Source organism: Gymnoscopelus microlampas (assembly GCF_963454915.1).
Source record: "Gymnoscopelus microlampas genome assembly, chromosome: 9".
Classification (NCBI taxonomy): Eukaryota; Metazoa; Chordata; class Actinopteri; order Myctophiformes; family Myctophidae; genus Gymnoscopelus; species Gymnoscopelus microlampas.
In genome coordinates, this window is record NC_139946.1 from 56,764,692 (window position 1) to 56,836,780 (window position 72,089).

The window sequence follows — 72,089 nt, forward strand, 5'->3', positions numbered from 1 at the left end:
CATATAGGCCACACCCATTTGCGTCAGGATAGATTTTCCGCCATTTTGAATTTTCTTCTAAAAACACTTTTTGCTCCTTTTCCTTCAAATTTTGTCCACATCTCACACAAATCGGTACACGTGATCTATGGACCCCTGCGATAAACATATCCAAACGGCATTTTGATAGTCCTTACCGTTCATCCGTAATTGGCTTCCAAAGTTAGTGGGAGGGGCCCGTTTTACAAAGAATGCCAAAAATCACGAACGAAACGTCCAATCGATCCCAGATTTGAATCACATGTCGAGGGTGATTTACTCAACGAGTCCCCAAAAGCATTTCCACTTTGACCCATAGGGGGCGCCACGAATGCGCAAAATGTCACCGTTTGATGCAAAAACATGATTTTTGGGGGAGTCGGTCCCTTCAAAATGAAACGCAAGCGATCTCAGGAGTGACGTGACGATGTAATTGGCGCAGTCTCCGACGGTATTCCTCCCGGCGTATTGCTCGAGTCCCGACCGGCGTCGGCGCAACCACACTTTGCAATTGCCAATTGCGACGCGTCTAGTTTATAACGCACTTTACATTCTCACGAATCTCAGAGTGCTACAATTAAAAGCAAGGCATAAAAACAGCATAGGCAACAAAACAATTACAATAGACCCAACTAGGCTAAACTAAAGGGGCCAAAATCTAGAAATTAAAACTCAGTACGAAAAACAAACAAAGTCCATGAAAATTAGAAAAATGCTTTTTTATAAGGTAGGTTTTGACAGTGAATGGCTAACTCCATTCACTGTCGTGCAGGGCTGCTCCTGTATGCTTCTTTTTTTTTTGGTCCGTAGCTCCAACTGTGTTGGTTGCGAGACTCCATGCGCAGCTGCAGTTAATCGACCTACGCTCTGGAGGCGAAAAGATGAAAGAGGATGATCGCTGTGTGCACCGCACCTATATAGGTGGCGTGCGTGTACACAGGTCAGGAGTGACTTTGTTGGTATTAATATTCGACCTATGCGCGAGCACGCGATGAATATCCAGGTTTTGAAAACACTGCCTCTGGCGGTCAGTAGGAATGAAGTAGAACCCACCTTTTCAGACGCCCTACATGAATCCCAACCCCCCTTTGTTTACCTTTCTTTTACAGTTGTTTAACCTTTTTAACTAGTTTTTCTTCATAAAGTTGTTTTTATTTATAGTTTCTGTGATTCGTTCAGCAGAGAGGGTGATCGGCCGTCCCCTGCCCTCCCTCAAGTCCCTGCATGACTCCAGGGCACTGAGGAGGGCAAGAAAGATCATGGCTGACCCCTCCCACCCTGGCCACGGCCTCCTCACCCTGCTCCCCTCTGGGAGAAGGATGCGGTTGCTGAAGGCCACCACAGCACGCCACAGACTCAGCTTCTTCCCCTCAGCTGCCAGGCTGCTCAATGAGTCTGGCTTCCCTCCTCCCCCGCCCCCAAGGGCCACTGAAACCTGACACTGGCAATGAAATTGCACTACTGAACACATGGCACTTTATATTATCTATTTCTTGCACAATGTTGTTGGTGTTGTTGGTATTTATGTTATATATGTGAAAAAAAGATTGAAACACAATCATGCATTGTCAAAGCAAATTCCTATGTGTATTACAAAATGGCAAATAAAGGAATCTGAATCTGAATCTGAATCTGTAAAGCAACTTTGAGAACCTAGAAAAGCTCTATATAAATCATATGTATTATTATTTGGCATCAGGCCAACACTTTACGAGGTTAGCCCAGGACACAAACACGCACGCACACACACGCACAAGCACACGCACACGCGAAGCACTTCTGTGGAAGTGGCCAAGGGCGTATGTATAGTCATACCACACACACACACACACACACACACACACACACACACACACACACACACACACACACACACACACACACACACACACACACACACACACACACACACACACACAGCGTATATAGTGATATCGAAACATGTTCGTTAACCACCAGACTTAAGGTTGCTATGGTAACAATGAGATAGAAGGAAGAGACCATGGTAAAGATGAGTTGAGGTTTTAAGGTGTGAAGAACAACAACTGTTTCAGTCCTCTGTATGAACACTCACTATGTGTTCACTGTATGATGTTAGTGAGGACAATAATAATAATTATGATTATTATACTAATAATAAATTATAACAATAATAATACAAATAACGATAATAATATTGATAAAAAATGTGTGCTCTTTATTACTTTTTTAAATGTTTTTTGTTGATTAGTGTTTATTAGTGTTGATGTGATCACTTCAATAAAAAAGAGTGAGTTTAACTGTTAGAAGCAGGCATGTATAAAAAAAGGTTGAGTTGCCATTTACACATTTGTAGTTCTAGCGAGGACAGTATTTGAATCTGAATCGTTCGACTTTAAAATTGGGGCTTCTTAAACAAATACAGCATTTTTTTTTACCACATCTCTTGTATGTGATAAATGAGTTTGACCCACTGGTCTATAAAGCATCATGTATATCTGATACATTATGACTGACCTGTACTCTGGTCTATAAAGCATCATGTATATCTGATACATTATGACTGACCTGTATTCTGGTGTATAAAGCATCATGTATATCTGATACAATATGACTGACCTGTATTCATGTTCACTCTGGTCTATAAAGCATCATGTATATCTGATACATTATGACTGACCTGTATTCATGTTCACTCTGGTCTATAAAGCATCATGTATATCTGATACATTATGACTGACCTGTATTCATGTTCACTCTGGTCTATAAAGCATCATGTATATCTGATACATTATGACTGACCTGTATTCTGGTCTATAAAGCATCATGTATATCTGATACATTATGACTGACCTGTATTCTGGTCTATAAAGCATCATGTATATCTGATACATTATGACTGACCTGTATTCTGGTCTATAAAGCATCATGTATATCTGATACATTATGACTGACCTGTATTCTGGTCTATAAAGCATCATGTATATCTGATACATTATGACTGACCTGTATTCTGGTCTATAAAGCATCATGTATATCTGATACATTATGACTGACCTGTATTCATGTTCACTCTGGAGTAGATGACTTGGCCTGCAGAACTCTGGTCTGGAAAACACACATGAAACATCAAGTATTAAAACATTTAACAATAATAATTGTCACAGTTCGGGCGCTGCCGCTCCTCCGCCCAAACCCCCCCCCCCCCCCCCCCCTTCCCGCACCCCCCTCTCTCGTCACTAACTCTATGCCTGATTTTGAGCCTTTGAAGCCTGCGGCTTGCCCGGCTGGAGGCCCTTGTGCCTAATGACTTGTTGCCTTGATTTAAGCCCGTCTCAGCCGGTGCTCTACGCTCGGACATTGTCTATGTTTGGTGTGCTTCTGCCTGTACCGTGTCCGTGTGTGTTTTCCCTCTGATTCTGAGGGTTCTGTATTTGTTCGGTTATTTTCCTGTTTACTAAAGTAAAAGCCTTGTTTCCCGTCATCTTTGTGCCGTGTCCTGCTTTTAGGCCCACCCTTGCTAAACCCCCCTGCTCACCGTGACAGAATGTCCGAGCCAATTGGACCCAGCGGACACGTGTCGGTCGCCGTCCAGACCGATAGCCTCGGCTACGGTCCACCTATCCAGGAGGACAGGTTGGACTTAATGATGGACATGTTAGCTCGTCTGGACTCACGCCTGCTCCACTTGGAGATCACGCTGGCCGGCGGCCAGCGATCCATGCTACACCGGACCCAGGATATCTGGGAGCGGGTTGTCCAGGGGACGGGTCCGTCTCTGCGGGCGTGCACCCCGAGGCATCTTCCTCCCCTGGTGCGTCTTCCTCCTCGTCCTCTCCTGTGCCACGGGAGTGGTCACCTCCACCTCCCCGGACCCGCGAGAGGGTCCGGGGAGCCCCCCAAGCCCACCTGGTCATAACGTAACGTATAATCCCAATGCTCATTGGACAGTTTATAAATAAAAAAGAAATCCACGTTCTTTAGATGTGTGTAATCCTTCTTAATTGGTAACGATGATCCACATTAATTAATTTCTGTTGTTTAACATTACTAGACCATACCCGTCGGGGGATATGAGCACCCAAAGTATATGCAGTGTGTGTTATGCTCTGTGCACAGACAGTATATCAGGGATGGAAAGTGACTGTTGGTAACTGCAACAGTTCAAACAGACGCGCGCGCGTCCCGTCGCAGCGTCCGGGACCCACAGTGAACACACACACGCGAGCCCACACACACACACACACACACACACACACACACACACACACACACACACACACGTATGTTTAAGAACATTCTTTGTGTGTGCTTGTGCCAGACGGCAACAGTGATGAAACACAGTGGGTCTATGGATTCGACGCATGCACAGTTTGATCATTCGTCCCATAGCTCAGGGGGCCATCCCATAGTTCGGGAGGCCGTAACCATGGCGACATTCTTTTACATAAAAACGCTAATAAACAGCTGACATTTGGGGAAAGCGAAAAACAAGGAGAACCAGGCAGAAGAGATTTTGGGCTCACCACACAGAGCTTTGTTAATGATTGGAGGATAAATCAGCATGTTTATGCAGGAGTTTATGCAGGCCTGCATAAAAAAAAAAGGTTGTGTTGTTATAGCTGTTAGGGGAGTGAGAGTGTGTTTGTAATACCAATAATTAAAGTCAATCATTTAAGTAGATGGTCCTGGTCCTCATCAAGTCACCTTTGGCCCACTGTGACCCTCATCCTGAAATGAGTTTGACCCCCTGGTCTATAAAGCATCAACACTATACAGCTGTGTACATTACGACTGACCTGTATTCATGTTCACTCTGGAGTAGATGACTTGGTCTGCAGAACTCTGGTCTGGAAAACACACACAATGAAAAAAAAAATATATATATATGTATTGTTATTATTATTACGGGGCCAGGCATGGACCCGTATTGTTATTCTGATTATTATGGGGCCAGGCTTCCAGCATGGACCCATATTGTTATTCGCATTATTTCCGTTTCTTCTTCTTCTGCCACTTTTGGCAGTTCTGGCTGAACCGTGCAGTCGCTTTTTATGAAACTCGGCCATATGATAGATGGTCATGAAAAACGATCAAGAAATAATTCTCACAATCTTTCGTCAAAAGGTGGCGCTATAGCACTCAATTGAAAAATGCCAACTTTGAACAGGTACAACTCATGCCCTGTTTCACCTACAGCCATGAAACTTCGATGCACACATGCGTCTCCTCATGCTGAACAACTTTCACACTCTGACTTTTGACCTCTGACCTTTAGATCTCCCACCATTTTGAATTATATGAAAAACAGTTAAAACCTATCTCCTCCTGGGATTTTTGAGTAATCTGCACGAAACTTTTTACACATGAACTTTGGACCTATACCAAAAAACGTTTGCAAAATATCTTCCATAAGTGAAAAAATGAAGCTTTAATGAGCCAATGAATATTGCAGTTTTATGACAATTATTCATCTGCCCCTAACACATACATGCAGACTTACCATTCTTTGAAACTTTGCAGAAATGTAAAGGGCCATTCCAAATATCACTGAAACCAATCTTACTCCAATTGGTCAAACGGGGGCGCTATAGCAATTTTTTGAAAATTGAAACTTTAAACAGGCAAAAGTCATGCCTCGTTTGGCCGACAGCCATTAGACCTGCTTACACATGTGCCTTGACTAATGAGGAACACATCTATCACGTTGACCAGTAAGCACCGCCCTTAGATTGTCCGCAATCTTGAGCAGTTTGAAAAACACTTAAACCCAGGATTTTTCAGCTATTTGCGTGAAACTGTATGATCTGTGTGATCTCCTTTTTCACAGGTTCTTGTCTGTTGGTGGCTTCTCGCTTAAATGTGTGCCCCACAACCTGAAGGTCACCAGTTCAAGCCTCACTTGGTGCAGACTTCATCTAAGTTGCATTTCACACAACATGACTATCAATGAATACATCTGCAATTGTTAAAGATAACATGAAATATTTAATTGAGTGTTTTTTACATACAGCTGATCTACAATCTCACAACTTTTCAGATAGCAATGAGAGTATGTTTTTTCAATGTATAACATACTTCATTGTGAAAATAGCCAATGTACAATCTGACAACTTTTAATGGTTTGTGAGCTTGTAGATCGGCTACTTTCACTAATTTTGGTTCTGAGGAGATGTACAATTTCTTCATTGGTAAATGGTTTGTGAACGAGTGATCTTAGTGTTAGTGAAACAGGGGCTTGGGGTCATGACAGAAGGCAAGAGTTTGTGATCCTCAACAGACAATATCAGCCTGGACAAAGATATAGCACTATAGGTAGTGTTGCAGCTACCTAAGAGTGCTTCATGACCGTAAGGTTGCCGGTTCAAGCCTCACTTGATGCAGACTCATTTAAGTTGAAATGCAAAAAACATGACTCAATCTATTCCGTTTCCATGGCGCTGTCTCTCTTTCTTCAATCTATGCCATTTCCATGTCTTTCTCTTCAATCTATTTCGTTTCCATGTCTCTCTCTCCAATCTATTCCATTTGTCTCTCTCTATGTCTCTTCAATCTATTCTCTATCTATCTATCTATCTATCTATATCTATATCTATATCTATATATCTATATATCTCTCTCTCTCTCTCTCTCTCTCTCTCTCTCTCTCTCTCTCTCTCTCTCTCTCTCTCTCTCTCTCTCTCTCTCTCTCTCTCTCTCTCTCTCTCTCTCTCTCTCTCTCTCTCTCTCTCTCTCTCTCTCTCTCTCTCTCTCTCTCTCTCTCTCTGAGGGGTGGCCATAGCTGAGTGGTTAGTGAGCCCGCCTAGGGAGCCAGAGACTCTGCTTGCCCCAGGTACGATTCCAGGCCAGGTCAGCAAATTTGTCGATGAAATGAAATTTGTCCCTGAGCAAGACTCTTAACCCCTAATTGCTCACAGGCACTCATTGGAAACAAGACCGCAAGGACTTTCATGAACTGACCTGTTAAAGGAATTATCATTTCTCTTTCTCTCTCCTGGCCCCATATTATCGCTGCTTGCAGCTATATTTCCGTTTCTTCTTCTGCCACTTTTGGCAGTTCTGGCTGAACCGTGCAGTCGCTTTTTATGAAACTCGGCCATATGATAGATGGTCATGAAAAACGATCAAGAAATAATTCTCACAATCTTTCGTCAAAAGGTGGCGCTATAGCACTCAATTGAAAAATGCCAACTTTGAACAGGTACAACTCATGCCCTGTTTCACCTACAGCCATGAAACTTCGATGCACACATGCGTCTCCTCATGCTGAACAACTTTCACACTCTGACTTTTGACCTCTGACCTTTAGATCTCCCACCATTTTGAATTATATGAAAAACAGTTAAAACCTATCTCCTCCTGGGATTTTTGAGTAATCTGCACGAAACTTTTTACACATGAACTTTGGACCTATGCCAAAAAACGTTTGCAAAATATTTTCCATAAGTGAAAAAATGAAGCTTTAATAAGCCAATGAATATTGCAGTTTTATGACAATTATTCATCTGCCCCTAACACTAACACATACATGCAGACTTACCATTCTTTGAAACTTTGCAGAAATGTAAAGGGCTATTCCAAATATCACTGAAACCAATCTTACTCCAATTGGTCAAACGGGGGCGCTATAGCAATTTTTTGAAAATTGAAACTTTAAACAGGCAAAAGTCATGCCTTGTTTGGCCGACAGCCATTAGACCTGCTTACACATGTGCCTTGACTAATGAGGAACACATCTATCACGTTGACCAGTAAGCACCGCCCTTAGATTGTCCGCAATCTTGAGCAGTTTGAAAAACACTTAAACCCAGGATTTTTCAGCTATTTGCGTGAAACTGTATCATCTGTGTGATCTCCTTTCACAGGTTCTTGTCTGTTGGTGGCTTCTCGCTTAAATGTGTGCCCCACAACCTGAAGGTCACCAGTTCAAGCCTCACTTGGTGCAGACTTCATCTAAGTTGCATTTCACACAACATAATCTGAGTTCCCAGAAGTTTTCGCCAGCTCTGGCGAGGAACTTCTGGGCCACAGCCCTGGTATTTGTGGGCGGGATGTACGTCACGCTCTGAATCTGAGCGGACACGCCTCTTACCGGTCTGAGAGCTGTGCAACTCGTCTAAAAAGTCCGACGAGAGGCAAACAGCAGTACACAACAATGGCGGTTTCTCAAGGGGAAATTGCTTCCCGTCGATCCTATTTAGATGCATCACCCACTGCATGTGGATCCCGCCCCCTTTTCTTCATTGGCTGTTGATTTGAATCACAACGCAGTGGCCGCGCCCCTGCTGTCCAAGCTCCGACGCTAACCCTCCCAGACTACACACAACATGACTATCAATGAATACATCTGCAATTGTTAAAGATAACATGAAATACTTAATTGAGTGTTTTTTACATACAGCTGATCTACAATCTCACAACTTTTCAGATAGCAATGAGAGTATGTTTTTTCAATGTATAACATACTTCATTGTGAAAATAGCCGATGTACAATCTGACAACTTTTAATGGTTTGTGAGCTTGTAGATCGGCTACTTTCACTAGTTTTGCTTCTGAGGAGATGTACAATTTCTTCATTGGTAAATGGTTTGTGAACGAGTGATCTTAGTGTTAGTGAAACAGGGGCTTGGGTCATGACAGAAGGCAAGCGTTTGTCATCCTCAACAGACAACATCAGCCTGGACAAAGCTATAGCACTATAGGTAGTGTTGCAGCTACCTAAGAGTGCCTCACGACCGCAAGGTTGCTGGTTCAAGCCTCACTTGATGCACACTCATTTAAGTTGCAAAAAACATGACTCAATCTATTCCGTTTCCATGGCTCTCTCTCTCTCTCTTCAATCTATTCCGTTTCCATGTCTTTCTCTTCAATCTATTCCGTTTCCATGTCTGTCTCTTCAATCTATTCCGTTTCTACTCTCTCTCTCTCTCTCTCTCTCTCTCTCTCTCTCTCTCTCTCTCTCTCTCTCTCTCTCTCTCTCTCTCTCTCTCTCTCTCTCTCTCTCTCTCTCTCTCTCTCTCTCTCTCTCTCTCTCTCTCTCTCTCTCTCTCTCTCTCTCTCTCTCTCGGTTAGTGAGCCCGCCTAGGGAGCCAGAGGCTCTGGTTGCCCCAGGTACGATTCCAGGCCAGGTCAGCAAATGTGTCGATGAAATTTGTCATCGACACAAGCAAGACTCTTAACCCCTAATTGCTCACAGGCCCTCATTGGAAACAAGACCGCAAGGACTTTCATGAACTGACCTGTTAAAGGAATTATCATTTCTCTTTCTCTCTCCTGGCCCCGTATTATCGCTGCTTGCAGCTATATTTATTATTATTATTACCCTTATAATAAGTAGAAAAAAGTGCTCAGAGCGCAAGTCTCCGCCAGGCCAGGTAGGTTATTGTGGGCCACAATATTCAGAATTCAGTCATTACAGAGGTGAGTGGAATCACTGTGTTCATGATTTGAGGCATTAGCCAACCAGGAAAAATATGACAGATCCGTTTGGTTTAATGACTATAGATACTGTGTAGCTATTTGTGTGATGTTTGGACAACATCTGTAGGAGTACTGTCAAAAAAATTGTTTAGCCAGTTCACCCTGGATACGTTTATCCATGACTCGGTTTCATGAAAGCAAATTGACGCAATCCTACCTTAGTTACCATGTAAATTTAGCTGTGAAGTTAGCCTGCATATATATATATATATATATATATATATATATATATATATATATATATGCATTATATATATATATATATATATATATATATATATATATATATATATATATATATATATATATATATATATATATATATGCATTATATATATATATATCTATATGTATATAATATATATATAAAGTGTATAAAGTGGTCTTGCCCTTTAAGCACTAAATCTGATCACAAACCAATGAGTTTTCACCATAGACTGTGGTTTTCACACACTTATTCAATTCTTATGCGAAAATCGAAGATCTACAAGCCCGAAAAAAAACTTGCCTTTTGGCAGTCATATCAGTCTAATATTCCTGATATCGACGGTCATTTCAACCCCCCCCCCCCCCCCCCCCGTTTTTTATTTTATTTAAATGAATGCAAGAACAATGTATTCTATTACAGCATGTTAAGGGTATAGAAAGGCTGTAGTTTCTATTAGCTCTGAATATCGATGATGTCACTGGTAGGCAGGTTTCTGAACTTTCCACACACAGCTCACCTTTAAGATCCAGAGTGTGTAAAGATCATACTAACCATTGGTCAACTGCCCTAGAACCCTAGAGAGGATATAGCTCTAGCCTGCATTGACTGGTCAGCTATCATATCAGCCCTAGGGTTTATACAGCAGCTGACCAATCAGCACAGTCCTCATATAAAGTGTGTGTTTGTACCTCTCACATCCATCCTGCTCTCTGGTGACTCTCCATGTTTTACTTTACCCAAATGTAACCGTTTTTGTCAACTCATACTGACACACGCACACTAAAAGATAAAATGAGCAGATTCCTCTGCAAAAGTTAATGCATTTAACCCAAAAATCTGCATATAGTTTTGGTGTGCACAAGAACAATGTCTTCTATTTCAGAATCCTAACTTTCCAGAAATAACGTTTTTTCGTTATTTTCTTGGTTTTTGTAATTCATTTTATTATTTGTTATTTATTATAATTTTTGCCCTCAAAACATTAAGTCGGTGCCGCAAAGATGCGATTTCACGTTGGCCACTTCCAGCCAGTCAGTTCTATTCAATATTAATTTAATCATAACTCACAGTCATGGACCCACTTGTTCCTGGTAAAGGAGAAAATGGCCACCGATCGGATTAAAAAGCTTTGTATTTAACAATACTGAAGATACAGTTACTTAGACCCAAGCGCTTTAACTTGTTACATCCGTGTCTTGGGGGTCATTACTTTATATTGTAAATGTGAACATTTGTGTAGATGTACGGGCTGTACATGTAAAAACATCTTAAACCAGGAACAAGTGGTTCCATGACGCTTGTGACAGACTAGCGTCATGTGAACCATGGATAAACTTAGCCCTGGTTCAGAGCGTTAGTGAGTTCTCTCTAACACTAACGCTCTGAACCAGGGCTAGGATAAACTCACCTTTGTTCTTGTCACAGACACACAACTGTAATGTTAGCAGTCCATTCCTCGTCCGTCGTTAAGTAAACATATAAATCCATAGTTGTCATTCTTAACCATAGACTGTATAAAGCTCTTATATAAAGCTCTTCACACACAGACGTGCTGACTTAAACTTTGTTTACTTTTTGGGACGATAGAGAGAGACGGACCGTGACTGTCCGTCTCTCTCTATCGTCCGGGCTAGAACACACACTCACTGCAGTGGTTCCCGCAGATCATGTTAACCCCATATTAAATTCTGCTGGTTTAACAAAACAAAAATAAACTCCCAATGAATTAAATTGTAAGCTACCATAAATTTAATTTTGAGTTTTTAAAGAAAATATATCATACTTTTTAAATGTTTTATCCCCTTTTAACAACCCTTTTAATATATTATTTAAAATTATAACATGCATGAGCATGATGATCATTATATCAATTTATAACACCACATTTTTAACTGGGTTAAAATAAACAGGCAGGAATGTATAATTAAAATATATATATATATATATATATATATTAAAGAAAAGAAAGACATTATGAAATGTATTCATGTATTTATTTATTTATTTAAAAAAATGGATATGTATATGATTATTTTTTTTTTTGGGGGGGTGCGAGGGCTGGGGTGCCGGGCTACCCTGGCGGGGGTGTGGGGGTGCCTGTGCTCCTTTGTGCAACCAGTAGTAGGCGCCAGTGACACACACACACACACACACACACACACACACACACACACACACTACACAACAGGTCATGTGACCAGCTTCCCTCCATGGGTCTGGGGGGCAGGGCAGAGACATAACACACATTTTTACAATAAAACGAAAACAAACATATTTGCATATTGGTGGATGTGAATGAAAGAAACTTTGAAACCTTTGGAGGAATAAGAAATAAGGATATATATATATATATATATATATATATATATATATATATATATATATATATATATTTATTTTTCTATCTATGTATTTACAGTATATGGGGAGAGACACGCCATCATATTTACAGTATTTACAACATCCATCCATCCATCTTCAACCGCTGATCGGAGTCGGGTCGCGGGGGCAACAGTTCCAGCAGAGAGCTGAACCTATCATCAGTCTAAACAGTAGAATATCACTATAGGATGTCAGGTCAACCAATAAAACTGGCTTCTGACATCATAATTACGTGACAACAAGGATGATGTGTACCGATTTGTGTGAGTTATGGACAAAATCTGTAGGATTAGTAGCAAAAAGTGTTTAGCCAAAAAACACAGGTCTTATTTTCAACAGAAACCTGGTTCAGTGTTTTTTCAATTACTTTTTTCATTTATTTTGTATATTTTTGGGGGGAAATAAATAAATAAAATAAATGAAAATACATTTATATGAAAAAAAAACTATAACAAAAAGTGTTTAGCCATCTATCATGGTTAAAATGGAGTTTGAAGTTACAATGGGTTTGTATAGGAAGGTTGCATGTCTGATAAAATGAATATCAAATATGTAAATACTGAATCAAGCAACTTAAAAACTGTCTGGGGTGAAACACAGAAGCCTGAGTAGATGTTAAAATTACCTCACCATGTTTGAAAGTGAAATATCCCTTTAAACATGCTTTGTAGCCTGCATTTTATCTGCTGTGGTAACACTTTACATGAACTGTGGTATACATGGCTTAGCAACACAGAATAAAACATTTAACAGATGATAAACAGCATTATATTTAACAGATGATAAACAGCATTACCTCCACATCATTATAAAAGAGCTTCATGTTGACTCAATCCTGATTTGCATAAACTGGATCAGCTGCTTGTTGACGTCTTGAAGATTCTGGGACTGAAATATGAGTTAAAAGTTAATTAGATGAATATGTTCAGTCAGGTGTTTTCATCTCAGTTTGTTGACAGGGTTTTGTTGTTCATTGAGTTAAATTCTCATTCTATCTTAATAATTCACACATATCTCTGTTTACTGGACATTAACTCAACAACCACTTGACCTCAAATGATGAATAACTTTAAATATTATGTACTTACCATTTTCATGGTCATGAGATTGAGGGAGTTGTTCATAGTCGCTTGTGTCGCCTAAAGGTAAATAAACAAACCTATTTTCAGATATAAAGTTTTAAATTAATCTAGATTCAAATTAGAACAACTAGTTAGAACAACTGACCATGCTGCAGTGTATCGTACACATCATCAGGAGCTGCACTCTGATTGGTCATCTGGACTGCAGAGGATCCCTGATTGGTTCCCTGAGACTGAACACGTCTGTAATTAAAATATATTACATTACATTTACATTACAGTCATTTAGCAGACGCTTTTATCCAAAGCGACTTACAATAAGTGTATTCAACATATGTAGGCAATAAAACTACTAATCACCAGAAGTCTTAAGTGCATTTCCTGCAAAAACAAGCAACTAAGAGTATACCTAGCGCTAAGGTAAAAGTGACATATATCAGCTACCTACTTTCTTAAACAGATGAGACAAATAGGAACATCAAATGAGCAAGAGATAAAACAAATAAGTATCGATAAACAAAATCCAATAAGACAAGACAAGATATACAGTATAATTAACATAAATTAAGTATTAGATGTAATATATAGTACTGCTGTCATGTTGATGAATATAGATATTTACTGTACATACCTGACACAACAGAGATCTGTAAATAAAATAAAAAGGCCACATAAAGTTAGTTATATGTACATCTTTAATCCTTCATAATTGCTATGCCAAGTTATTGTCATAGCAATGCTCCGGACATTGTGTCAACTACATTTTAATATATTCAAAGCACTTCTTGCAACAACTCCTACAACTTGTGTCCAAAACTCGGTACACATTATCTCTGAAGTCACGTGATAAAGGATGCACGCTTATGAGAAACAACACAAATAAAACCTGGCAAAACAGTTGCGTGCATTAGCGCAAGATGAGGATAAATGAAACATTCAGTCTAAATGTCCAGCTTGCTAATTCTTGCCTACTAGTAGTAGGCTACTACTACTACTTTTGTATTTGAAACTTTACATTTCTCTAAATATTATAAACTTTCAGGACAGCCAAATATCATTTATGAAAAGGCTACTATAGGCTACAGTTAAGTCGGACTGAATAATGACTTCACTGATATTTGTACTTAGGCTCCTGAAAGTTTATAATATTTAGAGTTTCAAATACAAAAGTAGTAGTAGTAGGCGAGAATTAGCAAGCTGGACATTTAGACTGAATGTTTCCTTTATCCTCATCTTGCGCTAATGCACGCAACTGTTTTGCCAGGTTTTATTTTTGTTGTTTCTCATAAGCGTGGATCCGTTGTCCGTCAACAACACAGTAGTCTGTGCTGCGACTTCAGTGCGCTGACTCTCTCCCAGCCCCGGCAGCCCCGCCCCCTTGCTTCAACAATATGGGAATAGGCAGTTCGCGTCCTGGGTAGGCAACCCATCCTGGCAGAGATACTCACTCAACTGTGTGCACATTTCAAATTGTTTTATTTTAATTCTTCTCACTAATTAATCTGTTATTATTCTTTAATTATGTATTTTATTCCCCTCAGGCCGGAACAGCTAAAGGCGAGGGATTATGTTTTCACTTCTGCAGAATTTGTCAAAACTCACATATTGGTAAACCTTATCTCTGAAGTCATGTGATCAAGATTTATCACAAGATGTTTCATATCGTTAGCCTCATAGCATAATTGCCGAACTCAAATTGACATTTTTTCCTAACTCTACTCTCCTGACACTGCTATACATTGTTCCTTATTGCCATGTCCTAAGCCAATCAGAATTACTTATTAATTACATTCCAAAATCACTTTCTGCCTAAGTCAAAAGATAAGTGATTTTTTAATGTAACAAGCATTCTGATAGGATGAGGACAGAGGCAATAAGTCAGGGTGAATGTAACAAGCATTCTGATAGGCTGAGGACAGAGGCAATAAGACAGGGTGAAGCAGCAGTTTTAGGAGAGTAGAGATTATGCTATGAGGCTAACAATATTCAGGTTGGCTACAATTGGCTTTCAAAGTTTGAAGGAGCCCATTTTGCTCAAAATGCCACAAATCATGAACACAGACTCAGATTGGCATAACATTTGCACGCAACACAGCTCTGGGTAGACAACCTGGCCTGGCGGGGATATGTGCTTAGAGGAGTGTACTTTAGTCTTACCTCTGCGTTTCTTCCACAGACACAGACCCAGGATCAGCAGAACCATGAAGACTCCAGACACCATCACAGGATAGACATATGGAGGGAGAGAGAGAGGGGGAGGGGGAGGGGGAGAGAGGGGGAGAGGGGGAGAGGATGAGGGAGGTTCTGGTTGGTCCTCGTCTTTAATGGCCGGAGAATCTGAAATATGATTTGACACATTTTCCACTTAAACAGACATTTTAAGAACTATGAATCAATATAAATTATTTTAAATGTCAATCATTTAAATCGCAAGGAAGCCTCAAAGAAAATCAGATTTTTGTATGTGTCAGTAGGCAGAAAACTATTATTTTCTTTATTGCGTGACTATTATTTTGCTGTGATGTTTGGATGCGTTTTGATATTTTTTGCAGTGTTATTTTGTGCATGGTTTGTTTTTCTATATTTTGTTTTTCTACATTTGCAGTTTGTAATGGTTTTGTGTGGAGTTAATTTTTGTTTCTGCCACGGCACCCTCACAGACACTAATAGACAGCAGCCGTGTGATATAGGATCATTGGGAGCTCTAGTCCCGGCCAATCGGGAGCCGAGTAGGCCGAGGGGAGGTTCCCACGAGAGACTGTGGACCAAGTTTAAAATGTTTGAAGCGACACGAGAGAGGAGGGCACCGGGCACGCAGCACAAGGACAGAGCACAGGGAGAGTGGACAGTGAGCAGAGACCGAGTGAGAAACGGGCAGAAGACGGGCAGCAGTAGAGGACCACAAGCCGACGGGGAGTAGCGAGCAGTGTGTGTGAGCAGACCAAGACCAGGAGACGTCAGGCTGTATTCGCAACAACCGCAGCGGCAGGGTCTTTGACTCTGCCTCGTCGGTAGGTCTCTAACTATACAGCGCCTGACCTACGTGGTGTGGTTATGCCACAACGAGAAGTTTAAACAGCCAGTATACCAGTGATCTGCCCAGTCTTTCTGTTCGTTTCTCCACAAGCCGACGAGAGCAGCAGGCAGCGTGAGCAGACGGCGGCGTGAGCAGACGGAGAGCAGAGCGGACCAGCAGACGGCCAGACACCGTGCCACGGGGAGACGGCAGTGCTGTGAACGTAACAACCGCAGCGGCAGGGTCTTTGACTCTGCCTTGTCGGTAAGTCCCTTGACATACAGCACCTGGCCTACATAGTGTGGCTATGCCACTTCGACCAGCTTAAAAGCCATTATACAGTGATCTGCCCCAGTCTTTTTCTGTCCTCCACAGGAGGTGTGCGAACTGAAGGCTCCTACCTGCCGTGCTCTGCTCATCTTTAATTTCGCTGTTTGTTCTTGTTTTGTTTTCTATTTTAGTTAGCGGGCCCTTTTTAGTAGGTTTTAAATAGGCATTTTATTGTTGTGTCGGCTATTTTAGAGGCCTCTGTAATTAGGATAATTTTCAATAAAAGTCCATTGTTTATATTTGCCATTTGCCTCAGTTTTCAGTTTTTGCCTTTTAAATTCAAAGTTGTCATACGAACCTGTGTTGCTGTTTTTAAGAAGTAGAGAAGAGACTTTTCGAGTACAGAACCTACCAGAACTCATGGAGTTCTGTGATGGTTCTTTGTTTATGTTTCATTTGAATCAGAACCACTCCTGTCCTGAATGAGGAGGTACGACATAAAAAAGCTAAAATAGCATGTAGAGAGGCTACACTGTCAGCAATGAATCGCCATCATCACCACCAGCACCGTCAGAGTCTAACGTGCCAGATGACCTAGTCTGGTATTAGTAAGCTGCATGCATAAATATATTTCTTTAACTGCCAGTTAATTTAATAAAAATAAAACATTTTAATTAATAAGGCACGGGATTCATGCACGAGGTGAGGTCGCCCTCCGTACTTTCGCACACGCCGGGCCTGGATGGTCATATTGTATAAGTAGTCCATTTTAGCTGATTGGTCAACTGCCCTAGAACCCCTAGAGAAGATATGGCTTTAGCCTGCATTGACTGGTCAGCTATCATATCAGCCCTAGGGTTTATACAGCAGCTGACCAATCAGCACAGCCTCTCAGTCCTCATATAAAGTGTGTGTTTGTACCTCTCACATCCATCCTGATCTCTGGTGACTCTCCAAGGCCAGAGAGGAGACACTTGTACATTCCTTCATCAGACTTAGAGACAGTGTGGATGGTCTTCTGTCCTGTAGACTCAGTGCTGAGGAGAGATCCATCTTTATAGAAACCAGCTGGGAGGAGCTTAGAGGATGCTTTGGACAGGCAGTGCAGAGTGACATCACTTCCTGCCATCACAGGAAGTACAGGCATCCCCAGGATCACAGCTCCATCTGAACAATGATAAATGACATCAGAATAGAATAACTTCTATTACATTTATCACTCTGAACAGCTTTAGTTGATGTATTGAACTTACCAGTCACAGTGAGTTGAACAGAGTCACTCTTTCCCTCTGGAGACTCACACCAGTAAACTCCTGTGTCTACTGAGGAGAACATGGATTTGACATGACATCCTGTGTTGCTCTTCGTCCCCCAGTGAACTCCATCATCTCCACACTGTGAGGTGATGGTTCTGATGTTGGTTCTCTTCAGTCTCCAGACAGTAGAGTCAGACAGTGTGTCCTCACAGCTCAGAATGACAGACTCAAAGTTAAAGAACTGAGTTCTGTCTGGACTGAATGTGAGAGAGACTGTGGAGCAGAGAGAGAGAAGGAACATGATTTCATGTAGTCTACTGTGTGTTCAAATCAACTCTGTATGTGTTGTTACAGTTCCCCGATTCCATTGATAATTAACTGATCATTTGATCAACAGAAGAACAATAGTCTTACCTCTCTGAACATCACCACTGTTCTGAACTTCTGCTGAGACTATCACCATGGAAACCACTGGAGAGAGAGAGAGAGAGAGAGAGAGAGGAAGAAGGGGGGGGGGTCAGAGACCAGAATCAAGGTTACAGACAGATAAAGTGAGGATCATTGTGTTACTGCTGATGATGATCAGCTTGGTGTGTCAGTGTATGAATGTGTGTTTAAATGTGAGTGTAATGCACATTGTAAAATGTTTTGGATAAAGTTGCTTTATAAATGTTCACCATTTAATGGTTTACATTTTTTTATTTTTCTGTTTTGTTCCATCAACATTTTTGATGGAACAAAACATTCATGTTACCGTATAGTTAATGTGTAGATAAATAATGAATTATTGAGCTGAACAGTTTTAGATAAAAGCTATACGGGTATTCAAATTTTTGTTTTGAATGTATTGTCAATTAAAAGTAACAATTACTTTTTCCATAATGTATTGGGTTAGGGTTAGTTGTTTTATTAAACCAATGAATCCTCATAGAAGCAAATGGACACACATTACAAGAAAGTGAATAATAATAATAGTACAATATAATAAAGTATGTTTGTACTCACAGACTAGAAGGCAGAGAGGTGTTCTCTCCATGCTGTCTTGCTGCTCACTGTCTGACTGACTGTGATGACACACTCACTGACTGATGACTCCTCCTACTGGGAGGAGCTACACTGGAGTGGAGGTAGATCCAGAGCCAGCTCTGGGTAGATCTACAGCTGTTGCAATGGAAGGAAGAGAAGAGACTGCAGTACAGTTGACAGTTCCTATAGAGACACACAGGGACTACAAAACTTACGCCCACAATTGAGACAGTGCACCCATGCGAGGTCCGTTAGAACGATGTACTGCAGCTATCACTGCATTCTCTATGAGAGGCATTTTAAAATACCGTAATTTCAATGGTTAACTACTGAGGCTGTTTATTTGTGTTCTAATAAAGTGCCCCATTTGTTTGATTTGTCCTTTTTAATGTGACATACCTGCCTTCTCAATATACAACCCACAATATACTATAATATACTCCATCAGTGTGTCAAAAGTTCTAGCATCTGAAATCTAAGGTTTAAGTGGTCGTATGGTATACACTAGAGCTCTTCACGGGGCCCCCGATTCCGAAAATACCCGAGAGGACCCGAGACCCGTACGGGTCTGATCCGTGTTTTATCATCACTCGGGGGCGGGGCGAAATCGGTCAGCATTACCTCAGAACTCGAGTCTGTCTATCATTATGTGTAATACCTGAGTGGATCCGAGAAGACCCGTAGGCCTACTGCGTGTGTGCACGGCTGCGCTAATCAGGAGAGAAACGCAATGAAGTGCTGTTTAACTTGTGTGTGATGGTTTAGACTGACCTGGGATCAGGTTTAGTGCAGCAGTGACGTGAAAATGGCTGTGCATCTTGCACGATGTTTTAGGCTGGTACTGTGTGTGTTCTACCGTTATACGCTGTATACGCCGTACACAGTCGAGATTATTTTGGGAAGAAGCGTATACAGTCTAATAACCATTTCATCCAATGAAAACGCGAGAGCGTATACCCACGACCACGCGCACCGCATCGTATCGTATACCCTCCGGAAAAACCTAGAACACAGCACTGGACTAGCTCAAAAAAGTTGAGCTATGCAATGCATGCGCACCAGCGGTGTAAAGTAAAAGTATCAGTACTGCAATGTAGAAATACTCTATTATGGGGCTCATTTGCATTCGGCCGAATTGTTAATGAGTGGCCATTAGAAAACCAGTTTCGCCGTCAAACCGGTTCTCCATTGCGCAGAGACAAGCACCTCTCCATTCAGAAATGTAATAGAAGAACAACCGTCGTCCTGAAACACCCTGCCCCGCGTCTAAACTGGCGGCCTCGGTCCGCGAAAAGAATGGGGCGGTGTGTTTTGGGACGAGCGTTCCGTTTTCCACCCGGAATGGCTCGGTAATTCTCAATAGACTTATCAGCCGTTGTTGTGCGAACAAGGGGGTTAAGATTCTGGCCCGGTCAATGTTAGAATTCACCATACGCTAGTGGTCTCTCATGTATCATTTTTATAGGCTATTTATTTTGGACAATTATCCAAACAGCATCTTGCAAGACTATTTGTATATTAATATTATCCTGGAGAATTCACTATAGTTGAGAATGTCGGGATATGTCACTCCTCCATTTAGTTGGGTCATTTCCCCAACTTAAATTCAGGCAAGTTAATACAACAACGGTAAACCCACACATTTTAATTTGTCATGTACCGTCTGAGCTCCGCGGTTGGTAGAAAATTAATGTAAGCCTATGAGATGTTCAAAATATAGACATGAACAAAGTCAGTCGGGATTGGGATGAGAACACTTCAAAGTCGGCGCTCGTAAAGAAAGTGATGTCACTGAAATGCGACTACTTGTCAGTCTGTCGTCTCCCCTCTGCTGTGTTAACATTATGGGTAACACATTCAAGTGGCAAATTAAAAGTGAAACACATCAACTATTGAGAAAAGAAGAAGATATGTTGATAAAGACACTCCATACATGTGGAAACATATTTGTATTCAACTCTATATCGTCTCCAGTTCATGTAGGATCATTTTAAAAGTAGGCTAACTCTCATATTAATCTCATAGAGATTGCATAGACAGCTGCAGTACATCGTTTTAACGGACCTTGCGTGGGTGCACTGTCTCAATTGTGGGCGTGAATTTTGTAATGAATTTTGTAGTCCCCGTGTCACCGTGTGTCTCTATGTTTTCTAATCAGTCTGTGTCTCAGAGGAGGGCTGTAGACAGTTCAGAAACCTGTCTACCAGTGACATCATCGATGGGGAATCCAAGCTAATAGAAACTGCAGGCTTTGTATTCCTGGAAAGTTGCAATGCAATAATAGATCCCATTGTTCTCGTCTTAATACAAATCTGAATAAAAAAATTGTAATCTTTTTGGGGGAAAAAATCCTGCCTAACGATGATGTCACTGGTAGACGGGTTTCTGGACTGTCCACAGCCCTCCTATGAGACACAGACCAAGTAGAAAAAAATGGTATAATTTTATCATGAGCATTAGTGAGGACCTATTATATGAAGATATGTTGAAAAGTGGTGAAGTCGTCCTTTAAGGTTACAGAGTTACAGGTTAAAGCAGTGGTTCTCAACCTGGGGGTCGCGACCCCCAGGGGGGTCGCCAAATAATTTGGGGGGGTCGCCAGATTTTTTGGTGAATTTGAAAAAAAAAAAAAAAAAAAAAGGTTTTTTTTCTTTTCTTTTTTTTACAAAATATTTTTTTATGTTATCATTAATTCATGTTTTATCAGCTAATTTACTCAATTTACCCAGTTTTTGCAAAAATGTTTTGATAATAAACAATTATCAAATAACCTATTATAATTAAATAACCTTTGCGCGCGCGAACGGGACCGCTCGCACGCGCGAACGGGACCGCACGAAAAGTTGTGAGATTGTAGATCGCCTAGTTTCACAACAAAGTATGTCATTTCACATTAAAAAAACTGTTTTTCATATAACTCAAAATGGTGGGAGATCTAAAGGTCAAAGGTCAAAAGTCAGAGTGTGAAAGTTGTTCGTCATGAGGTCAACTAAATCACCCGCTTCATCACTTCATCACCATTTCCCGGCACACCATCCTGCAAGGCGTTGCCCCTTCCACCATCTCCTCTTACTGGACAGCCTGGAAGAGCTATCAAGCTTTCCACACCCTTTTCAACATCCACTTCCCATCCACGGACCTCATCACCCTCTCCTCCTATGTCAGCTACCTCCACACAACGGCCATCAGGACATCAACCATCAGAGTCTACTTGTGTGGTATCAACTTCTTCGCCAAACTGTTAACCGGCACTCCCCATCCATCCATCCATCCAACACCCCCAGATCACCCTGCTTCTCAAAGGCCTCCAGAGGAACGAACCAAAGCTTCCCCCACAACGCCAACCCCTCACCGTTGAAATTCTAACCAGCTGCATCCAGCTGGTTAGAATGCATAGATGACCATTTCACATTCAGCTTATTGGCCCTTTATGCCGCACGTCCCATGCTGCCCATGTGACGCTCCCATAAACGACAATACCACAACAGCAAAAGATGTTTGTTTGTGCCCTTGGCCATCTAAGCCACACACTCCACGCTCACATGTAGTGATGACCTTAGATGACCATTCCGCACTCTGCATCCTTGGCCGTTTATGCATAAACAACCATACTCCTGGGTTTATCCAATAAACAACCTAAACCTATTTTTGTCTGATGTTTGGTCTTTCCTAGTGAATTTATTTTTTTAACAACTAGAGGTCCGGCCGCCCTATGGGCGGCCGGCCCGCTAGCCGCGCACAGGGCTCTGGCGCGCTTATTTTGGGGTAACAAAATGGTGGGATACAAATTTCCAATAGAAAAGTAAAAAAATAAAAATAAGTTATTTTATTTCCTGGGGGTCCGCAGACCCCCCAGGGGGTCCACGGACCCCCAGGAAATAAAATAACTTTTTGACGGAATCCCTTCAGACCCCATATAGATCCATCGTGGTGCTCCCTGTGGCTTTTGTTTTTTCATGAACGTCCTTGCTTGTTTCTGTCGCTTGTTTTTGAAAACCTGGCATCCCGACTGGCATCCCGACTGACATCACTGACGTATCCTTGGTATTTGTACTTCCGGGTTGCATAATGATGACATCACTGTCGAATCCTTTGGTGTCATGAACCTAGGCTGGTGTGTTTACCAAATGCAGCAGGACAACGCGCTGTAGTGTGCCCGTCGCCGTTTATTTTTGTGTTTGGGATGTACATGGCACGTGAAGGACGGACATTTTGTGATAGAGACATGAGTGAAGTGAAAGTAATGGCCTGGGTGGAACAAAAGAGGTACATAAGAAGGGGGGGGGTTGAAGCGAAGGACCTGCTTGTGTGTTGTTGTGGAGATGCGCAGAGTTCAATGGCCGGCGCTTCGTGTTGTTTCGGCTCAAGCCGTCGCCGTTCGGTGTCGGTGGTGCGCACGGTAAACGGTACGAAACTGTTTCACCTTCCGTTTTGTCCGTAATGTGGTGAGTGGAATAAATTATGTTGCGACGTGGAAACTGTGTAGTGAGCAATGATAGGTGGCCTACGCCACCCGTAAATTCTGCGCACACGCCGTGGCTACTGTGGTGGCGAGATGTGGTGTGTCGGCGTTGTGTTTAGTCGACAACAGAGCTGTGGGTATAGTGTCAGTGGCGGGGCGGAAGTCACTCCTCGATTATATAAGTAGATTGGTTGTATTTTAAGTTTTTAGGCTGTTCTCTTATACTGTCATGTAAAATGTTTACATGTTGTGTAATGCAATTTATTTCTGTGTGGACCTAGGAAGAGTAGCCTAGCTGCTGCTGAGGGAGTAGCTAATCTCCTAATAAACAAATAAACAGATGAAAATGTTTAACTGGCTAAGCCGACAGACACATCATATCAGTTTTTTCAATCTTACCATATACTATACTGTCATCAAAAGTGTGCATGCTAAAAATGTATTGTACTGTAATGTATGCAATATTATACTATAAAACTATATTTTACTATACTGTCCTGAAGAAAAACTGTGCTATTCTATGTCATAAACACAACTGTTACTATACTATGTCATTACACATGAGAACAAGAAAAAAGGCTATATTCAAAGATTTGCACATATTTGCTGAGGACCCCCTCGTACCCCTCCAAGGACCCCTGGGGGTCCCTGGACCCCACTTTGAGAACCAACGTTCTACAAGCTGCTCACATTACTTCTTAGAAAACATACATAGTACACACTAACCAACTGCAGCCCATTTGTTTTATCCTCCCTTGAGAAAAAATCACATGTAAATTAAAATGTGATTTTTTATTTATTTTTGAAGTATTTTGAAGCAGGAACGTGTGGCCTATTGTTCTTTTATTTACAGAATCAGAATCAACATTATTGTCACATCACAGATCCATGTTTTTGATGTTTTCAGAAAGAAGAAAAGAGGGGGGGGGGCAAGGAGAAAAATCTATCAGTGAAAATAAAAACATGTGAAGAAGATTCAATAATCAAAGATACAGTATATATATATTACATGTTTACACACAGCATAAAGCATACAGTATGTACATGAGGTTAGACATACAGTAACAGGAGGTTATTACAGGTCCACATTATCAGCAGGTATTACATAAGATTAGACATTAATGTGCAAAAGAGTATTGAAGCTGTACATGAGATCCATGTTGTGTCAACGAGTACAGTATTGATCTATTCATCAACATGACAGCAGTAGATTAAATGTTGTTTTATGCTTCATTTTTGTTAATAATACTGTATGTCTTTTAATTACAGACCTGTTCAGTCTCAGGGAACCAATCACGGCCCAGCTGGACCAATCAAAGTGGGTCATTCTGACAAGGACAACTAGTTAGTTCTCATTTAGAATCTAGTGCATTTAGTCCATCAGTTACAATGTGTTTATTTTTCCTACTAATTAGCAGAATAATGAACACATTATGTGGAATAAAAGTATGATTTGGATCTGTGTGTGTGTGTGTGTGTGTGTGTGTGTGTGTGTGTGTGTGTGTGTGTGTGTGTGTGTGTGTGTGTGTGTGTGTGTGTGGGTGTGTGGGGGGGGCTTTGATGTGTCATATCTTGTCCTGTCAGCTTTTCTATTGATTTAGTTGTATGTGTAAAATAAATCATCCACTGAAACTGTACATACAAGAATAGAGTAGTCGTAGAATCCTACTATCCTACTATAATTCTAGTAACCTCTGTGCGTTTGTAGTGGTGGTGGTGGTGGTGAAGACACCCGGTTCTCCTCACTGGCTGGACCAATTGCTCTGATTTCGCTCACAGCCATTGACCATTACCATCTGAACTTAACTGTGAAGCCCGTTTTTCAATTTCATCAAATCTCAGCTCCTTATTAGCGTTTTTGTGTCAAACACTGTCGCCATGGTTACGGGGCTGCCCAGCCATGGGACGAACTGCCTCCCGGGTTGCCAGATCATGTGCGCATATCCCCCCACGGATGCGCTGCGCCGACCGGGTATGGTCTAGTAAGCTTAATTTGAATTAGCTCCAAAACAAGAATAATTTTACACTTCTTTTATAGTTAGTTTTTTTTTAAATCATTCAGATCAGGGTTAGAGAAATGCCAATAATCATAACAATATTAAGATACAAGATGAAATGTGGTACAAAGTAAATTAATAAATAATGTATACAGTATATCTATACTTACTGACACAAGAATAATGTTGGAACTGAAACACTGTTATGATGAATTACAGGAAGGGTGGGCACTAGGGAAATCTGGGTGGTATGTTTTGGGGACAACTAGGCACTAGAGAATAGTGGGCACCAAGAACAGTGGGCACTTTGGGTGCCAGGATGGTACCTTAAATCATAACCTCAGTAAAACTCTGCCTAGCGCCTATACCTTAATCCTAACCCTGAACTCAGTAAAACTATGCCTAACCCTAACCATAATCTTAACTGTAACCTCAGTAAAACTATGTCTAAACCTAACCTTGACCTCACAGAACTATGCCTAACTTTAACCTCAAACTAATATAAAATGTGTTGGAAAATGTTTTGGATGTTGAAAATAAAAAATCATCTGAATGTAGTTGCATTCCAGTACTACATACCAGACAGGTTCTGTGGACACGAACCCCCACGAACCCTAAAACTTTAAAGTATTCCCGTTTTGGTGCCCGGATTACCCCTAGTGCCCACTCTTCCGAGGTCTGGTGCCCACTCTGTTTAGGTGCCCAGATGTCCCTCGTGCCCACTCTTCCTAGGTGCCCAGAAAATTGTGCCTACACAATTTTCTATGCTGCCTAATGTCATAAACACTTGTTTTGTCAGGTTTCAAGAAAGATGGTGATAGAGAGAAAAACTACAACAGAAAAACACAAGATATTTAAATCTGAGCAGAGTAAAATATATACATTGGTCGGCCCCACGTTCTTTCAGTTTTGCACTGTACTGAGACAGTACAGTTTAAACTTGCGACGTAACACATTAAACCTCTTAAGGATGAGGGCTACAGTACTTTTTACTCCACAACATGTTATGAAGGATAACATCCAGAACATTTAAAGCACTGTGGCTCAAACCCCACCAAGGTTCTCTGCCTTTTGATTGACTCCAAAGCATTGTTTGAACAACGTTTAAAGCACTATTAAACTGTGAAGTCAGAGTAGGCACTGAGGCACATTCTGTTTAGATGTTCTCTAGTGATCTGACCAAGATCACTGGCTTAAGGTTCTCTGTCTTTTGATTGACTCCAAAGTATTGTTTGAACAACTTTTAAAGCATTAATACAACTATAATGAACTGCTTTCACACAGGGACCAAAGCAGCATCAAAAAGAAAAGTTCCTGAGAAAACATGTTATTTCAGCAACAAAGCCATTGTTTTGAAAAACTTTCGCACACCTAGAATAAAAACTTTAGGAGCAGGTGCAAACAAATGTACATCAATAATAAAAAAATACACCCGCACGCCGCCGAACTGCACGGTACTCCACCTTAACCCGTAGCACTTGCCCTAGCCTCGACAACCTTTAGTTACCGTAGTTAGTTAGTTAAAGTTTATTTCAGTCACAACTCATAAACCACACACACACACACACATTTAGATTGATCATGTTATGTAGACAGACAGGTGCCAGGTCATGGCACTGCTTACGGTCTAACGTAGGGGGAAAGGGGGGGAGTCCCATATCCAATCCCGAGTGTGAAACATAGGGTGCGTTCGGAAATTGCGCACCGGAGCGCACTCGCCTATTAGTTTGTATTGGCCAGTGCGCTCAGTGCTGTATTTCAGAACGCACCCATATTAATGCGTTCGCGGCGTACTTGCAGTATAGTATACATATCAGTAGATGGTGTTGATGGCTGGAAGTGAGAACATATTGAATGAAGCGGCAAATAAAATATATACAAATACATAAAAAGAACGAGTCACAGGTTCAATTCCTGAGCCTGATGGCCTTTGCAGCAAAACAGCCAGCAAAACATATCTTAAAAAAATATATAAAATACAAATACATGACCGTTCCTTTTCTTTGCATAAAATTAATTTGTTTACATTTTAATCCCAAATACACAATTAATTTAGTCAAATAAATAAGAATGATCAACATACAGTGCTGTGAGTTTACAGATTACATGGAGCCTCTGTGTATTAATTTGTGTATTAAGTAGCCATATAATAAGCGGGATAATCAATGTGGAGTGGGTCATTCTTTTTTAATAATAGGGGTGATTAGACCCCTCCTCTATCGCATTGGGGTCTAATCACCCTGTCAGGGTTTATTTCTCAATAATGCCCCACTCCACATTGATTAACCCTTGCTTGTGAGTACTTATATATTAGATCCGAGTACATGTTTGCCTGCTAGACTAAGCTTATCACACGCGCGCACACACACACAACACACACACACACACACACACACACACACACACACACACACACACACACACACACACACACACACACACACACACACACACACACACACACACACACACACACACACACACACACACACACACGTAGGGATCTAAAAGCATTGAAGCAGAGACAGAGAGAATAGTGCAACCAAAAGACGAGTCTACATGAGTGGACTAGATGTTCCTTCTGTGACCTTCTGACCTGGGTTGTCCTCAGAGACACTGAGACGCTGAAACGTTAGTCTTGTGTTTTTAATCTCTCTCCTCTCTCTCCTCTGGCGTTGAAGGTATGAGTGTGCGGTCACTTTGATCACCTCCCTTATTGTCCTCTGAGATTACATTAAAGACAGAAGATAGAGATGGGGGGGGGGGCAATAAAGAGAAAGAAGAGAGATTGTATTGAACTGTACAATAATTCAACCTTTTACTATAACCTAATTAATTTACTGATTGATTGATTGATTGATTGATTGATTGAAATGACACTGATGCAAGTTGACATGAATTCAAACATGAAACATTCTGTACCGTGTCAAACACTTTCTGATGTGATGTATGCAGAATCTGCCCAACAGGTACAGCATGATGAACAAAAGCCAGAAGAGGATTTGGTAACCGATCATCTCCCCCCAGGGATAATGAAAAACTGTAGAAAAGATAAAAAAAACAGATAGAGAACAGAGGTTCAGTCATCATCCTCCTTACAGTTTCATGACCAACTATTGTTACAACTGAATAATCTATAGCTTTTATAGATGACTGATTCATATCACTCAACTCTCTCTCTCTCTCACACACACACACACACACACACACACACACACACACACACACACACACACACACACACACACACACTAAATGTTTAGGACTTTCCTCAATACAAACAAACTACAGTAAAATAAACAAAGCAAAACCAATTCCTCCAAAATGTATGGAACATTAAAATAGAAAATATGCTTTGAGTCACGAAAGAAAATAAGTAGTGATTGAAAATACATTTAAGTAGCATCCAGGGCAGGAATTTCATGGTGGCCACGACGGCCATGGCCCTCGTTGGCCCTCTCTTTGACCATGTGCCCCTTGAAAAATACATGCTTCCAGGGTATGCCCCCAAAAATAGTCCCCCCAGGATTCTGCGATTATGGAAATACCGCAGATTTACAGGCCGTCCGACGATTCATTTAGTAAAGAATTAGACAAAAACATTACAGTAATTCATTGATGTGAAAAATAAGAAATGTACTTTTACTTCTACTTGTACTTAAGTATTTTTAAAAGCATGTACTCTTGAATATTTAAGTATATTTAAAAGCAAGTACTTTTTTACTCTTACTTGAATAACATTTTGACTGAGCTACTTTTACTTGTAGGTCTGTCCACCTCTAGTTGTGTATGTATCTTGTTTTTTTATTCATGATGCATCTATGTATACTATGTTATGCTGGTATAATTGTATTGTTTTTGTGTGTTGTCAGAGTTGTTGTGTTGGTCTTATGCCACCACCTAATGGTGGGGAGTTGTTATTCTATGACATGGTAGAACTGGTAGGGCGTCAGTGGCTCAGGGGTAGAGTGGCCGGTAGAGCGGCCAGAAGGGTACCGCGAGGTTCCCAGTTCGATCCCGGGCTCCCCCAGATAGTGTAGAAGCGTCCTTGGGCAAGACACTGAACCCTACATTGCCTCCAATGAATTGGTTTGCGCTAGCTTGCCACAATTTGGTGTGAATGTGGGAAAAGTGAGGACGCTGGCGTCGACTGTTCGCCACTCCACCTCCCAATGTCCCCCACCCTGTGTGAATGAATGAATGAACCATAAAGCGCTTTGAGCACTTGGAAAAGCGCTATAACAATGCAATTCATTATTATTATGGTGTCAGAAGTGATCTGTATCACGATAGTAAGAAGACGGATGCGTGACTCGTTCGTGGTGTCTGACTGTTTACTAGCTGTACGGGCGGGAGACTGTGCTGACAAGCTAACGTAGCACTTTAGCTTCTCTGTCCACTAACATGGAGCGGTTCCAGGTTGCCCCGGAAGAGTGGCCGAAATGGATTCGCAGATTCGAACGATTCAGGATTGCCTCGGGGAGGAAAAAAACAAGTGAATACACTGATTTACACAATGGGAGACTGAATTTGACAGACCAGGAGGCGAGTGACTACCACACCTTGAAAACTAAGCAGGATGGACATTTCGTGGTGAGAAGGAATGTCATTTTTGAACGTGCAAAATTCAACCAAAGACATCTAGAAGTAGGGGAGACTGCAGACTGTTTCATTACTGCTTTGCATTGCTTGGCAGAGCACTGCACAGTGAAATGATAAGGAACAGACTGGTCGTTGGAATTACAGACAAGAGACTCTCTAAACAATTGCAGATGGACCCAGAGTTGCCTTTGGAGAAGTCACACGGCTCCCAGGGTGAGCTCGTGAAGAGGCCACTCAAAAATACATTTTAAGTCAGATAGCCACCCTTACAATGTTGATGCTATTAATGCACACGCAAAACCTTGCAATGTAGATGCTCTTAATGCACACGCGAAATCATTTAGACCTGCAAGGCAGGTGCAGCAGGACCACGGCCAGGCCAAATGGGGCTGTGAGAAGTGATAGAGAGGCAAGACAATGCAACAGATGTGGCAGAACACCCCATCACAGCAAGCAACAGTGCCCAGCCAGAGAGGCCACTTGCAATCAGTGCAAAAAGAAGGGGCATTTTCTTCATGCTAGGGTGTGCAGGTCAGGGGCCATAGGTCAGTGACTTCAGATGACACCTATAATGCTTGGTTTGCCACAGTGAAAGTAAATAACCTTGACTGCCAGTTCAAAATAGACACAGGAGCAGATGTTAACGTCTTGCCATAAAGTGAGTATAAAGCCCTAGTACAGGGACCAGAGTTACAGCCTACAAAGCTTAAGCTATATGGCGCAAGCATGTTTCCTCTCGCAGTTACTGGGACATTTACAGCTAAACTGGGCACAGCCAGCAAAAGTGTAGTGAACCCAGTGTATGTTGTGGCAGGTCTGACACAAAGGTTACTTAGTGGTTCAGCCAGTGTCGCTCTCGGACTAGTAGCGAGAGTGGAGACGGTGTCATTGACCTCGTGGAGTCAGTGACAAAAAAACAGCAGTTTTCAAAACTATTCAATGGCCTAGGTAGAATGGAGGAGGAGTACAAGATTGAGCTAAACGTAGATGCTAAACTATTCGCCCTGTCAACACCCTGCCGCGTCCCATTCCCTCTTTTACCAAAAGTCAAGAGAGAACTAGCTCGTATGGAAGAGCTTGAGTGATTTCTGAAGTAGAGCAGCCCACAGACTGGTGTGCTGGGATGGTCCCAGTACCAAAAAGGACCAAGAGGTCCGCATATGTGTAGACCTGGCAAAGCTGAACACTCCGGTCAAAAGAGAGAGAGACACATGCTTCCTGCAGTGGAGCACACCCTGGGACAACTTGGTGTGTTCTCAAAGCTGGACGAGAACTCAGGATTTTGGCAAATCCCCTTCTCAAAAGAGTCAGCCTTACTCACCTCTTTCATTACTCCTTTCGGGAGATACTGCTTCAACAGACTTTGATTTGGTACCTCCTTGGCACCTGAACATTTTCAAAGACGAATGTCTCAGCTGCTGGAGGGTCTGGATGGAGTAGCTTGTCAGATGGATGATGTTTTGGTCCATGCAGAGACACACAACACACAACTGTTGGCAGTACTTAGGCGACTGCAACAACCATGGGTGACATTGAAAAAGGAGAAATGTGAATTATCCAGGTCCTCTGTCAAGTTTCTGGGACAGATCATCGACGGAACAGGAGTACAAGCTAACCCATACATGGTGAGGGCTGTCATCAATATGGAGGAGGCCACAGATGTGTCAGGGGTGAGGCGTTTTTTAGGCATGGTCAACCACCTAGACCAGGGGTTCCGTACCATCGGTCCGTGAGAAGGCGGCCGGGAATTCCAAGTTTTTCTATAACCTTGCGTCGGCAGGATTTTCCACAGAACGGAGAAAAGTTGAGTCGGTCAGGTCACATGAAGATACCAAGGATTCGTCAGTGATGTCACTGTGGTTTATAAACAGCTTCGTTCGTGCTACTTCCTGTAGTGACATCACTGTTGAGTCCTTGAGTGATTGCTAAAGAAGGCTTTAGCAATCACCTGGGCATGTGAGCGCTTTTCCGACTTCCTGAGAGGCATTGATTTCCAACAATGTTGATGCTATTAATGCACACGCAAAACCTTGCAATGTAGATGCTCTTAATGCACACGCGAAATCATTTAGACCTGCAAGGCAGGTGCAGCAGGACCACGGCCAGGCCAAATGGGGCTGTGAGAAGTGATAGAGAGGCAAGACAATGCAACAGATGTGGCAGAACACCCCATCACAGCAAGCAACAGTGCCCAGCCAGAGAGGCCACTTGCAATCAGTGCAAAAAGAAGGGGCATTTTCTTCATGCTAGGGTGTGCAGGTCAGGGGCCATAGGTCAGTGACTTCAGATGACACCTATAATGCTTGGTTTGCCACAGTGAAAGTAAATAACCTTGACTGCCAGTTCAAAATAGACACAGGAGCAGATGTTAACGTCTTGCCATAAAGTGAGTATAAAGCCCTAGTACAGGGACCAGAGTTACAGCCTACAAAGCTTAAGCTATATGGCGCAAGCATGTTTCCTCTCGCAGTTACTGGGACATTTACAGCTAAACTGGGCACAGCCAGCAAAAGTGTAGTGAACCCAGTGTATGTTGTGGCAGGTCTGACACAAAGGTTACTTAGTGGTTCAGCCAGTGTCGCTCTCGGACTAGTAGCGAGAGTGGAGACGGTGTCATTGACCTCGTGGAGTCAGTGACAAAAAAACAGCAGTTTTCAAAACTATTCAATGGCCTAGGTAGAATGGAGGAGGAGTACAAGATTGAGCTAAACGTAGATGCTAAACTATTCGCCCTGTCAACACCCTGCCGCGTCCCATTCCCTCTTTTACCAAAAGTCAAGAGAGAACTAGCTCGTATGGAAGAGCTTGAGTGATTTCTGAAGTAGAGCAGCCCACAGACTGGTGTGCTGGGATGGTCCCAGTACCAAAAAGGACCAAGAGGTCCGCATATGTGTAGACCTGGCAAAGCTGAACACTCCGGTCAAAAGAGAGAGAGACACATGCTTCCTGCAGTGGAGCACACCCTGGGACAACTTGGTGTGTTCTCAAAGCTGGACGAGAACTCAGGATTTTGGCAAATCCCCTTCTCAAAAGAGTCAGCCTTACTCACCTCTTTCATTACTCCTTTCGGGAGATACTGCTTCAACAGACTTTGATTTGGTACCTCCTTGGCACCTGAACATTTTCAAAGACGAATGTCTCAGCTGCTGGAGGGTCTGGATGGAGTAGCTTGTCAGATGGATGATGTTTTGGTCCATGCAGAGACACACAACACACAACTGTTGGCAGTACTTAGGCGACTGCAACAACCATGGGTGACATTGAAAAAGGAGAAATGTGAATTATCCAGGTCCTCTGTCAAGTTTCTGGGACAGATCATCGACGGAACAGGAGTACAAGCTAACCCATACATGGTGAGGGCTGTCATCAATATGGAGGAGGCCACAGATGTGTCAGGGGTGAGGCGTTTTTTAGGCATGGTCAACCACCTAGACCAGGGGTTCCGTACCATCGGTCCGTGAGAAGGCGGCCGGGAATTCCAAGTTTTTCTATAACCTTGCGTCGGCAGGATTTTCCACAGAACGGAGAAAAGTTGAGTCGGTCAGGTCACATGAAGATACCAAGGATTCGTCAGTGATGTCACTGTGGTTTATAAACAGCTTCGTTCGTGCTACTTCCTGTAGTGACATCACTGTTGAGTCCTTGAGTGATTGCTAAAGAAGGCTTTAGCAATCACCTGGGCATGTGAGCGCTTTTCCGACTTCCTGAGAGGCATTGATTTCCATATAGAAACTGACCATAAACCTCTAGTACCACTTGGGCTCTAAGAACTTAGACGAGTTACCTCCACGGGTGCAGAGATTGAGGATGAGGCTGATGAGGTATATAGCCTGGCATTTTTTAAATCCACCCCTTGGAAATAAAGGTTCCACGCAGATGCCAGACTAATATCTACACAGTGATATTAGCCTGGAATCTGCGTGGAACCTGCATTTCCAAGGGGTGGATTAAAAAAATGCCACTGGTGATAAACCCGCTCCATATTTGCATACTGGGCCTTGATCGGTCCCTCACTACTTCGGAGGGAGTGTAATCCAATCACAACTGAGCGGTGCCAGACCAAATCTGCAGAGGACAATCATTTTTTTTGCAATGGCAGATTGGTCTGGTTTCCAGGCTAGATGAGGTACTCGTATACCATTTCACATGTCCCAGACAAAAATATTGTGGCCGCTGACGCGCTGTCCAGGGCGCCGGACAGGGCGCCGGACAGGACTACAGGAGATGAAGTCTAGGCGTTGTAATTAACCTGTATGCCCATCAAGTGATATCATGTCTTCAGCCACAGAGCACAGACTAAAACAAATCAAGGAGCACCAAGACACGGATGAGGTGCTGAGACTAGTGAAACAGTACTGTGGTTAGTGGTTGGCCAGAAAAAAAGTGGTGTACCGGGGCTGAAAGGCACACGTTTAGTGATCTCTACGAAACGACATACTGGGAAAACTGCACACCGCTCACCAGGGTATAGTGAAGTGTAGGGAGCGAGCCAAGCAGTCTGTATGGTGGCCCGGGCTGAGCACACACCTTCAGCGGGTGGTGGAGGAGTGTGAGACGTGTGCGAAAGAAAGACAGAACCCCAAAGAAACAACAGACACAGAGCCCATGACATGGCCAGCCTGCACCCTGGTGACCATGTCTGGGTTACAGATACAGTATGAAAGGTTGAGAACCCCAGAGAAATTCTAAGGCTCTACCGAAGTCATCTCGTCACCTTACCAGGGACCAGGACTGAACCTGAAGACCCACAGAATCCTGCTTCGCCAGCTGACAGCGACAAGCGACAGAGAGGCGGTACCCTACCAGAGAGGGAATCCCTCGAGGTACCTTATGGCGAGAACAGACTATATGGATTTGGGAGCGTAATTACAAAGCATATGTCTCATTTTAAAACCGAGGTTAAAGAGATTAATTTAATAATAATAAAAAGCTGGTCGTCGGGTCATCACGGGTCCACACGGGTCCATCCATTTCAAATGGATCCGACCGAGACCCGTGGCAATTGGATCTGATCCGACCTGTGCCCGAGGGACAAGTCAATATTTTAGCCCCGACTCGGCTCGGTTCTCGGCTCGGGTCTTCGGTTCCGGGCGGACCCTTGCTACCCTCTAGTCCAGTGTTTCCCAACCGCCGTTCCGCGGCCCTTTAGTGTGCCGTCTGAGATGCCTTTGTGTTCCGTTTAAAATTTCGAATGAAAAAAAAGGGAAAAAAAGGGGGGAAAACTCTACCCCCAAAAAATAAATTTCAACTGCCCCTAGCGGCCTAACGGTAAGGCCGACGGAAATGACAGTGGATGTATTGGATGCAGCTCTAAGTGAACTTATACTCAGGTATCTACTACTACACGGGCTAGTTCGTCGCCGTCCGACCTTCCTAGCTCGTGTTATCAAAGAAAAACTGAATCGAAAATCGTCCAAAGTGGCCGTTTTCAAGATGTTTTGTCCATTATCTCTGGAACAGAAGGTCCAATCTGCTCAGTTCAAAGCTTGTTGGATGCGTGACTTTGAGGACATTAACACATTAACACATGACAGATTTTTGTTTTTTTCAGGTTGTTGGGCCTAAACGTATGGTAATTGCTCCTGTGTGTACACACACACACGCACACACACGTGTATATTATATATATATATATATATACTAGAGTTTCGGGGGGCTACGCCCCCCTCAACCCCAGCCGCGCACGTGGCCCAGCGTGGCCGTGTGTATATTGGGGGACCCAAATCGCCGGAGTAAAACTGTGGAAAAGTTTTTTTGAAAAAGGAAAAAATTTGAAGAAATAATATTTGTTATGTTTCAGGGGGTCCACAGGGGGTCCGCGGACCCCCTGGTGGTCCACTGACCCCCTGTGGAGTGTTGGGACGCGCGGGGACACCCCTGGAACATTGCGGACCATTTCGGTGTTTTTTTTTTTTTCATGAAGGTGGTTGCTTGTTTCTGGCGCTGGCTGTGCAAACCTGGCAACCCAGCGCATGCTGCCGCACGTTACACCGCGCTGGCTGTGCAAACCTGGCAACCCAGCGCATGCTGCCGCACGTTACACCAGAAATGGTGCCTGGAGAAAATGGTGACCAAAAAAAAAGTTTGGAAAAAAAGGAAAAAACCCCCGCAGCGGCTGCCTGCTGTTGTGGTGATGAGGTCGTGCGCACGGTAAACGGTACGAAGCTGCCTCCCCTTCCGTTTTGTACGACATTTGGTGAGTAGAATTAATTATGTTGCGCGGTGGAAAAGGTGTAGTGAGCAGTGAGATGTCCCCTACGCGAGGCGTAAATTCAGCGCGGCCGCCGTGGCGAGTCAGTTGGCGACATGTGGTCTGGCGGTGCGTTGTTTATTCGATAACAGAGCTGTGGGGTGTCGCCACCGAGGGTGCGGAAGTCGGTCGCCATTTATATAGTTAGATATATATATATACCCGGTATATCTAGGGGTGCCCTGGGATCGTTTGGCTTGGCACCAAAAAGGTTGGGAAACACTGCTCTAGTCCATAGTCTCTGCTGGTCCCTACTGGTTGGTTTTGGTACGGAGGGTGTAGGTGACCATGAGTCTTCTCTGATACACATGAAGTCACCAGTTAATTGATGTGTTGTTTTCTTTAAATAATATGACAGGGATAGTTGACGGCGAGCCGGTCATTGTTGAAAAATAAACCCTGACAGGATCAGGGCCGGATCCACCATATGGACACTTCGGGCACGTGCCCAGGGTCCCCTGAGCATGAAAGGGCCCACCATGTTTGGAGGAAAGAAAAGCGCAGCTGAGGGACAGCGAGGGGACTTCTCACCTCCAATGTTTTCAGATATTTTAATGTACTGTTTTAAACAAATAATGCTGGACCATCATTTTCAGTTGGCTAAAGAACGTAGCAGACCAATGGACCCTTCGCTAAACCCCACCCTAAAAGCGATTGTCCAATGCTAGCTTAGCAACCGTTGTTAAGCTGGCATGGACTGGCAAGCTTCGGTCACCTGTCATAGCTGTCAATGTCATTTTGCCCGCACACACACAATCATTTGCAACATAATGGCAAGAATAGGAATACCACGATAACGCAATGGTGTTTATGAACCAGCAACAGATTCCATGTACCCAGAAAGCGGTTGTAGGGTGCCTTTCCCTCGCTGAAATCTGCACTTCAACTGCAAGGCTGCATGGCTGTGTTGTTGAACACATACACAGCTTAAAGTCGGGAAAGTTACACAACTCACCCGCCCAGGTGGTGTCAATAATACTAATCACCGTAATCGTAACAAAATTCAGAATCTCAGCGCTGCCTGTTTCGGATTCCACACATGAAACTCCTGTTACAGTCATGGATTAACTTCAACCTGGTGTTTGCACTTTCTCCATTTACGGTCCGTACATCTATATAAACGTTCCGATTAAGTGCTTACCCTATGGCCACGGATGTGTGTACATAAATGTAACATCCGTGGCCATGGGATCCGTGACAGACCGTCGTGTATCCATGGCTATTACTCCCTCTAACATTTCCTGTGTTTTTAGTTTACCCAAAAGTAACAAAACTAAGTATTTCCTTGCTTATGTAGTGGAACGCAGTGAGCTGGGATTGAACCTGAGGCTCCCACTCGCCAGTCCGACGTGTTACCAGTCATGCCCATAGGGCTGAGCCCGATTGGCAGGTCTGTTGTACGCCGGTTCTGGCTAATTTGACTGTGGGGGCTACAATCACCCACCCGATATTTGGAGCGCGTCCTTGCGCTTCACACTTCAAGCCGCGGACCACCATACACGATGTCCCTAATGTTCCTCGCGCAAGGATATTACGCTCCTCGTCCTGCCGACTACGCCAGATTGTAGTGGAACGCAGTAAGCTGGGATTGAACCCGAGGCTCCCACTCGCCAGTCCGACGTGTTACCAGTCATGCCAATAGGGCTGAACCCGATTGGCAGGTCTGTTGCACGCCGGTTCTGGCTAATTTGACTGTGGGGGCTACACTTACAGTAATGAAAGTAGGCTATTTCATTAATTTATGCCAGATCACGGTGCGTCCAGTGCAACGTGTCGCTGTTGCACTGGAAAAAAACAGGAAGTGTTGATCAATTAGAATAAATCTTCAGTTACTACATTGTCTATTTTTCACTTCAAATGTTTTCAAAAACATTGTTAAGAGCAACGTTTAGTTGTAAATGACATGGTGTGTTTGTTAACATGGCTGTCATGTTGGATAAAGCATAAAATCAAGTAGCACAGGTTGATATGAGCAGGTGCTCTGAGTCTTTGATTAGACAGGTTGATATGAGCAGGTGCTCTGAGTCTTTGATTAGACAGGTTGATATGAGCAGGTGCTCTGAGTCTTTGATTAGACAGGTTGATATGAGCAGGTGCTCTGAGTCTTTGATTAGACAGGTTGATATGAGCAGGTGTTCTGAGTCTTTGATTAGACAGGTTGATATGAGCAGGTGTTCTGAGTCTTTGATTAGACAGAGGTGTGTTATTGAGCTCAGCGGTCATTATCCAGAAATAACACAGTGCTGAATTCAGTGATTGACCAATCAGAATCAAGCATCCAGCCAAGCCGTGTAATAAGAGTATTTAAACCACTCTACTGACTCTGGTAGAGATGTTGAATCAGTGTATAAAGGTATAGTGATTGCAGAGAATACTTAAATGTGTGCAGATCATATTCTGTTCATCACTCTAAAACTTCATAACTGATATAATATATAACTATGAATTGCAAACAAAATGAACATTTAAATGAACATACATTTGTTATGCCACCATGATTAACACATTAACTTACCGACAGTGAGCTGAACAACACATTCATCCTCCTGCTCTGATCTAATGAAACATGTGTAAATGCCTCTATCAGAGAGCGTCACTCCAGAGATTCTCAGGGAAACGTCTCCATTTTTAAAATTTTCTACAGAGACAGAGGTTCTGCCTTCATAGACAGAGTTCTTCACAGACAGTTCATGGCCTTTCCTGATGACATGGACATAGGGAGGTGTCAGGTCTTTTCTGGTCCATTCCACAGTAGCTTCAGTAACTGGGATGGTGAAGTTTGTCTTACATGGTAGAACCACATCTTTACCTTCATCTACACTGACCTGAGGTAGTGCTGTGGGTGACAAATCACACTTTCATTCATTTACATGCATTTACCTCAGTGGCGTTTATGTTACAGACATTATTACATTAGTCTCACTTGCATGTTTGTTTGCTGTGCTGCTTCTAAAAAAGTATTACTTTTTCACAGACAATAAGAAATGGTCTATTCATCACATGAAAAACTGTTCACCATGAAATATATTGTATCTTATATACAGTATAAAATCTTTGTTGTCCAGACCAGGTCTTGTCCACTCTACTGTCTACAGCACTGATGGTTTCACTTGATAACAACGTGGACCATCTGGTTTCTCTAAAGAGAATCAATGTTTCTTTCCAAATTATTTGTACTGTATACTGTATAAACACAAGTTTAAAAACTATTTCAACAATGTAAAACATTAACACCTTTTTTAATTAACATGTTTTTCTTTTTACCAATTATAGTTTCTTAGTACAACTTCCTTACCAACAATGAGTTGAACAGTGGATTCCTTGTCGATTTCAGGAAGGTTGCAGGTGTAGATTCCTTCATCAGATGGTTTCACTCTGGTCAGTTTGAGGGACACGTTGCCTTTCTTCACTTCATCCTGGAAGAGAGAAGTTCTTCTCTTGTAGGAAAACTTCTTATTATCAGGTAATTCTTTCCCGTTCCTCTGGAAATGCACATATTGGTTTGGTGGTAGGTCCGTTCTGGACCAGAATATGGCCATGGCAGCGAGGTCAATGGTGGGATCAGTGATGTTACCAACGTCACATGGTAGAACAGCAACCTCTCCAAGAGATGTTTGCACTACCAGACATTTCCCTGACAAGATAAGATAAGAGATAAACATTTACTGATCCCTGTGGGTAAATTCAGGTGTCATAGCAGCAGCAGCAGCAAGAATGAAACCACATTTATAATTATAGCTCTAGGTCGGCCAGTAATCTTCATTCAACTCTTTTCAGGACATCTGCTAATTCTCCATCAAATTCAGAGGACCTCTCTTTTGGAACAGCTTACCGGTCTGTTCACTGTCCTTACATTCGAGTCAGTCAGATTCATGAAACGTTCTTAAAAGGCAGAATTGTTCGTAACTAATTTATGTTCTTATGATCAGGGGTGCACATAACTTTTTAGGTCTGGTACGCAGAAGAGCACCTGGACATGTGACTTGGTGCGCATGGCGCCCGTCCCGTTTTGTCAACGGGGGGTGGGGGGGGGTCAGCCCGGACAGTTTTGTCAACCGGGGGGGGGGGTTCAGCACGGACGGTTTTGTCAACGGGGGGGGGGGGGGGGGGGGGTTCAGCACGGTGCCCATCGGACAGTTTTGTCAACGGGGGGGGGGGGGGGGGGAGAGAAAAAAAGGACGCTCTGCTTCTAAATTACGCCGATTTTCGCCGTTTTTTTTCTCACGCTGTTAGATAAAGCCCCCAAGGTTGGTGCCCTGTGCTGCTGCGCTGATTTTATCCGCCAGATTGGGACGTTCACGGCATATTTTGCACCATTACGGTGCGTTCATCATCGGTGACGAGTGCCTCTAACAGCCGCTGCTGGCTGCGTGCACGCAGCGAGGCAATGCGAGGCGATGCGAGGCGACGCGAGTCATATCTCTACCCCTGTGCCTAATGGCTGTACATGAGCCGACGGGTGCTTTAGAGTGATTGTGTGAGTGTGGCTTCAGGAAGTAAATTCCTAGCCTCGATCTCCAGGCTTTTATTTTTTAGTTTTGCTAAAAAATAAAAGCTGGGAAATTCCTGTCCCAGCTGTTGGTGCGCAAAAGCGCCTCGCGTCGCCTGATGTGGTGCGCATTTTTTATTTTGGGTGCGCATGCGCACCTGCGCACCAGTTATGTGCACCCCTGCTTATGATGATGAATCCCAATCCTAGTAATTTGAAAGGGTGTGCCAGTTGATCCTAATTATCATATGTAGCCGCCCCACATATCCTAATTAGCATCCTAATTACTGCTCACAGAAATCACAGGAAATCACACAAATGTTGAGAGAATGAATGCCTAAACTAAAGTCTAAAGGCTGGGGGCAGCAAGAATGTAAACTTCAGTTCAACCCTTTTCATGTGATAATGTGGCCATTGTGGCGTCTGAGGTGAAGGCTTGTGTGTGTCTTGAGGTGATAATGACCGCTGGCCATTGGAGTTTTTAAGTAATTCCTGCATTAACTACTTAAAGAGGTGGTGCCATGGTTTTGCACTTTTTCTGTTTTTCATGTGTCTATGAGGTTGATAGAACTTTATTAACCGCCCTGGTTGTGTTTTTATGGTGTTTTATGTCTTCTCTGACTATTTTGAGTTTCTACCTGGAGGCTGAAACCTTGAGGGTCAAACGTGCCAATAGAAAAACAGCGCTTTAGTGACAGTAAAAACATGCCCTCGCCCTCATTATCATAACACAACAGGTGTGGGCATGAGGAGGAGGAGGGACTAGGACAGGTGGGTGGTGCTAAGGTGGTGGAGGAGGTGTTAAGGTGAGAACCAGGTATACTTAAAGAACTGGAGGCGTGTCCACATAAAAACATAATTTAAACACTTTCTGTACACTTTTGAAAAAAATCTCCCTCCTAGTATAACCATAATACCTGATGATTATGTTTTGGGGGGGGGGGGAATCACTGAAAATCACGGCACCCTGTCTTTAACAATAGTAGTTATTTCATTCGGAAACCACGCATGCATACAGTGCACGTGGGAGGGAAGAATTATAGTATTCCCTCTGAAAAAAACTAGAACACTGGGTGGGGGTGCGTGATATGTTGGTGTAAGGGGGGTGTAGGGAGCTGTGTGGGGGGTATGGGGATGGGGATGGGGATGGGTCTGATGGGTGGGTATGGGGGGGGGGGCTTTCAGGTAGGAAGGGGACAGGAAAATGGGGGTGTGGGTCAAAACCTGAAGTAATTGGATGCGTTGTGATCTTGTAGATCAGCCATCCCAAACAAAATATTGTATAAAATATGTTTAAAGTGGTTAAACTGTGCCTTGTTTTGCTGTGGACCCCCTGGCACTCCCCAAGGAACCCTGGGGGTCCCCAGACCACACTTTGAGAACCCCTGCTCTAAATATATGATAAAAATATTATTGTAATTTAAATCCTATATCATACAAGAATTGAAGAAAGCAGAATAAAAAGATATTTTGCGCAAAGTTTCCGCAAACATCAGCACTCAAATGTGCCTAAGAGTGCTCTACTCTGTAGTGTGGGTAGATGCTGTCCTTACGTAAGAACAAATCCCAGCTAAGAAAACATTGGTGTATGCCAAAATCTTATTGAAAACTGCGTAAGTGGGTCCTAAGAACAAATTTCCTCTTAAGAACGGTTGGTGAATGAGGCCCATCATTGCAACTTCTGTTGACAAACTTAAGCAATGTTAACCACTCTTCTGTCTATGAGTTATATATACAGTAGATATTGACATTTATGTATGCATCTGTATGTTGTGTGTGTGTGTGTGTGTGTGTGTGTGTGTGTGTGTGTGTGTGTGTGTGTGTGTGTGTGTGTGTGTGTGTGTGTGTGTGTGTGTGTGTGTGCGTATACATTTGTGTGTGTATACAATATATATGAATGTGTATGTTGTGTTATGGATAATATTATTAATATAATTGTTACAGCGATACAAAATATTCCTCACATATTGATAGATCTATATTTCTAATATTGCCTGGCGGAGACAACAATAATGTGTGAGACAACAATAATGTGTGTGTATGTGTGTGTTATTTTTCACATCTGCCTTTTACAGCGCTACCAGGAGGCTGACTTATCTAAAAAACATTTTTGGATATTACTCCTTCAGATTGTATCCAAATTTCACGCAAATCGGTACACATGATCTCTATAGTCATGTGATCAAGAGGATCTTTAAATTTACATCTAAAGTTTGCAGGAATGTCCTGTTTTGATCAAAATGCCGCAAATTGTGAACGCAGCGTCCGATTGCGGTGAAACTTTGCACGCACATTCACTATGTTGAGGAACAAATGCCACCCTTTCAACATTGGCCTATTATAGCGCCACCAGGAGGCTGATTTTTGCAAAACGTTTTATTTTATATTACTCCTACAAATGTTGTCCAAACATCACGCAAATTGGTACATATTATCTCTTTAGTCCGATTTTTCACATTCCAGCCTGATTGGTGAATTCTGAACATTTCTGGCCCACACTAACCTACCTGACCTGGTGGAGACCTGTGCTCCGAGGAGCACTTTTTGAAGTTATTATTGTTATTATCATCATCATCATCATCAATAATGATTGTCATTTATATTATTGTTGTTGTTATTATTATTATTGGTGTTATAGGATATTCCCCATATTTTCGTGTTTTGAAGAACTCCAAAACACCCTAATCGCGGATCGCATCAGCAATTATTGTAAAGATTTATTTAGGCATTTCTCACTATACATTCTCCCAACTTGCAAGCTTCTTAGTTCATTCTTTACAGTGTTTGTGTTAATAATAATAATAATAATAATAATACATCAGACTTATATAGCGCTTTTCTGGTACCCAAAGTCGCTTTACAAAACAGCTTAAAAACAATTTTATTAGGAGAAAAAAAGAGAACAAAAGAAAAGAAAACATTAAAAGGCTAAAACAAAAGGCTAAGACTTGTCATGGAGGACGAAAGTGAGGTTTGGTTAGGTCTGGGCAGGGAAGGCGAGTCTAAAGAGGTGGGTTTTGAGGGAGGCTTTGAAAACGGCAAGAGTGGGGGCAGCTTTGATGTGGGATGGGAGTGGATTCCAAAGGGTGGGGGCCGCAACTGAAAATGCCCTGTCACCCCAGGTGCGTTTTTTTATTTTTTTGGGGAAGTCCAGGAGGTTTGCCTCGCCAGACCTGAGGGAGCGGGAGGGTGTATGGCGTTGGAGGAGGTCAGAGAGGTAGCAGGGGGCCAGGTTATTGAGGGCTTTGTAGGTGGTGATGAGTATTTTGTCTATTCTATGTTTTACTGGGAGCCAATGAAGGTCATGGAGTACTGGGGTGATGTGGTCTCTGGATCTGGTTCTGGTGAGGAGGCGGGCAGCAGAGTTTTAAGATATTGTTGAGAAATGTCCGCTAATCTAAGGGGGCATTCCTTTTCAAACACTTATTTCCAAAACATTGTAAAACATGTTAATTGTTTATGAACATGCAGTATGATACCAGAAGTAATGAGCTTTCACATGATTTAATTTCCAGCATTTAAAAGGATCGGTTTCCCCCTTTTTAAATGTTAATGTAATGTAAGGACTGTTGTCAGGTTAATTGCTGTGTGATTTACCTCCATTGTAGCAGAGCAACAGAACTGAAATCAGAAGATGTGATGAATGTGGGTACGCCATCTTCACTCCTGAAAACAATAAGTAAGAAAAAAAGAAAGAAACGTCAATAAAACAATACATTTACCTTTATTTTACGAGGAAGGCTCATTGAGACCAGAAATCTATTCTAGAAGAGAGATCCTGGCTACATCAGACACTTATTACAAACTTTAAGAGGCGAAAGCAAAATGATAAAGAACTTAGCTCTGGTCCATGTTGTTAGGAGTTCTCCTTACTCCTTCTAACGCTATGGACCAGAGCTAGCCGCAAGCAACTCTAGATGCTATTTTTAACCAACCCTTAACAGCCCATACATCCAAACAGAAAAGTCTGATCAGATTGTATTAAACTACGTTAAACTCACCAACATTACAGCTGTACGGAAAGCTTGGATTATCCTCTTTGTATCTGTCAAGTCTTTGTTTCATAAAAATCCACCATAGACATGTTATGATCTACTTTCTGTCAATACATTCCAAGCAGGTGATAATGTTTCTAAGTGTTGGAGTTTGGAAGCGCTCGTTTTCAATAACACAACGTCCTACTGCCTCCTGCATTATGTGGGAGCCCCACTGATCCAAATTTCCAACCCGGAAGAAGGGGTGATTTAGGCCCATGCGCTGGGTGAGCAACTCAATGCAAGTGGATGGGAGGAGATTTCGGGTGCCCTCTCTATTATTTTTAACTCTATGCAGTGTATGCACTGATCCTACTGAACCCAGTTGTGGCACAAAAATGGGGTCAAATTCGGTCTACTGCTATGCCACCAAAATGTAGAATGCCCTTCCAACAGTCATACAAAAGTGTGAATCCTTACTCTCCTTCAAACCCGCTCTAAAAGAGTGCCTACAGGTGGCTGCAATTTGTAACTGGCCCCTGTAAAAAGTCTAAGCTTATCACCGGAAATGACCCCTCCCCCCACCTGTTTAGGCCTGACACAATTATGACATTATCGGCTAATCGCAATTATTTGAGATAATCACAATTCTTTTCGCATAATCATCATAATCGTTTCCATGTTGAAACATTTTCACACATTTTCAAATATTAAAAATAGCAGAAATAGCTGATCTTCAAGCTTACAACGCGTCGTTGCGCCCGTCAGAACAACTTCCGGGTCCAAGTGTGTGTTTTCCCAATATGCCACAGTGCTGTGTCCCTCACTGTTTTAACACATCTGAGACTAAAATAACGACTTAGGTGTCATTCTACTGCTTTCCTGGCAACAACAAAGAGAAGAGGAAATGGTTATTTTATTTATATATGTATGTGTGTGTGTGTGTGTGTGTGTGTGTGTGTGTGTGTGTGTGTGTGTGTGTGTGTGTGTGTGTGTGTATGTATATATATATATATATATATATATATATATATATATATATATATATATATATATATATACACACAAATAAATACTATAATAATAATAAATAATAATATATAATAAATATGTATATAAATATATATATATTAGCCTACTTTATACTGTCTATGATATTAGTATTAAGACCCTTTTTAACCCTCAATGGTTCATTTCTGAAAAAGGAGGTTACTGTACAAAGATTGTCGGGTTCTGACATGTTTGTTTACGATGAAGAGTGGACGGTGCTTGGTGCCTCTTAGACCAGTGTTTATCAACCCTGGCAAACGTCCCAATTTTGGTCCGTGAGTACTGCTGAGGTGTTCCGCGCCGTTTGAAGAAAGTGTGAACCCAGCCCCTCGAGAACAATAGCGGCGATCGATACGGTCATCATCCGTTTCACACACAGTCACGGCCGAGTCCATTCAGTATAGCGACCATCACCCATAGGAATGCAAATATGTTGTCCTACCTGGTACTGTATAAAAAGGGCACAGGGTACATGCTTTGGCACTCAGTATTACTAAGTGGGTCGGAACGGGTCGATACGGCGGACCTGAACGTCGTACCTGCTAAGAGGGGCTGTCCTGTACCAAAAGCCCATGTTATAACCTGCCATGATGAATGTCCAACAATAAAATACTACATAAGTGTTAGTTTTCTTATAAAGTGCTTCTAAATCACTCCAGTGTGTTTGTGTCAACGTAATCTGTGTAGTTTGTAGTGTTTAATTACATATATATATATATATATATATATATATATATATATATATATATATATATATATACACACACACACACACACACACACACACACACACACACACACACACACACACACACATATATATACCGTATTTCTAGGTGTGCCCTGGGATCTTTTGGCTAAGCCAGGTGTGCCTTGGCACAAAAAAGGTTGATAAACACTGCCTTAGACACGGAAGTGACGTCGGACAACAAAATGAAGTCAGACTTAAAAACCGAATGGAAACAAGCCCTGGGCTTATTAGGTTATTAGTGATGAGCGGGTCGACCCGTAACCCGCGGGACCCGCGGGTCAACCCGCGGCGCGGGTGGGTCAAGTCAGAATTTCAGAGGCAATTATGCGGGCTGTGGGTGAGCGGGTCAGCCGCTCTCACACGCAAAAAATAATAAAATGATCACATGCTCTTGTTTTGTCTTTATTCCTAATAAGAATAAGAATAATAACAATAAAACAGTTTTAATACACTTGGGGATTATTTTCTAACCATGATTTTACAGAATAAAAAAAAAATCATGGGTCGCGGGGCGGGTTGAGCCGTAGATTTATATATGGGTTCGCGGGGCGGGTTGAGGCGGGTTGGGTTGAGGCGGGTTGGGTTCCGTCGCGGGGCGGGGCGGGGCGGGGCGGGTCATGAAAAAACCCGACCCGCTCATCACTATAGGTTATCCTTTTAGCATTATTTTGTATAAATCTGTGCCACCGTGCCTTCTTTTTGAAAATTGCAATTTCAGGTGGTACACACAGGACCGTTGAGTGATTTACAACGAGTTATTCTAAACTCGTAGAAAAACACGTAGAAAAATTATCACCTGACAGAATGTATTGACAGAAAGTATCTTATAACATGTCCGCAGTGGATTTTTATGAAACAAGACTTGTCAGACAAAGAGGATAATTCAAGCTTTCTGTACAGCTGCAATGTTTGTGAGTTTAACGTTGTTTAATACAGATCAGATCAGACTTTTCTGTTTGGATATATGGGCTGTTAAGGGTTGGTATTGCAACTCTAGATTCCACATATTATAAATAGGATCTAAGAGTTGCTTGCGGCTAGACCAGAGCAGCAGAGCTAACTGGGACTGCAGTGGTGAGCACAGACATTTTGAGGGGCAGATGCTCAAGTGGAAAAAGGACACCTTGTGCAGCGTGTGGAACCGCCCACTGCCTAGTAGTGTGAGATGTATTACAGGCACATGATCACATCTTGTACGTCGTAATTGCATATGTATTCATCAAATAGCCATATACTGTCTGATGCAGATATTTAAATAACATTCAACAAGTTGGTTTCTGCTAAATTAATGTAACTACTATTCAATAGAACATAAGTAGGCTACTACTGTTCTTAATGTACCTGTACAGAAGATTGAAATACCACCTTGAACTATGATTCACTATCAGTGGTGTGACTGTCAGTCAGTGGACAGTGGTGGACTCAACCACTGTCACAGCTAAAATGTATTGTGTATGTTTATCATCATCATCATCATCATCATCATCATCATCATCAGCCAGTATTTAAGTTCTACTGGCTGCTAGAATCAGATAGTGGGGTGCATAATTTACCTGTCAATTTGTCTTTTTGTTTGGCTTCAGTTCAAATGTGGTCACTGCCTCTTCACCAGAGCTATGCCTCTTGCAGGATAATAGGATGAATGCACAGTGTCCAACTTTCCTTTACTGACAAACTTTGAACATTTCATTCAGATTGGTAATCTAAGCTTCCGCTGTTGCTAAAACTACTGCAAAAAAATAAAAGTAGGCTACTGGTTCTAACCACTATAGCACGCTAATCAAAAGCGAAAGGAGAGCACCCTTGCGGGAAAACGGTCTCTATTTACTGCTAAGATCCGGTCTAGAGCCCGCCTACTGGCCCGGTCATTTGCACACTTTAAGCACACAGACCGGATCTACAACCTGCAACGCCTCTTTCAACTCGTCTTGTTTGGTTCTCATTTGTCATTGAACTGTCAATCTGGAAACATGCATTAATCTCATTGGCTGTGAGAAGGGTGGGCGTTTACAAGATAATGTAAACTACTGACAGCAGCAGCAACCTTTAAGCTGAGACGGACGAGCTGAGAGAAAAAAAGTTGGTCTAATGTTCTTCATTTAGATGACAGACAGGAAGAAATAAAATAAATATAACACCGACTTTACATCAGATTATTTAAAGCATGTCCCATGTCTCATTCCGGGGGGGGGGGGGGGGGGGGGTAGCGAGTTGTTGCAAGTCAAAGAGGGAGATTATAGTGCGAGAAAACATTCCCTCTTTGACGTGCAAGTTGCAACAACTCGCTGTTGCAATGGGCAAACTTTTTTCTTTTCTTTTCCCGTTATTATTATATTAGACCGCCTTGCTTGGGCTCACGTAAAGCATGCAAGAGCACTATAATGCTGCTCTCGCATGCTTTGTGAGCCCAAGCAAGGTGGTAATATCATATATATATTATACATATATATCATAATATAATAAAGTCACGTCGAGGTGAATGCAAGCTGTGTGCTGTGTCAAACTAGAATTAGGCAGTTCAGTTTAACCATTTATTTAAAGGAATAGTTCACCCAAAAGAGTACTTATTTTCTATCAATTTCACCCCATGAAGCTTCAATCTAAAATACAACGAATCAGGGGTTTAGAATGACCATATTTGGATTTATGTACATGAAATTTATCTCGAATAATTAATTAATTAATTAATTAATGTATACCTCATATTTCTTCTTATTTACTATTATTATTGAAGCCAAAAAGTACATTTTGGCAGTAAAGACAAAAGTCAGAGTCAACATTCTCAACTCTCGAGATAGGGCATGGGTACAACAGTTCACACACAGATGTCTTTCTTGAACTTAAGAAGATAATGACTTGTATCCCCAGTCCCCACCCCCTGTCGTTACTGTTTCCTACAAGTAAGTGTGGTATATTAGCCCTTATTTGCTTATATTTTAACAGTATATGCAAGTAAAAACAAATGTAACCTTGTTAAAGTAAGAAGAATAATGTATTGATTCAGACCCAGCCTGGTGTTTGCATAGAAAATCAAGGGACTCTGCTAGGTGTGAATGGCTTCTAGGTGGGGGGATTGTCACTGACCTCAAATACACGACATAGGATTCATATGTAATGGTATTTTATTGAAATAAAAAAACATAAACACGGAGTAAGTTGTTAGCTCCGCCCTGCTTCCTGGAAGGAACATCTGCCATTACCCATTACAGACTACTAGTAACCGATTCTAAAAGTTCCTCCGCGGTGGAAAGCCCGGTGACGCAATAAGTTTACCCCAAAATAGGTCCCGATTTGGCACGGGAGGCCGCCCCTATGTTCACAGACGACGTCACACTGGTTGCAAGCAGCGTCATACTGGTTGCAAATGAAACCCATTCTGTCAGGTCTCGCTAGGACGCGCCTCACTAACCAACACACAAGAGGAGGTTTTGGGGTAGCCTGGCGTAGCATTTTTTTTTTGCATTCGTCTGGTCCCAGGCTAGTTTTGGGGTGTGCTCCAAAACAACAGGTTGAGAATTGATTGTATGAAACAATCACCTGTGCATCCAGTCTCAATGTTGGTAAACAAATAATTGGTCTATAAGGCTAATATCTAGTTAAACTTTCTTACCTTACGGATGGTGTGTGTGGTGTGGGGCTTTGTGAATGTCGTATTTCCTAGTCTGAACCGACTTGATCAAGCGTGACGTAGACTATGCTCAATACGTGTTCCTGTTTTTTGAAGATTTCCCATTTATAACCGGCCCATCTACATAAACGTTCAGATTTCAAATATAAAGTGCTTACCCCACGGCCATGGATGTAACAAGTTAAAGCGCCTGGGTTTAAGTACCTGCATCTTCTGTATTGTTCAATAAAAAACGTTTTAATCCGATCGCCGGCCATTTTTTCAGAATTTTCTCCATATGTTTTCAACTACGCGCCCTACGCGGTTGGGAGGTGTATTGCACCCTGATACACTATAGAAATGTAATTAATAAAATAGAAAATGACTGCCGATCGGATTAAAATGCTTTTTATTGAACAATACTGAAGATACGGGTACTTAGACCCGGGCGTTTTAACTTGTAACATCCGTGGCCGGGGGGTCAGCACTTTACTAATCTGAGTTCCCAGAGGTTTTCAATGCCTCCCAGACTAGCACTTTACATGTGAAATCTGAACGTAATTTACTGGTGTAAATGTAAAAAAAAAGAACAGGAACAAGTAGCGCCACGACGCTTGTGACAGACGAGCGTGATGTGAACCATGGCTAAGGAAGTTCCAATGTTTGGAGCTACAGCCTATAGATGCCCATAGCAGCCCGCTTTGCGGCGAGATCAGAGCGTGTCATAACTCATAACCCTCTCTCTGTATGGGTTTACTCTGAAGAACCATGTCACATGATTTCAACTAGTCCGCAGCTGTGGGCAAAAAGAGGACGGCTCTTTTGGTATTACGCTTTAAAAAAAATGCAACTCCATGGTATCACCGCTAGATGGCGCAGCGGTATCTCTGATGCAGTGCTGGCGGCCTGGCGCCACCTTGGTATGACTAAAATAATAAAATAATAAACACATGTGAACCTACTGTCCTAAAATAAGAAAGAGAATGAGAATTCCAAGTGGAAAATCTGAATGCTGTTTTATACAGTCTGTCTAATTGACAGCATCGGAATTTGCTCAGCAGTTTACACTTCCTTTCTTATTTTCTTAAATTCTTCTTTTTCTGCTGTGACTCATAACTTTTGTCCAGACTTGGCATGTTTGGAGTCATAGTTCTTCTTTAGTGGATTAATGGACACTTTATTTGTTTTTTACCTCAGTTGCTCTGTATTGTTGATGGTTCTTGTTTTTTTTTCTTTTTGCCTTGTATTGCTGTACAAAACAGTACTTTTTATTTGTCTTACTCTTTAGTCTTTTACCTGTAACTGTAACCGTAACTGCTGTGCCGCCTCTGGGCGACTGAATTTCCCCCACGCGATAATAAAGTTGTCTCTATATCTATAAACGGTCAACGTGTCTTGAGTCCAGATAAGTACCTTGTGCACGCAATTGTGTTTGTAGTGTAGCAGATAGAATTTATGCACAATGATATTGTCATGGGCTGCGAACAACAATAATACACCCATGTGTTTTTGTAGTTCGGGTGTGTTTACTGTTTAGGGACATTAAATTATAATACATACACAATAATGTATTTATTATAAACGGTGCGTTCGGAAATGCGCACCGGGAGCGCACTCGCTTATTAGTTTGTATTGGCCAGTGCTATATTTCCGAACACACCATTTTAGGCAAGTGCGCACCAGGTAGGCTAGTATCCTCCTCCCATCACAGCACTGTAGATCACCTTCCAGTGTAGCTCCTCCCAGTAGGAGGAGTCATCAGTCAGTCAGTGTGTCATCACAGTCAGTCAGTCAGAGAGCAGCAAGACAGCATGGAGAGAACATCTCTCTGCCTTCTAGTCTGTGAGTACTAACACTTTATTATTATTATTATTATTATTACACTTATTATTATTACCCTTATTATTATTATTATTACCCTTATTATTATTATTATTATTACCCTTATTATTATTATTATTATTATAGAGAATATCTCTCTACCTTCTAGTCTGTGAGTACAAACACACTTTATTATATTGTAGTACTATTATTATTATTATAATCACTTTCATGTAATGTGTGTCCATTTGCTTCGAGGATTCATTAGTTTAATAAAGCAACTAACCCTAACCCAATACATTATGGAAAAAGTCATTGTTACTTTTATTTGACAATAAATTCAAAACAAAAATTAGAATACCCGTATAGCTTTTATCTAAAACTGTTCAGCTCAATAATTCATTATTTATCTACACATTAACATTAACTACGGTAGCATGAATGTTAACATAAATATTAATTTATGTTTTGTTCCATCAAAAATGTTGATGGAACAAAACAGAAAAATAAAAAAATGTAAACCATGAAATGGTGAACATTTGTAAAGCACCTTCATCCAAAACATTGTACAATGTGCATTACACTCACATTTAAACACACATTCATACACTAACTGCTGCTGACACATCAGCAGCAGCAGTTACCACCAGTGGTGTGTTCTAGATTTTTAATTGGAGGGTATACTATAACAATTCCCCCCCAGTTCCTCCCACACGCACGGCACGCACGCACGTATAATTAATTAATGTAAAAAAAAAAATGCGCGGGCTCCGCGCGCGTTTCTGCCCCGCACAAACTCGGCCAGGCCCACTCAGGCCCAGTTTACAGTAACACTGAGTACACTTACAATATGCTCTGTACTGATTTTCTACTGTTTCTAATGTTAATCACCCTGTAACTAAACCACTTCGGGGCTGCTTTTAGCCGTGGATGCATTTTGTTTTTTTTAATATATATTACCATAGAAGTGCAAGGATTGTTGTATAAATGCTGGTTAGGCTTATCAGATATAATAGCAGTGTTAACAATGAGCATTCCTGTATCTATTACAGAAGAGTATTAACTTGGCATTGAAGACACAAACTGTATTGAAGATTCAAGATTTTGCTGTGCTATGATGCGCAATTTGAATACTAATGAGGTACTCAATTCAGTGACCTACGTTCAATGAAGTGAATGGCAGGTCGTTGAAATGTGTGAATTCCTTCGCCAGTAACCATTAATTATCACCTCAAGACAAGAACAATGGCCACGCACATGATAAGCCTTCACCTCAGAGTTAGACTAGTCAGACGGTCAGACCAAATTCTTGCTGTTTGTATTGCTGCGCCCCCCAGCCCACTGAGCCCAGCCACTCCTGGGTGCAGCGTATCAGATGCGTATCAACGTATCAGCAGGGGTGTAATGCTCAGTGGACGGGGTTGCACGCCGAGCAACCACTTATTTGGCCAGGGGGACGCGCAGGCACACGCATAGATTTAAAACTACTTTAAATTATCTGATACGGCGTATCTGATACGGTATCAGATACGCCGTTTCAAACTGTTTTTGGATGTATACGGTGGCGAAGAAAAAAATCTGCAGGCCATATGGCGTATACAGTGTACCACGGTAGAACACATCACTGGTTACCACAATGATCCTCACTTTATTTGTCTCTAACCATATGATTCTGGTCTCTGCCCCCCCCCCCCCCTCTTCCTCTCTCTCTGTGTGTCTGTGTGTCTGTCTGTCTGTCTGTCTGTCTGTCTGTCTGTCTGTCCGTCTGTGTGTCTGTCCGTCTGTCCGTCTGTCTGTCTGTCTGTCTGTCTGTCTGTCTGTCTGTCTGTCTGTCTGTCTGTCTGTCTGTCTGTCTGTCTGTCTGTCTGTCTCTCTCTCTCTCTCTCTCTCTCTCTCTCTCTCTCTCTCTCTCTCTCTCTCTCTCTCTCTCTCTCTCTCTCTCTCTCTCCAGTGGTTTCCATGGTGATAGTCTTAGCAGAAGTTCAGAACAGTGGTGAACAGAGAGGTAAGACTGTTACTCTACTGACCTGATGATCAATTAATTATCAATGGAATCAGGGAACTGTAACAACACATACAGAGTTGATTTGAACACACAGTTGACTACATTAAATCATGTTTCTTCTCTCTCTCTGCTCCACAGTCTCTCTCACATTCAGTCCAGACAGAACTCAGTTCTTTAACTTTGAGTCTGTCTTTCTGAGCTGTGAGGACAGACTGTCTGACTCTACTGTCTGGACAGTGAAGAGAACCGTCAAAGAGAAAACCTCACAGTGTGGAGATGATGTCTGGGGCACAAAGAGCAACACAGGATGTCATGTCAAATCCATGTTCTCCTCAGCAGACACAGGAGTTTACTGGTGTGAGTCTCCAGAGAGAAAGAGTGACTCTGTTCAACTCACTGTGACTGGTACGTTCAATACATCAACTAAAGCTGTTCAGAGTGATAAATGTAATAGAAGTTATTCTATTATGATCATGTATCATTGTTCAGATGGAGATGTGATCCTGGACAGCCCTGTACTTCCTGTGATGACAGGAAGTGATGTCACTCTGCACTGCTGGTACAAAGACAAGCCAACTGCTAAACCCTCCTCTGAGCGTCCAGCTGGTTTCTATAAAGATGGCTCTCTCCTCAGCACTGAGTCTACAGGACAGATGACCATCCACACTGTTTACAAGTCTGATGAAGGAATGTACAAGTGTGTCATCTCTGACCGTGGAGAGTCACCAGAGAGCAGGATGGATGTGAGAGGTACAAACACACACTTTATATGAGGACTGAGAGGCTGTGCTGATTGGTCAGCTGCTGTATAAACCCTAGGGCTGATATGACAGCTGACCAGTCAATACAAGCTAAAGCCATATCTTCTCTAGGGGTTCTCGGGCAGTTGACCAATCAGCTAAAATTACGTCTTATACAATATGACCATCCAGGCACGGCAGCAGCGGAGAACGAAGCGGGTGCGGGGGCAGGGGGGCGTGCAAAAGTACGGGGGGTGAGTGCTTTGCACATGCCCCCCCCCCCTTGGTAAAAAAACCCACCACTGACTGCTTTCTTTTTCTGATACATGCTGAGAAAGGCTTGACACTGAAACGCAGCCGTGAATCCCGTGCCTTATTAATTAAAAAGTTTTTTTAAGATATCTGGCAGTTAAAAAAATATATTTATGCTGCCTACTAATGTATACCGGCGGTACATTGACAAATAGCTATCAGTTATTTGTCAAAACAGAGAGCTTTGATAAACTCAGCTGTTAGTTAGCAGAAGTCAACTGATTACTATCGGTGGTTACTTTTATACTCCACCGAAAATAGAACCTGTACAAGCTCACAACGCTCGTATAATGAAATGAAGTATAAATAAATCAGATAGTAAACATATCACCGTTAGTTCGTAAAAATAGACTACTCTACAGTCAGTGGTGGACAAAGTACTGAACCTGAGTACTTAAGTCAAAGTATAAATACTCCTAGTCAAATATTACTCAACTACAAGTTGCTCTGTCAAACTTGTACTTAAGTTAAAGTAATGGAGTACTTCCTTTTAAAAATGCTAAAGTGTTTTTTTTATCAATACATTACTGTATCTCTCTCTCTCTCCCCAGTCTCCCAAGACAAGGACCAACCAGCCCCTCCCTCATCCTCTCTGCCTCCCCTTATCTCGCCCCCTCCCCCCCTCTCTCTCCCTCCATATGTCTATCCTGTGATGTTGTGTGGAGTCTCCATGGTTCTGCTGATCCTGGGTCTGTGTCTGTGGAAGAAACACACAGGTATACAATACTTTGATTGATTGATTGAATACTTTATTAGTCAGACATGTAAACATGTCGTACATGTCGTACAGTCAGACAGTAAGGCTAAATGAACACAAGTCCTGGAGAATGTACTCTTTCCATTGAATACCAGTCATTTCGCCCATTTCGCAGTTCGCCCAAAAAGTCGGACATTTCGCCCAGACATTTCGCCCAAAAAGTCGGACATTTCGGCCAGACATTTCGGCCAGACATTTCGCCCATGTGTGAGAGAGAGACGCAGTCAGTGGGGCAAACGCAGTCCCCACGAAAAATATTTACGATTCTGTCCCTATCGGTACATAACTCGGCTGGTCGTTGCGGGCACTCGTGCCTGGAGGCGCTCGGGCGCAACTCCTCAGCCTCAAGGTCTGCTGAGTCGGCGCGCCTCCGTCATGGTCCAAAACTATACTTTATCGGCGAAAAAAGTAGTCCGCGGATGACTGAAAATTCCCCTCTTAAATAAAGCCATTTATAATGAATCTCGCACAACTGATTGATTATATATTTATAATGAATGTCGGGCGAAATGTCTGGGGGTGGGCGAAATGTCTGGGCGAAACGTCTGGGGGTGGGCGAAATGTCTGGGCGAAATGTCTGGGGATGGGCGAAGTGTCCGCTCAAAAACACGGGCGAAATGGATTTATGGTGAAATGTCTGGTTACCATTTTCATTGCTTCAGAAACTTTCCTTTAAGTACCATTTATCTGTGTGTGTGTGTGTGTGTGTGTGTGTGTGTGTGTGTGTGTGTGTGTGTGTGTGTGTGTGTGTGTGTGTGTGTGTGTGTGTGTGTGTGTGTGTGTGTGTTACAGGTGGTAGGACAGACAGACAGAGCACAGATGTGACGTATTCTGATGTGAGAGTGAGACAGGCTGATCCTCAGAGGAAGAGAGGTAGAGTCTCTCTGATCACTGACATCATCCTCATTGTTTACATCTCTGTAAGGCGTGGCCCAGACTATGTTTTGCCCCCTGCCTGTCTGTCTGTCTGTCTGTCTGTCTGTCTGTCTGTCTGTCTGTCTGTCTGTCTGTCTGTCTGTCTGTCAGTCCGTCTGTGAACAGCTAATCTTCGGCACTGTCCGATGTTTCGTATTCCAGATTGGCATCTGAAGTTTGCTGAAGTGGCTTGTTTTGAACAAAATGCCTCAAATCATGATCACAGTGATTCCTCTCACCTCTGTAATGACTGAATTCTGAACATTGTGGCCCACAATAACCTACCTGGCCTGGCGGAGACCTGTGCTCCTAGTTATTATTATTATCACTCTATTTAAATGTATTTTATTTTATTTGTGTTTTCCAGACCAGAGCTCTGCAGACCAAGTCATCTACTCCAGAGTGAACATGAATACAGGTCAGTGATAATGTATACAGCTGTATAGTGTTGATGCTTGTGTGTTGTGAATGTAAATGGCCTTTTTTTTCTCCAACAATCAAACTCACTCTTTTTTAAATGAAGTGATCACATGAACACTAATAGAATATAAAGGAAAAACATGTTTAAAAAGTAAAAAAAACAAAACATTTTTGATTATTACTATTATTATTATTATTATTATTACCCTTACCATTACTATTATTATTATTATTATTATTATTGTCCTCTCTAACATCAAACAGTGAACACATAGTGAGTGTTCATACAGAGGACTGAAACAGGGTGTTCTTCACACATTAAAACCACAACTCATCTTTACAATGGTCTCTTCCTTCTCTCTCATTGTTACCATAGCAACCTTAAGTGCAGTAGTTTCGATATGACTATACATACACACGTGCACAGGATGAGGTGTTTGTTCACAAACTCATGGTGTGGGGGGTGCTGGGGGGGGTCCTCCTGGAGTTGTGTGCGCTAGGGATCGGGTTTGAGGAGCAGACCTGTGTGTCCTGGGCTAACCTGGGCTAACCTTAGCTAACCTGGGCTAACCTGGGCTAACCTGGGCTAACCTTAGCTAACCTGGGCTAACCTGGGCTAACCTGGGCTAACCTCGTAAAGTGTTGGACTGATGCCAAATGTCTTGTGCACACTGCCACTAGGCCACTAGGCCACTAGGCCACTAGGCCACTAGGCCACTAGGCCTCTAGGCCTCTAGGCCACTAGGCCACTAGGCCTCTAGGCCACTAGGCCACTAGGCCACTAGGCCACTAGGCCTCTAGGCCACTAGGCCTCTAGGCCTCTAGGCCTCTAGGCCACTAGGCCTCTAAGCCTCTAGGCCACTAGGCCTCTAGGCCACTAGGCCTCTAAGCCACTAGGCCACTAGGCCTCTAGGCCACTAGGCCACTAAGCCTCTAGGCCACTAGGCCTCTAAGCCACTAGGCCACTAGGCCTCTAGGCCACTAGGCCACTAAGCCTCTAGGCCACTAGGCCTCTAGGCCACTAGGCCACTAGGCCTCTAGGCCACTAGGCCACTAAGCCTCTAGGCCACTAGGCCACTAAGCCTCTAGGCCTAGAGTGTGTAATTCAACTACCTGGAGGAACCCTGTAAACTGCCTGATCCACCAGACAGCCTGAGTATAGTTTTCTTATAATAGCAGGTAGCTTTAAGTTGCTGTACTTTGCTCAAAAGTATCAGTGTTGTATATTTGGTTTAGCTTATAGTTGGTTTAGCTGTTTAGTTGGTTTAGCTTTAAAATAGTTAGTAATTTCAGAGCCTATTGTTAAGTCTCAGCTGACAGCCCATTAAAGGCAGTTTCAGCTGAAGCACCACAATTGACTTCGAGAATTAGGGGAGTGGCATATACACAGTCTCAAGCTGGTTATAAGTCTGTTCAGGCACAGTTTTGCTCCAGTGTGTAATTCAACTACTAGTCCAGGGGCCAGGCCATATTTTGGTACCACCTAAGGTGACCGTAAAGTTTTTGTATTTTTGTCTTCCTACATGTCTCTAGTTTATATTTTGGTATGATAACCCTTCCAATCTTGTAGCTTAATGGCAGTTATCACAACCTACCGGCTAATGTATCCGGTAGGAGACACAAATTAGAATCTTTGTGTCTCCTACCCCGGGCATCAAATTATTGCGACAAAAAACTAAATATATCCATGTATTCAAGGCTTCATGGGGTGTGCAATTGATAACTTCTCAGATTTTTGGTGTTTGCCAAAAGACTGCTTTCCATAAGCTTGTAAAAGTTGACCCTCCTTCGGTCTGGGGTGGTCATAGCTGAATGGGTAGAGAGTCCCCCTGAAAAACTTAAAGGAGGTGTTCACCCAAAAAAATATTTATTTTCTATCAATTGCACACCCCATGAAGCCTTGAATACATGGATATATTTGTTTTTTGTCGCAATAATTTGATGCCCGGGGTAGGAGACACAAAGATTCTACTTTGTGTCTCCTACCGGATACATTAGCCGGTAGGTAGTGATAACTGCCATTAAGCTACAAGATTGGAAGGGTTATCATACCAAAATATAAACTAGAGACATGTAGGAAGACAAAAATACAAAAACTTTACGGTCACCTTAGGTGGTACCAATTTGTGTTGAATATCAGTGCTGGCCCCTGGACTATACCTGGAGGAACCTTGTAAACTGCCTGATCCACCAGACAGCCTGAGTATAGTTTTCTTATAATAGCAGGTAGCTTTAAGTTGCTGTACTTTGCTCAAAAGTATCAGTGTTGTATATTTGGTTTAGCTTATAGTTGGTTTAGCTGTTTAGTTGGTTTAGCTTTAAAATAGTTAGTAATTTCAGAGCCTATTGTTAAGTCTCAGCTGACAGCCCATTAAAGGCAGTTTCAGCTGAAGCACCACAATTGACTTCGAGAATTAGGGGAGTGGCATACACTCCTGGCAGGCGATTAGCAATCAGTGGAAGTGGCCTTAAACACTTGCTCTGAAAGCGGCAGCTTTCAAGCGGCCAGTCGAACTAAGACGAACAAAGGCAGCAGCAGGCGACTTTGTCAAAGCGCGACTTAGTCAATGTAAGACCTGGGCCATTGAGTGCTTCTTCTCTTCAGGAGCAGCATCAGTGTTTCGTGACATATATAGGAGTTTGATAGATATAGTAGTGTGTATATGTTTATTGATCTACAATGTGTTTTCTTCCTATTCCTGTCCTCTCCTCTTCCTGTCGGTCGCAAAAACACTGGGTTACACCCAGATGTCGCGCGACCGCTAATCTAATATATCCTACTATTTCAACTCACGTCGAGCAAGTGGTAAAAGGGGGGCTCTGGAATTGCCACTCGGCTGTGGTGGAAGGCAAAGCTGCTTTCATCACAGGCTACGCATCCGTGCTCTCCCTTAACTTCCTTGCCCTGACTGAGACTTGGATCCCACCAGAAAACACTGCTACACCCGCGGCTCTGTCAGATGTGTTCTCTTTCTCTCACACTCCCAGAGCCGTGCGGATAGGTGGTGGTGCTGGTCTGCTAATTTCCAGAAAATGGAAATACTCTCCTGTGTCACTGTCACAATTCTCTCCTAACTCTTTTGAATATCACATGGTCACGGTTTCTCATCCAGTCAAGCTCACCATTGCAGTTGTTTATCGCCCACCGGGCCCTGCTGGTGGCTTCCTGGAAGAACTGGACCATCTAGTCTCTCACTTCCCGGTCGACGGCTCTGGAATCATCCTTCTGGGTGACTTCAACCTCCCGACCGAGAAGCAGCTAGACCCACTACTGTCGTTTTCGCCGCCTTCGACCTAGTCCTTTCCCCATCTCCCCCTACCCACGAGAAGGGCAACCAACTGGACCTGATCTTCACCAGAGGCTGCTCTACTGCTAACCTGTCCGTCACTCCTCTTTCCAGTGAAAAGGGTAAGAAACTCTCTGATCACTACTTCATGTCTTACTCTCTCTCTCTCTCCTCTCCCCCCCCACAGCCCCTCCCTACCCACATGATTTCCTCACGTCGCAACCTTCGCTCACTATCCTCCTCTGATCTTTCCTCCTCTGTCCTCTCTGCTCTCCCTACCCCCGAATCCTTTGCTCTTCTATCCCCTGATACTGCCACTGATCTTCTTTTCTCTACTCTATCCTCTTCCCTGGACCATCTCTGTCCCCTCACCACCAGGCCTGCACGCCAAACTCCACCTGCTCCCTGGTTGTCGGACTCAGTGCGTACTGAGAGACGGAGCCTAAGAGCAGCTGAGCGTAAATGGAGAAATGGCAACCTCCCGGAGGACCTTCTTACCTTCCAATCCCTCCTTTCTACCTTTTCCTCCTCTCTATCAGCTGCTAAAGCTGCTTTCTTCTGCACTAAAATTCAGGCTTCTGCTTCCAACCCTAAAAAACTCTTTGAAACTTTCTCCTCTCTCCTGCAACCACCTCCCCCTCCTCCCTCCTCGTCCCTCGTCCCTGACGATTTCGCCAACTTCTTTGACAAGAAGGTGAACGATATCCGATCCTCATTCCCTCCTCCCCCGGCTGGTGCCCTGCGCACTACCCACACCCGTCCGTCTTCCACCCTCCCCTCTCTAGCTTCATCTACTCCTCTCCCCCCCCCTCCACCTCTCTATCCCACTTTTCTCCCCTTTCCCCTAACGAGGTCCTTCTCCTTGTTACCTCTAGCCGCCCCACCTCATGCTCTCTGGACCCTGTCCCATCCCCTCTGCTGCAGTCCACTGCACCTGAACTCCTTCCCTTCTTAACCCACCTTATTAACACCTCTCTGACATCTGGTTACTTTCCCTCTATTTTCAAGACTGCCAGAGTCACCCCCCTCCTCAAGAAACCGACACTTGACCCCTCTGAAGTCAAGAACTACAGACCGGTTTCCCTTCTATCCTTCCTATCTAAAACTCTCGAACGTGCTGTGTTCAAACAACTGTCCTCGTATCTCCACCAGAACAACCTCCTGGACTCCAACCAGTCTGGGTTCAAAGTGGGTCACTGCCCTCCTGGCAGTGGCGGAGTCGCTCCATGCCGCTAGAGCGAACTCTCTCTCCTCTGTCCTGATACTCCTGGACCTGTCTGCAGCGTTCGACACAGTGAACCATCAGATCCTCCTCTCCACCCTCGAGGGGATGGGTGTCTCGGGCTCTGCACTCTCCCTGTTTGCATCCTACCTGACGGGTCGCTCCTACCAGGTGATGCTGGGAGGGTCTGTGTCAGAACCACACAGGCTCACTACTGGGGTTCCACAAGGCTCGGTTCTGGGTCCTCTTCTCTTCTCTCTCTACACTACATCTCTTGGTGCTGTCATCCGCTCCCATGGCTTTTCCTACCACTGCTATGCCGATGACACCCAGCTGATCCTCTCATTCCCCCCCTCTGACACACAAGTGGAGGCACGCATTGCTGCTTGTCTGGCTGACATCTCGGAGTGGATGTCGACGAACCACCTGAAGCTCAACCTGGACAAGACCTGTTCATCCCAGGGAAGGGCTGTCCTCACCGAGATATGGCCATCACCATTGAGAACGCTGTGGTGACGTCAACTCGGACTGCGAAGAATCTGGGTGTGACCCTGGACGATCAACTGTCGTTCTCGGCTAACATCGCATCAGTGACACGGTCCTGCAGATTCCTCCTCTACAACATCAGGAGAATTCGCCCCTTCCTCACGGAGAAGGCAGCCCAGGTGCTCATCCAGGCTCTGGTCATCTCCCGCCTGGACTACTGCAACTCCCTCCTGGCTGGTGCTCCGGCATCTGCCATCAGACCTCTGGAGCTTGTTCAGAAAGCTGCGGCTCGTCTGGTGTTCAACCGCCCCAAGTTCTCTCACACAACTATCCTTCTCCGTTCTCTGCACTGGCTCCCCGTAGCGGCTCGCATTCAGTTTAAAACCCTGGTGCTAGCCTATAGGGCAGTGAAAGGAACTGCTCCTTCTTACCTCCGGGTTTTGGTCAATGCCCACACCCCTGCCCGACCACTCCGGTCTGCCACCTCGGGGCGACTGACTCCCTCCCCACTCAACGGTCCTTCTGGTCGATCGACACGGTCACGACTTTTTTCTGTTCTGGCCCCACAGTGGTGGAATGAACTTCCCACTGATGTCAGGACAGCAGAGTCACTGCCCATCTTTCGCCGCAGGCTGAAAACACACCTCTTCAGGAAACACTACCCTTCCTCTTTGCCTGGCCTACTTGTAGTTAACTAGTTGTAGGAACTATTGTTGTATTGTTGTATTAGATCTATTAGCTTGTGCTCATTTGATTTGGCTATTTTATCTCATGTGTTTATGAAAGTAGATAGCTGATATATTGCACTTTTACCTTATCGCTAGGTATACTCTTGGTTGCTTGTTTTTACAGGAAATGCACTTAAGACCTCTGGTGATTAGTAGTTTCGTTCCCTACCTATGTTGAATGCACTTATTGTAAGTCTCTTTGGATAAAAGCGTCTGCTAAATGACTGTAATGTAATGTAATGTAGGCCACTAGGCCACTAGGCCTCTAGGCCACTAGGCCTCTAAGCCTCTAGGCCACTAGGCCTCTAAGCCTCTAGGCCACTAGGCCTCTAGGCCAATAGGCCTCTAAGCCTCTAGGCCACTAGGCCTCTAGGCCACTAGGCCTCTAAGCCTCTAGGCCACTAGGCCACTAGGCCTCTAGGGCTCTAGGCCACTAGGCCACTAGGCCTCTAAGCCTCTAGGCCACTAGGCCACTAGGCCTCTAGGGCTCTAGGCCACTAGGCCACTAGGCCTCTAAGCCTCTAGGCCACTAGGCCACTAGGCCTCTAGGGCTCTAGGCCACTAGGCTAGGTCACTAGGCCACTAGGCCTCTAGGCCTCTAAGCCTCTAGGCCACTAGGCCACTAGGCCACTAGGCCTCTAGGGCTCTAGGCCACTAGGCCTCTAGGGCTCTAGGCCACTAGGCCACTAGACCACTAGGCCTCTAAGCCTCTAGGCCACTAGGCCACTAGGCCAAGGAAATACCTCCACACTAGAGGTCTTCATACACATGTAACCCTAAACACCCAGGATCCGACCCAGACCCGGCTCAGTCACGGGTCCATTCACAAGAAGTGACTCTGGGTCACTAATACCCGAACGGCCACACCTTTGGCCTGGTAGAGACAATTATGGTTTTAACTATACTAACTGTGTGTGTGTGTGTGTGTGTGTGTGTGTGTGTGTGTGTGTGTGTGTGTGTGTGTGTGTGTGTGTGTGTGTGTGTGTGTGTGTGTGTGTGTGTGTGTGTGTGTGGTGGGTGGGTGTGTGTTACAGGTGATAGGACAGACAGACAGGGTGCAGATGTGACGTATTCTGATGTGAGAGTGAAGCAGGCTGATCCTCACAGGAAGAAGAAGAAGGAGAGAGGTAAAGTCACTGTGATCACATGTATTGTGTTGTTTACTCCATTCTGTTGGAACAAATGGCCCCGTGCTGGTGTGCTCAAATATGTGTGTGATAATCAGAATGTTAAATGTATTATAACATTACCATATGTATATCAATCACTGTGATTGGTCCATCATGTGATTATGTTAGACTGTGTGCACGAGACAACGCCGATCCCAGAGTCTCCCCCGTACAGTACCTTTGGTTTAGTTTCAATTGGCCCCGATTCACTAAGCAATTTACAACTATATTTTGATCTTACTGGCATTGAAGACAATTCCTACACTAGCAGTCAGATTCATTCATGTTTTTTGGTCTGAGGACGACCTAGAGAGAGTCTGTGTTTTGAGCGTGAGGTGCGCACGTTCTCAAGTCAGCCCTGAGGCTGTCTTACCAGGGATCAAAGCTGTGCGTATGTCGTTAGAATGATTTATTCTTCATGCAGAATCAATTACAACGGTGGCAAACCTCAAATAAAATAGTATGTGCCCAACATTTGTCAACACATACTGTATGTATAAAAAAGAAATAATATGTCAAACGATGTATTGCTTGTAGCCTATGCATAATATACCCACCGCTTTTTATGTATTTTATAGGCTATTAGTTGCATTTAGAGCTGACTTATTAGGTCCCTCAGTGTGTTTGCCAGTTTCGGGCAAGCGGGCCATCTCAGCCCAAGTGTCACGTAATAATGAAAATAGTCTATGATGCCTTAATGTCACTGCGGAGGCTCAGACCCGCGCTGTATTAATTTATAATACTGTAGGCTACTGTATATTGATCACATGAACACCACACACAATAGCCTAATACATCTTACCTGAAAGCCTTTAAGGTGATGAGGAAACTATACTGGATGAAAGCTGTGTCCAGAAGATCCATTCCGACGTAGGACAGTGATATATTAATCCAAAATTAACTAATTGAATCAATAAGTAATCAATAAGCTCTGGTCGATAATCGGAGCGTTCCACTTGTATGCTGGATTTCATCATATTTTTACCTGGGTAAAGGTGAGCAATGTTCAGTAGAAAAGGCTTATATAATATCCTTTCCACGTTTTATTAGCCTTTTATTTGGTCATGGGGTTAAACCTTGTAAACTTATTTATTCTCCTTACACATGAGAGCATTTATTACTTGATCCATCGTGCGATCGAAGGACTCTCTTCCAGACAGAACAGTTGTACAAGTTGTCAAGGAGATGCGACGCATCTGTTATGTTTAGACGAGACGCACCAGAGAGCTTGCACCAGCGTTGCCAGATGTTGTGAGAGAAATAAGCAACCAGATCTAGGAAAACAAGCCCAAAAGAAGCAACTATAGCACTAAGCCATTATGAGCACTTTAATTAAACCTGTACACAGTGAAATTATATAGGCTACTGTATACATTGAAAATAGCCGATCTACAAGCCAATCTACAAGCATATTGAAAATAGCCGATCTACAAGATCACAACGCTTCGCGATGTAATGCGTTGTTAGCTTGTAGTTGTAGATCTGCTATTTCTTTTTTTTCATCTTGAAATAAAATGTGGAATATTTGGAAGATTTTCTAAACATTCTAACAACACAAATCTGGTACGGGGCTCCATCTGGTACAAAACATTTTCAGACATTAATTAGCCTACATACTTAACTTGGGGGTCCATGACATAACAATATTTGAGAACCAATGGTTAAAATAATTGACCAATTGTGAAGCAAGCTCAAATAAGCAACTACACTTTAGAAACAAGCCCAAAAAACTGCACCCACAGCTACCAATAGTTACAAGCAACTTTACAGAAAAATAAGCCCAAATTCGCTTATAATAAGCGGATATGGCAACACTGTTCAGTATGGTGACTTTGAAGTTGGATGTTGTTGGATGCAGCCGTCCAGATTAATCATGATTTACACCTGGTCATCCGCACGTCTCAGGGATATACAAACCCCTTTGGGAATTGCACGTCAGTTTGAGCTTACAGAAAATACACCCTCCTTTACGAACTTTATTTACCCCATATTTACAAACAGCGTAATGAATCGGGGCCAATGTCCTGCTACCTGCAAGTGGGCCATAGCTGAATGCTTAGTGAGTAGAGGTCTTCACGGGTAAAATATAAAGACCCGTACCCGTATAGAACCATGACATACAAGAACCGAACCCGAACATAACCCGAGGCCCCGAAATACCCAAACGCAAAATGGTTTGCCAACGTCATTACTAGTTGTAGTTGTCCAGCGTTAAATAAGACGTGTTTCATACTTTCTTACCTAAATGTATAACCTCCATGATTATGATGTATAATCCCAGTCAATGCTCATTGGACAGCAGGGGTGCAATGCTCACTGGACTGGACTCTAAATGCACTTTATACTGCTGCACTGCACTTTTTCTTGACACTCTGCCTCTGAATTGCTGCTACTAGGGTTTTTATGTTTTCAATGCTGCTTTTTATTCACTGTAGGATTTTAATGACAACTAGTTTTATTTATGAAATGATAGTTTTTATTTTTACACACTGCTGGTCCTGAGTGCAAATTTCGTTCTCATGTGAAAGCATGTTAATGACAAAATAAAGAAACCTTGAAACCTTGAACCTTGGACGGCCTTGCATGCCGTGCCGGAACCTATTTGACCAGGAGCACACGCATAGATTTAAAACTACTTTAAATTCACACCTCAAAGTTTTCAAAGGCTCCCGACTCACACCTAGTGAATGAACATAGGAATAAGTCTATAGATTCATATCAATTGTCCATTGTGTGACTTGCAGTGTAGGTGTTAAGTGACGTGTGCGTCACGTCATTGAAATAGAGTGCAAGAACATACCAAATGAGCATTGCATGCCTGGTGGACAGTTTATAAATACAAAATAAATCCACGTTCTAGATTTGTGTAATCCATCTTCATTGCCAATTATAATCCACGTTAATTTCAAACCAACATTTAATGTTGTTTAAGATTATAATTGGCTTTGGAGTTTCCATTGTGCTTTGCAGAGTATACCGGTAACAGCCATGCTGGCCACTGGGAAATTCGGGAAAATTCCAGAACGGGCCACCAAACGACCGGTGGGCCACCCCAAAAAAAAAGATTTACGTTACTGTTGGGCTGGGACGTTTTTCAGCAGTGGTGTAATTTACATAGGGTTGCTGGGTTAAAACGACCCCCCCCCCCCCCCTGACAAAACCGTGGGCTGGTTCGGAAGATCCCAGAGCCGAATTTTGGTCCCAGCACGCCCCTGCGCTGTAGTCTTTGTTCGTGGTAGTGAAACACTAAACAGGATTATTATTTCATGTCAACATTCAAGTACAACTATCAGAAGATGTTACTCAGGTAAAGTAATGCATCACTCTGCAAGTTTAACTAAAGTTTTCCTCCTGTCCAAAGTAATTTCTGATACAGACAGAGCCTTGGGTCAAGACGATCATCAAGGCTAATAATACAGACATAAAGATTTTGTAATCATCCTTTCCTTGTTAATATATATCGCCATTTAGGTCATTGATATAACATTATGTAGTGATATAATAATATAAATAGCAGCCAGTCATTGACTGCGTCACTGCCAGTCTTCTGAGCGACCCCCCTCCCTCCCTCCACTCGGGTATTAGTGGAACCGTCCATTTCACAGTCGGAGAACCGAGACCCGAGACGGACTGTACCGGCTCCGACCCGGACCCGGAGTCACTTCTTGTGAAAGGACCCGTGACCGAGCCGGGTACGGGTCTGAACCCGGGTATTTCGGGTTACATGCCTAACCCGACGACCTAGTGAGCCCTCCTAGGACTCTGGAGGTCCCAGGTACGATTCCAGCTCTCCATGTGTCGAAGTGTCCCTGAGCAAGACACTTAAAGGGATATTTCACTTTCAAATCGTCTACTCAGGCGTATGTCATCCCCCCAGACAGTTTTTAAGTTGCTTGATTCAGTATTTAGATATTTGATATTCATTTGATCAGACACGTCCCCTTCCTATACAAACCCATTATAACTTCAAACTCCTTTTTATGTTAGATTCATCAAAAACACCTGTCCTTGGTTCTGGTGACTCATCCTGCCCTCTTAATACGTGAGGGGGCGTGTTTTTTAGATTACTTTATTCATTTATTTTGTCATTTCTTTATTGTATTTCTTTATTTATTTTTTCATTTTTAGCGGTGCCAACCGCTCTACACTTGACTTTGTCCGTATGAGCGTCCGTCCGTCCGTCCGTATGTTATGAGCACGGGATGAGCACGGCAAAGAAGCAACACATACAAACACACGCACACGCACACACACACACACACACACACACACACACACACACACACACACACACACACACAGACTTGGAGATTGCCTATGCCATCTCTCCTCTCATTGGCCACACATGCCACTGGTTATCAAAGAGGGGTCCAGGGACCCCCAGCGTATGTTATGTCCATCCGCCCGTATGAGCACGGGATGAGCACGGGATGAGCACGGGATTTTAAACAGCTATAACTCCAGTTTGCAGCATGCCACCAAGTCCACATTTGGTATGTGGACTTAGACCACCAATAGGGACGAGCATGAATTGCTCAAGCCCCGCCCCCTCTGTCTTCCCATTGGCTGGCCTTTAAACAGCCATAACTCACGTTTGCAGCATGCTACGGAGTACAAATTTTGTACATGGACTAAAACCACCAATAGGGACGAACTGTAATTACTTAAGCCCCGCCCCCTCTGTCTGCCCATTGGCTGGGCTTTAAACAGCCATTATTCCAGTTTGCAGCACGCTACCAAGTACAAATTTGGTAAGTGGACTCAGACCACCAATAGGGACAAACTGAAATGAGTTAAGCCCCGCCCCAAAGGCACCGCTTCCTTCACACAGGGTGTGATGTTTTTAAATACATGAAAAAAGTAAATGAAAAAACATGGTCTCCTTAGAAGGACAATATCAGTCACCAGAACCAAGGACAGGTGTTTGACGTTACAATGGGTTTGTATAGGCTTGTCTGATTAAATTAATATCAAATATCTAAATACCGAATCAAGCAACTTAGAAACTGTCCGGCATACTCCCAAAAGCCTGAGTAGACGATAAAATGACCCAAACATTTTTTGAAAGTGAAATCTCCCTTTAACCCCTCACTGCTCCCCCCTCTGCACTCCTCTGTGGGTCAGCACTCAGCTGGGTGAAGCTGGAAAACTCTGAAGTTCCCCCGTGGGATGTGATAGGCATCATATTATCACTATTTCACATTAGTGATAATAGTGTTAAATGTTTTAATACTTGATGTCTCATGTGTGTTTTCCAGACCAGAGTTCTGCAGACCAAGTCATCTACTCCAGAGTGAACATGAATACAGGTCAGTCATAATGTATCAGATATACATGATGCTTTATAGACCAGAATACAGGTCAGTCATAATGTATCAGATATACATGATGCTTTATAGACCAGAATACAGGTCAGTCATAATGTATCAGATATACATGATGCTTTATAGACCAGAATACAGGTCAGTTATAATGTATCAGATATACATGATGCTTTATAGACCAGAATACAGGTCAGTTATAATGTATCAGATATACATGATGCTTTATAGAGCGTGCCAACGCGTCGTCACCACGGGGGGCGTTGGCATTGGGCAATGTTAAGTCAACCTGGTTTTTACCCCTCAAAGATGTCCGCCGCTACCAAAAGAGACTTGTTGACGCCCCTTTCAGGAATTTTGGCACGCTCTATAGACGGGTTTCCTGTTAGTAAACATGAGAGGATATGACCGCGCAGAGGAGGGGTAAGCCTATAGAGGGCGCCATTACCCGCAGCAGCTCTGGTCAAATGTCCATTCATAAAAGAAATGATCTTCACCGGGTTTAATGAAAGTAGATTAAATTATGTAGTTTGTAATACCTTGTTTACTCAATAAAAATGATTTGTTGGAAGTTGGATCTGGTTGTATATAATAGCAGCATTATGCCTATTATGCCTATAATAGCAGAAATTATGGCTATCTAACTCCCGAACACAACAACAGAGTGAACGGCGCTTCCGGGTCGTTTCCCACGAGCATGCGCAGATTGCGCATTCTGCTGTGTGATGACGTCGCGCGGAAATCCGTCTATAGACCAGAGGGTCAAACTCATTCAGCAGCTACAAGAGATGTGCTATGAGAGTTAAAAATAAATAAATAGACAAAATGCTGTATTTGTTTAAGAAGCCCCAATAAAACATTTGAAAGTGGAACGATTCAGATTCAAACACTGTCCTCGCTATAACTACACATTTATAAATGGCAACTCAACCTTTTGTATACAGACAAACTTATACTAAAAAATGTGTATTATTATTATTATCCTCACTAACATCAAACAGTGAACACATAGTGAGTGTTCATACAGAGGACTGAAACAGTTGTTGTTCTTCACACCTTAAAACCTCAACTCATAGTTCCCACCGATGTAGAATGGTCTCTTCCTTCTATCTCATGGTTACCATAGCAACCTTAAGTCTGGTGGTTAACGAACATGTTTCGATATCACTATACATACACCCTGTGTGTGTGTGTGTGTGTGTGTGTGTGTGTGTGTGTGTGTGTGTGTGTGTGCGTGTGCGTGTGCGTGTGCGTGTGCGTGTGTGCGTGTGTGTGTGTGCATGTTTGTGTCCTGGGCTAACCTCGTAAAGTGTTGGCCTGATGCCAAATAATAATATATATGATTTATAAAGAGCTTTTCTAGGTTCTCAAAGTTGCTTTACAGAAACTATAGATAAAAACAACTTTATTAAGAAAAACTAGTTAAAAAGGTTAAACAACTATAAAAGAAAGGTAAACAAAGGGTTGGGATGTATGTAGGGAGTCTGAAAAGGTGGTTTTAAATGTGGAGGGGGGCAGCTCTGATGTGAGTCCAGGATGACACCAAATGTCTTGTGCACACTGCCACACACACACACACACACACACACACACACACACACACACACACACACACACACACACACACACACACACACACACACACACACACACACACACACACACACACACACACACACACACAGCACTGTAGCTGATCTGATTATTTTACAATGCGTTGATGTGTGTGTGTGTGTGTGTGTGTGTGTGTGTGTGTGTGTGTGTGTGTGTGTGTGTGTGTGTGTGTGTGTGGAGATGTGACATATTCTGATGTGAGAGTGAAGCAGGCTGATCCTGACAGGAAGAAGAAGAGAGGTAAGGATCTTGAACACTGAAGATCGTATTTTCATGTGTTTTTAAAATCCGTAATCCGATCAAAATCGCTACCACACACACCCACCTTGCACACTGACTCTGATGCGTACATTCTATTAATTGATGCGTATTATTCTATTCATTGCGGACAATTTCGCAGAAATGTAAAAACGTGATTGATACAACCTGAGGAAGATGTTTATTTATGTGCGACATTTTATATTAATTCACCAGAGTGTCAAATGTTTTAACTCTTGATGTGTCTTTTGTTTGTTTCCAGCCCAGAGCCCTGCAGGACAAGTCATCTACTCCAGTGTGAACGTGAACAGAGGTCAGTCACATTGTAAACAGCCATAATGTCTCATAATCCACTGTAGTGATCAGCACCACATATCAGAATGCTGCCAGTAGGCTAAGCCTCCACACACATTCCCTGTGTCAGTTATCACCAGTTAGTCAAAGACTATGATTTAAAATGCATGTAAACACACACATGCATCACACAGTTCTAAAGTGATTCCTGACAGTACAACCTGAGCTGAAACTGTTAACATTCTGGTATCAAGTGTTTTATTGTGTTTGTTTTCAGACCAGAGTTCAGCAGGAGCAGACATCTATTCTACTGTACAGAAACACACTGTTCAGACACACCAGAGTTCTACAGGAGCAGATATCTACTCTACTGTACAGAAACACACTGGTCAGTCACAATGTTTTATTATTATTATATATGTGTTCTTTTGGACAGGACAGTACATATTAATGACACAGTAACTACATACAGTCAGTGCATTCCTACATGTAACAATGACACCAGATATTGCAGGAAAAAATAAAAAAGACATATTTCTGCCATGTAATCCCAAATAATGAAGATCACAACAAGGAAAAGAGTACAGTACAACAAATACATAGTTTTTTTGGCGGATTTTGATACTTTTTCTTTTGTTACTTCATTTTGGTTTTAGGGTTAGGTTAGGGTTAGGGTTAGGTTAGGGTTAGGTTAGGGTTATGTTATTTAATTATTTTGGGGGAGCCAGCCCCTAGTGTTCGAAATTTCTTTTGGGGGTCAAACCCCCCAAAACCCCTGAAATGCATAGAAAACTATGCATTATACCTGTAACACAATACAAAGACAATGGTCTTACACCTG

General features: G+C 42.9%; 1 protein-coding gene and 1 long non-coding RNA gene across 2 annotated transcripts in view; both read right to left on the reverse strand.

The window, feature by feature from the left end:
* LOC311052409 overlaps positions 1-3,108 on the reverse strand; it is a 15,824-nt gene extending 12,716 nt beyond the window's left edge. Inside the window, exon 1 of the long non-coding RNA XR_014601514.1 lies at positions 3,055-3,108. This is a non-coding gene — a long non-coding RNA (uncharacterized lncRNA). The remainder of the gene's footprint in view (positions 1-3,054) is intronic.
* A 24,502-nt stretch (positions 3,109-27,610) lies between these two features.
* Positions 27,611-49,940, reverse strand: LOC311052408 (CD276 antigen-like). The gene is made up of 6 exons (XM_084067366.1): positions 49,903-49,940; positions 44,115-44,183; positions 39,324-39,662; positions 38,544-38,864; positions 28,099-28,216; positions 27,611-27,899 (listed from the first exon to the last, which is right to left on the reverse strand). The coding sequence occupies exons 2-6, from the start codon at positions 44,173-44,175 to the stop codon at positions 27,890-27,892; spliced, it is 849 nt and encodes a 282-aa protein (XP_083923492.1). The 5' UTR covers positions 44,176-44,183; positions 49,903-49,940; the 3' UTR covers positions 27,611-27,889.
* Between the last annotated feature and the right edge of the window lie 22,149 nt (positions 49,941-72,089).

What these genes read in the sequence shown, in the direction of transcription:
- LOC311052408 (XM_084067366.1), bottom strand. Translation starts at nt 44,175, where the DNA reads ATGGCGTACCCACATTCATCACATCTTCTGATTTCAGTTCTGTTGCTC. An exon ending in GTTGCTCTGCTACAATGGAG is followed by an intron (nt 39,663 to 44,114) that starts GTAAATCACACA and finishes TTATCTTGTCAG; the next exon opens with GGAAATGTCTGGTAGTGCAA. An exon ending in TGTTGTTCAGCTCACTGTCG is followed by an intron (nt 28,217 to 38,543) that starts GTAAGTTAATGT and finishes TCTTTTCTACAG; the next exon opens with TTTTTCATTATCCCTGGGGG.